We start from the raw sequence: 53,126 nt of genomic DNA on the forward strand, positions 1-53,126 counted from the left end.
GTCTCATGAATAACCACCGAAAGCCATTCTTTATCGTTTGATGGGCTCCGTGGATTTCTGTATTCGAAATGTGTAGAAACTGAGTAAAATATCTATATGATATGGTCTATTGGCTGCAATTGATTTGCTGAATTTGGAAGGTTTTTTGACTCAGAGGTTTGTGGCAACACATGTGACCAGATATGTAGCCAAAGGCTCCTTCTATACTGCCATATAAAATCTATATTATCTGCTTTGAACTGGATTATATGGCAGTGTAGACTCATATAATCCAGTTCAAAGCAGATAATGTGAGTTATCTGCTTTGGTAATCTGGAAAGGGCAACAATCTTTTATATGTTAGTAGTCCGCTACATTTTTTCTTCTTACTACACACAGAATCCCATGTAATGTACTCACATACAAAGAAATTGAAACATAAATGCAAAATGCTCACAAAACATGTGGCTTTATTCCTTTAAATAGTTGAGCCATTTCTATCACAAACAGAATTGGATAATACAAACAAACTGTATATACAAAGATTCTTAAATACAAACCTCATGTTTTTATCAATAATTCTATTTACAACATACACAGTATGCCACTTTAAAAATGAAACAAAATCACTTAACAAAGTATTGACTTATTTTTATAAAAGTTTACACATTCATCCCATGGGATGTACCAAACTATGTTCTTGAAACAGTTTTACTGCCATCTAAAACATCAAGTTTTAAACGTATTCAACGTCTTCAAGAGCAAAAGAAGTCTTTTTTTCCATAGGAACATTATTTTTAAAAATCTCTAATTCATGACATTCAAATACATGTTTGTCTTAAGAAACATGTAGCCCACAGCCACAAATTAATACAAACTTCATAACTAGCCTATCTCCGCCAAGATTCTAGTATTCTACTGCCAGCTTTATATTTCAAATGGCTCATGCTTACAATTGTTGCTCTTTTTGCTAGGAAGCCAGACTTTGTCCCATAACTTCCTTCTTGCATCTCCCACTGATAGCAATGTGCAAGAAAATATTCTGGAAAATTTCCCTCAATACAGCTAACATCATTAAAATGAAAAAATGCCAGCTCACAGCTTAACATGTATGAATACACTGGTAGTTGCAATGTTTTTGTTGCTGTTCTGGTACAGATTTCTAATTCTAAGAATTGGCGCAAACCCTATTAGACACAATGAGCTGATTAATGCTATTTAGGATAATATTTATATGATACAGAGACTGGATAGCTATTCCTTAGTAATGTTTGTAACCTAGATATCTGAGATCAAAACACCATCATACTATTTCAGCTTGGGTCAAAGGGAGAAAAAACCCCAAAGTTCTGTGAAATCCTAAGGATTTGCTCAAAGACATAAGCAGAAATCAGAATTTAGTGTTTTGAATTATGATTTCCAGAATCTCCCAACCAATAGGGAGAGTGACCATACAGGCCAGGGGATTCTGGGACTTATAGTTCCACCAACCAACTTTTGAATGTTATCCTCTTAGGTCCAAGATGACTAGCTTGTTGTCTAAAAGGGAGACAGAAGGAGTAGTATGAAAACAAGTCTGAGAAGTATGGAGAGGAATGCAAGGAAGCAGAGGACTGGGAGGTGCCTCATTTGAAGCCAAAACAAGTGGGCGGTTGGGTGTGGAGATAAAGATGCTCATAGTATGCTGATTAGTGGGTCACCAAATCTTGATCCAAACAAAAATGAGTGGGATGCAAAATCACAGAAAAAAGTTTGACCCAACTCACCAAGCATCAGGCTTTTCAAGGAAAATCAATGTGATGCTATAAGCCAAAGATCTGCAAAACGGAAGATGTTCTGCCACAGAGAAAGCCACATTTCTGACAGCAGTAAGCTTGGTTTAGAAACAGCCCTTATATTCAACAATGACTTTAATTATTAATAATTAGAAGAACTCAATGAGCTCAAACTAGGAGCTTCCACTACTGTTGAACTTAACAATCTGGGTTCCCTAATCATCAGACCTTCAAAATTTTATAACGCATATTTTTCATGGTTACACTCTCAATGCAGACCAAACATGAGTAACACATCATATGACAGAAGCAGCATTATATATATATATATTAAAAAAAACAAGAACCTTCTCTTGTTATTTTGTTAAAGAGTTCTTAAAAGTTCACTTTATAAAATTCTTCAAGTGATCAGAAATATTGCACTCTTCTTTTTCTTCAAAACATCTGAAAGAAATGATCTCCTTCCATTCAGCACAACTCTTCGTAATCTCATCGCATTAGACTATGTTAAAGTAGCCAGCTAATGCTCCAAGGTCAATGTACAGAGATCGTTGTCTCTTGAGCAGTTCTGATTCTTCAGTAATCCCGATGCTTGAGGAATCTAACAAGAAAGAAGATTGGACAAAAATTTTAAAAGGAGTGATCAGAATATTACATTAGAGCAATTTTAGAAAAGGTGACCATAACTGATTTTTATTTTAGTCCCACTTATACCAACTAAACTTTCTTCTTGTTTCATCATTATCATCATCATCATCATCTAGTAAGCAACCTTGCAGCAAAACAGGCCAAGTTTGATCAAAGGAAATGAATTTTGACAAGTGGGCACAACAATGAACTCACTTAATGCTGTGTAGGATTCTGGGGCCCTTTGTCTGAAAAGGGATGGAATAAAACCGACATGAGGAACTTTTGATCCTTTGGACTAGAACTCCTATAAACCCTTTCTATTGGACATACTGGATGGAACTAATGGCATATGGCAAGTGAAAACATGTGGAAGGTCAGAGGAGAAGAACTAGAAAAGGGGAAGAAAGCAGCAGTCTAAAAGGCCAGTCACATACAAGGGAGAATGTTAACATGAGGGTTTTAATTCAGGAAAACAAAATAGAAAATAGGGTTGCATGAATTGCATGACACAAAGACTAATGATGACTTTCACCCCCTCTTTAATTATACAAGAACTCAGAGCCAGCTAATAGTGAGAGATCCAGGAAAGACACAAAGCAGTGCTTCTTCACACAGCACATTGCAGCATAATGTCAAAATCTACCATAGAGCTACTAGTTGAAGTTTCTGGAAGTTGTGTTGTACTCCAAAATGGAATCTGCCATTCCCAGTCTAGCTGGCTTTAATGGGGCCAATGACTGTTGACTATTATTTAAGAAGGAAAAATATTTCCAATGGCTGTCCGTCAGGATAGTTATATATTACCTCCAGGATCACAGACATTGTGCAACTGACCATGACTTGTAGGAGTGTAATGGGAAGAGAAGGTTACTGCCCTCATGTTCAATTTATGGGCTTATTATAGACATCCATTTGGGTACAGTTAAAACCAGAATGGTTCTTACTAGAAAGGAGAAAATCCACAGGCATTAGCAAATTTGCAGTACTATATATGTAAAGCCTCAATGCAAAGAAGTGTGTGTGTGCGTGTGTGTGAAAGAGAGCTGAATTCAAATAATTCATTTTAAAATACATTCAAAAACAGTGGGGTTTTTTTTACTCTGGGTTATTGTTGTTTTCCTGCAAAGTGTATTTTAGACTGGCAGCAGCAATACGTTATGCTAGATACTGGAGAACAGTTATTTCACAACTCTGGAAATTCCAGTATTTTTTGAAAAAGCTTCCTGGATAATGATGATGTGGATTTACCATGGGGCTGATTTCACAGGAATTTCAGGATTTAAGCTGAAGCCCGGTTCTATGGAGAGGTCAGTGGGATTTCTGCCAAGCACTTTAAACATGCATTTTGTCTGATGTCAGTTCTGATAAAACTCTAATTGGCAGTGAAGCTCTGCAGTGTCATCTTTGTTGTAAGTTGCCCAGGAAAGATTTGCCCCCACCTCATATTCTGTTAGACTCCAGTTCCCATTGTCCCTTACTATACTGGCTGGAGCCTCTGGGAGTTGGATCCAAGGCACCCAACTAGCCACCAGTCCCTCACCCTTGGGCCAAATGCAGGAAGGAGGGTTAGTGTTGTACCGGCAATGTTTTCAGGAAGCTCAAACTCCTGCCTCGCCAGCAGCCGTTTCCTTTCAAAGAGAGCCGAATCCAGGCTCTGGCAGCGCGGCTGCTCTTCCCTGGGTGGGTGCAAGGCCTCGTGTTTGAGGAGTTCTGTGGCTGAGGGTCTCTGGTTCAGGTTCCTCTCAAGGGCGGCTTCCAGGAACCGTCTCATGCTGGGGCTGCAGTCCTCAGAAATGTCCTCCAGTGGTGGAGCTTGCTTATGGATCTAACAAAAGGATCACAAGAGAAGCAGCTTTGAACATAATGCTCAACAAAAGGGAGGGGGAACTGTTTTAAAAGCTATCTAGCGTGTGTTACAAAGTTACCGCCCTAGGAATTTCCTATGTCTGAGTCATTGTTTGGAAGGTTGCCACCCTGCTGCTGCACGAAAGACGCACAGGAAAACTGGAAACTTAGCCAGTTTCACCCTAAAACAGCAAACCTGAAAAACCAGCATCAAGTTCATCCAAAGGTCTGCAAAACTAGGTTCATCATTTTGGAGAAACAAACACAGAGAAATTCAGAGGGTGACCTACTTTTGGAGGCCGAAAGGGAATGACAGGGGACATGAGTGAGTGAGCAAGAGGTTTCTGCTTTTTTTCCTTCAAGGATTCTGTTTTGAGCATTGACAATGTGGTATAGCCTCTACACACACTTAAAAATGTGTTACAGCTGAGAGTCCCAGTTCAGATTTTCTGTTTTGTTTGAAGAAGAGAAGTCTGCATCAGGATGGGGGTGGAGGAGAATCTTCTATTTATATTCCTGCTGAAAGGTTTTTTTTAAGTGTGGGAAATCTATTCTTTGATTCCTTTTCTTACTTTTCTGAGAACTGTAACACTACATGTTCTAGTTCTAGCTCTGGTTTGCAAAGCCTCCAGTCCTGAGACTGCATAGACATTTGAGCTTATTACATCAGTTTCTCTTCCAGCATGGCTATGAACCTCATGGCTTGCATTTTCCACTCCCCTCCCATTCAGATCAGAGATAAACATGCATAGTTTTTCCCCTTACTCATACTTCCACAATTCTGTAATGGTTCACCAAAATGAAACAATGGGAATGCAGAAGGGTGTCGTGGGAGTCCAGCGACATTCCAGCTTCCTTCTTAGACCTGTAGGTGTGACACTTTGCTCTCAGCACATGGCAAAATCCACACTTGGGCTATACCACTTCAGCACATAGTTGGGGGTCATATTGAAAATTATCCTACTCCATTCCCCATCCAAACCCTTGACTATGCTAGTTTTCTATGTAGACAATACACATGAGGATGAATATCCAGTATGCAACTTGAAGTGGCCTCTGAATTATACTGCACTGGGGCCAATGGAGCTGAGATTTGGGAGATCAGTATCAATTCGCCCAAGTTTAAAAATGGCAACAAGAGAAATGACCATTTACTTCATAGCAACAATAGTGAGAGTCAAGATGACCCTCTCTTATGTGTCTTTTTGGCAAGAGAATGACCAGCCCAGTCTGCTGAAGAATAAACAAGCTGGCATCTAGAAACAGGGTTGAAGAGGGCTTGTAGGGCACATGCTTCAGCCTCTGCACATCCCCAGCAGATGGCATCCCCAGCCTGTCTCATTCTGCCTTTTCTCCCAGATGTTCATATGTGTGCATGCATGTACATGCTTTCACGTCACCTGTTTTGACTTGGAAGCAGGATTTCCTTAGGCAAGGAAAACTCAGAGATGGTTTGCCATTTCCTTCCACTGAAAAATAGCCTACAACTATTGGTACTCATTGGCAAGCCCTCTTCCAAACACGAATCAGGTCTGATCTTGGTTAGCTTCCAAAATCAGATGGAAGCTATTGCCTTCAGGGTACTTAGTCTTTCCTCAGCTCTGAGTTATACAATTCCAACAGGAAGAGGAAGGAGGTGAATTAGAACTCACCAACCCAAAGCCCATACTTACTATGTAGAGGTAGGAGGGGTATGCTGCACGAGGGTATCGGTTCACCCACGGCGGGATGCCAGTTTGCATATGGATGATGGTTGTTCCCAGGCTGTAGATGTCGGCTTTGGTATTGTGTCCACGGCAGAGGATTACTTCTGGGCTCATGTAAATCTGCCAGAGAAACACAGAAGAAATCTTATCAGCAACAATGGTCCCAGATATATAAGGAAGCTTTTACCAGGTCTTTCATGGAAGACGTTCAATGAGATTAGAGGCGGGTAAACACAGCAGACTCTCTTGCAGTAGCCAGTCTTGATGGTGTGATGCATGATTAGAAGTTGTATGGGCTATTAGTTATGATTATGCAGACTATATTTCTATATTGTGCTTTTCCTGCATGGTAAGGGGTTGGCCTGGATGGCCTGTGTGTTCTCTTCCAACTATATGATTCTGTGATCCTAGGCTCCCAGTTATTTCTGATAAAGTAGAAGAAAATATTTTATTATGATTCAATTTGGCTGGGATATGCTATCTGGTCCTCCCCAGATATTTTAGATCTAACTTCTATGAGCCACAATGTCTCAGTCTCTGCAATGCTAGATGTCTGGAAAATGAAGGAAATTTACCTATAGCCTTGTGCCTCCTGGACTGACCAGGTCTTGTCCAACACTAATCTAGAAGGACAATGGCGCAAATGAAAGAGCACCTGGGTTGTATTCTCATATCCAAGCTTTCTTACCTCTGTGCCTCGGAGTTCCTTGGGATAGTATATATCTTCTGTCATTTGAACACTTAGGCCAAAGTCCACCAGAACCGCTTTCGTTGACATAAAAACAATGTTGCTTGCTAGAAACATAGGAGGATAAATGAGAACTTAAGTCTTCGGAGGGGAAAACCTCAACATTTCACTCTAACACAGCAAACAAACCAAGTTGAAGGGTGGTATGGAAGGCAGCCAAGGACATTCTATCTGTGTAAATAAACCTCCTGTTTGGGAATTTCCCTTTCTGTGCTTAGTGTTATGTGAGATGGAGAGCAGAGCCCTGCCAGTTTATGGGGGCAGAACCACAAAAAGTTGCCTTTTGGACTACACATCCCTCGAACAAAAAGCAACAAGCAATATTTTGAAGGCCAGAGATTTCCAAACCTCAGTCACTCATTGTGCTTTCTGGTACATTTAAATTATTGAAATGGATAAAGAGTTTTGCAGCATCTGTAGAATTAATACACTTTGACACCACCTTAACTGCTATGGCTCAATGCTGTGGAATCATGGGAGTTGTAGATTTATAAGTCTGTAGCATTCTCTACCAAAGAGTGCTATTGCTTCAATAAACTACGAACCCCAGGCTTCCACAGTATTAAGCCATGCAAGTTAAAGTTGTGTCAAAACACATTATTATTATTATTATTATTATTATTATTATTATTATTATTATTATTAATGTTACATTGCAGATAGACCCTCAAAGGATTACAAGAGGGGTTTTTTGTTTTTGTTTTTGTTTTTTGCAAAAATTCAATTTACCAGTTCAGCCAAATCCATGCACCTGATAAGGTTATATAAGAAAGGTTTGTGCAGAAACAGATGTGCAAATCTTTATAAGCAACTAACATATACAGTATATAGCATATATCGACAAGCTGTGAAACAGGATGCCCTTCAGATATGCTGGATCACAGTCCCATGCTGCCTGGGGATGATGGCATTTGTAATCCAATATGTCTGGAGGATATTAGGAGGGTCTGGAGCAGGCATGGGCAAACTTCAGCCCTCCAGGTGTTTTGAACTTCAATTCCCAGCAGCCAGTAAGCTGGCTGGAATTTCTGAGAGTTGAAGTCCAAAACACCTGGAGGACCAAAGCTTGCCCATGCCTGGTCTGGAGGACATGTTCCAAATAGAAGGATTAAAATGTGCTACTGGGGCAAGGAAAGAAACAGCACTTCCAACGACCTACGTTTTATATCCTGATGTATAACTTTTTTTGAATGAAGAAACTCAAGCCCTTTGAGGATATGCTTTGTCACCCAAATGATCTCAAATTCTCTCATAGGCCCACAGCTTTCCACTTTCTCCAGGACAGAGCCGCCTTCTCCTGCCTCCATGAAGAGATGGATCGTCTCATCCCACAAGATGGCCCCATAAAGTTCAGCAATATTCTCGTGGCGAAAGCAGGCTTGGATTTCAACATCTGATGGCTTAAATTGCTCCACTGGGACCTAGGATACCAAAACACAGATGAAGGAACACCATTAGACCAATGCGCATGGCACCTTCACATACAGTACTCAGGCTGAGGTTGAGATGGCAATCCCAACCCCAAATAATGCTTTTGAGTGTAGTTCCCTTCCCATAGCTGAGGGAAGGGAACTACAAATAAGGCAAGGGTGGGAATCATGTGGACCTCCAGATATCACCAGACTGCAAAGCCCAGCAGTCTTAGCCAGTGATGAGTACTGTAAAAGAAGCCCACATGTGGGCATCCCAACCTATGGATCATGCATAGTCATGTTGTTTTACACTTGTAGCATTACACCAGGCTGTGAATGGGCACATTTATGTCTAACTTCTTCTTTGCACATGCACAGAGTTCTCCTTTTCTTTTGTTGCAATAACACATGTTTATTAGCTATTAGAATTTGGCTTGGAGCTCTACTACCATGTGATAAGGCATGCAATATTTTCCACCCACAGGTACAACAAACTCCAGACTATGGACAATCTGCAAATCTATGTCCTCATTGTAAAAGACCATGCAGACCCAGAATAAGTTCTCACTCACGGACCCAATCATACTTGGTCACAAGTGATAGCCTATGATGATGAGGATGATGACAAACTCCAGACTATTAACAGAGATCCATGAAAGCAGAGATTCCAATTATTTTTCTACAGACCTCAAGTTAATGTGCATGGGGTTCCCAAATGGTCTGCCTTCCATGCATTGACCAGCAACAGATCTGCTTCAAAACCACTTTATCATGTGCCTGAATTCTATGATCAAACTACAGTTTGTATTCTGTAATATCTCTGCTCCAGTGCACATATGGCACAAAGAAAAACAAAACAAAACAAAGATAAATGCTGTAGGCACTATGTAGTGCCACTTGTAAGCAACCTTGATTCCCCTCAGAGGTTGAGAAAGGTGGGATATAAATATAGTAAGTAGGTAAATAAATAAATCCAGCATTTTGTGTTATGGATCAAGGGAAAACTTGGGGAAAATATATTAGAAGCATACCAGTTTACAAGCCATCCGTTTCTTCGTTTCTGTGTCTTGTGCCAAGTAGACTTTCCCAAAAGCTCCCCGTGGAATAAAGTCAGTCCCAATATTCCTGTAGGTTAACTTCCAGGGAAACAGGAGTACATCTGAATCAATCTGATAACGCCCATTTTTGGGATTGATCTAATTTTTAAAAAATAACGAGATGGGGAAAATGTTTAAACAGGATAATTTTAATGGACAATTTACATTTCATGAAATAGCAGATCTATTGACTAAAGATGGAGAATAAACCTGTAGGAAATCAATTTGGTACCCTCCTGATGTTTTGGACTGAAATTCCAATGATCCTTGACCATTGGATATGTTGTCTTTTGTTTATGGGAGCTTTAGTCTAAACCTAGAGTTTTGAAAAGTGATATTTTGTGTCATAACTCCCAGAAACCAGAAGCCAGCATAACCAATACGAGCTGCTGGATTTGGGAAACTGTAGTTCAAATAAGTACCTCTTTTAAGCTCTATAGAAACATGCAGTTATGATCAGGTGGCCAACTCAAATCAATCTGTTTATGCAGTAGCTTTCCAACATTTTCACTCACAAGTTCTACACTGAATTACCTGGAATTGAATCAAAGCATGCATTCTTTCACTGTGCATTAAGTCTTTCCCCAACCTTGGGAAAGTTACTTTTTGGGGATTATTGCTCCCAGAATTGTAGCCCACAAGTAACTTTTTCAAACTGAGGTGCTTCTTCTTAAATTTAATAATGCCCTAGTTCTCCCCTTCTCTAGAATATAGAGGCTTCCCAATGCAAGGAACACTCTTGATGCAGAATGACCAAATGAGAACAGCACGTGTAGTGTTCAGTGCATCCTGGAAATATTTACAATTCCAGGCTGTGATTAGCCTTCCATAAAGAATTTAGTTGTACTTGATTGTCTAGCAACAGCGACTTGCCTAATGAACTAATAGGCAGGCTTTGCGTAATGCATCCACCTGGCATCTGTTTGTTCATTCCTGGAACCTGCCAGCTGATCAATTCACAAACTTGCGGGTTTGGCTTCAGAAGTTAAGCAAACACTTTCACAATATTTCCCACCATCAGAGATTGTATGGGGAGATGACAGTGTGTATAGAGCAGGAAATTTTCCAAAACAGACTAAATAGATAAAAATAGAGATATAATGTCTAATTACATCATGCGTCTCCAAAGAAAGCTATGGTCAACCATTGAAGCTTCCTCACTCATCTTAAATGCGGCATTGAAAAGTTGCACTTAAGGCAAAAACTGGCTTGAGCTCTCTGACATTAAAAGCAGTTCTACAAAAGTTAGTTGGATTGAGCGATTAATAATTTTGACATTGGCTAAAAACATGTTTCTAATGTTGTTGTTTGCCTCCAAGTCATTTCTGATTTATGGAAACCATAAAGTAAGTCTGTCACAGGGATTTCTTGGCAAGATTTGTTCAGAGAGGGTTTGTCATTGCCTTCCTCTGAGGCTGAGAGAATGTGATTTGCCCAAGATCACCCAGTAAGCTTCCATGGCCAAGTGAGGATTTGAACCCTTGTTTTTCAGTGTCCTAGTCCAACATTCAAGTGACCATACCATACTGCATCTCCCGTCTTACAAAAAAGGACGTACCCACGCCTCTGACATCCAGGAAGCAATATTTCTCTGAAAACTGGCAACAGCTGTTAACCATACATGTATTATCTTAAACTAAAAGTTTTTTCCCCCCTTCAAAGCTACTGTTTCATTCCTATGCAAGTACATGCAGATTGAATGGATAGACGAAAACTCATAACACTAGTCAACTAAGACCCCATCTACACTGCCACATAAAATGAGATTAAATTATTTGAAGTGGATTATATGGCAGTGTAGACTAATATAATCTAGTTCAAAGCAGATATCTGTGGATTATGATTTGATAATCTGGATTTTATGGCAGTGTAGAAGGGGGGCTAAGTTTCATCTGTTTTTATAATTCTAATATCCCTCTCAATCGAAGTTCAGATCAGTTATTGTATTGCATCACAACTGGACTCCAATGCCAGTTCTGATTCTTAACTGTAGCTTTCCTAAATTCTGGTTGCACCAACAGCCCATATCTTCTTACTGATAAATATAGGAAGGGAACAGTACTCAGAGCTGGGCAGTCTTGCACAAGGAGGTATTTCCCCTGTTGCCCAGTCTTTGACTGATTACCCTTTTCGTCTTGAGAAAATAGGCCTGAGAATTCAATACAACCTTTTTAAAAGCCAACCTTTATGGAGATTAGGTGCACAGGGCCCTTGAAAAAGTAGAAAAACATGTATTTTAACAATGCTATTTTTATCTGAGGAAGTATATCTCTAGGAATATCTATCTTATCCAGAGTAACACTGTAGTCTGCCCCTGGCAGAAATGGCCCATAGGGTTGAACTGGAGGATCTACAGAATCCTAGAGAGACCATATTAATCAAATCTGTAATCCCCAGTATCTCCTTCTAGGACTAGGAGAAAATCTTGCCTGGCACCCTGGAATTTAATATTGACACCAATGAGGTAAATGGACTCATTGGTTTATACAGGAACTACACTTTGGATAGTTTCCTAGGTTCCTTTAGAAAAAATGTAGGTTAGTGGGACCCATAGCCTCTTAATATAATGTGTACTTTCGGCCTCAAGACAATCCTGGCTCCCTGATGAGCACTTTCCAAATGTAGGTGTTCACTTACGGTAATGCCTTAGGCATGTACCTTAGTAAAATAATTATGTGTGAATGGTCCCTTAGCTAAGATAATGCCAGTGGTGTGGCAAACCCACTTGATGGACTCAGGGAATGAAGAGCAATCAGCAACTCAATGTGATACATTACATGTGACCTAGAGAAGTAAAGAAACACCTAACCAGTAAACAGAAAGGGTGGGTCACTTACTTTGGCTCAAGGAGCCGCGGTGGTGCAATGGGTTAAGCCTTTGTGCCAGCTAGACTGCTGACCTGAAGGTTGGGTTGCTGACCTGAAGATTGTCGGTTGAAATTTGTGAGATGGAGTGAGCTCCCGTCTGTCAGCTCTATCTTGTGGGGACATGAGAAAAGCCACCCAGCAGGACGGTAACACGTCAGGGCATCCCTGGGCAATGTCTCTGTAGGCGGCTAATTCTCTCACACCAGAACAACTTGCAGTATGTTCTCAAGTCGCTTCTGACACGATTAAAAAACCCCTCAAACCATCATATCAACTACCGCTTTAGGATATTTAATAATGATTTTGTTTAATGACTAAATTAACAATAAGTGGCCATCTAGATTCAAGAAAAGGTGCACTGTACTTGCAAACCATGGTCTGCACTAAGTCTGGTTTGATGTGATGTCTGAATTGATGAAAATTCAGCAATGAGAGCACTGAGTGACAAAGAATGTTGCAATGGTTTAGGCTAAGGAGGAATCAAACTGCTGTAAAGAATGTTGTCTGGAAGCTCAGACTGTTTTGTGTACTAAGCTATGGCTAACACAACCAAGGTTTGATGTGACATCTCAATTGAATGCACATGTCACATTAAACCTGTGGAATCAGTTTTATCAATAAAATCCAACAATGAACCAAATTTTTGAAGGAACTGTAGCTCAATGGCAGATCTCATGCTTTGCATGCAAAAAGTTCCAAATTCAATCCCTATAATCTTTAGGTATTATTCAGAAAGACGCCTGACCTCTGTGCATCGAGAAACTTGATGAACCAATTATCTGATTTGATATAGTGTATCTTCCTGAGTCATGATTTAAATCTGCATATATTGGATATTAAACTTGTGGGCCTTATTTGAACATTATTGATCCATGGAAAGATCCTGGTAGGAATGGACAGCAATCTATTACTCCACTCCATATGACAGGCTGGACTGAGGAAAACATACAATATAAACTTGTAGGTTAATGATATAGCACAACATGATTGGGATCTAGATCTTGCAGATCCTACATTTAAATCATGATTTAGTGAATTCAATAGCCTTTAATAAGGAGGATACTAAAATTTATTCAGGGCAGCAACCAGTATTCCAAAGAAAACAACTCACCATATTTAAAATGATTCCTGATTCTTGTCTTCTGTGATGGCAAATCTGCTTTGCAGTGTTGGACACCTGATTTGCAAAAGCAAGCAAGTCTTCCACAGTCCCATACTTGACAGATGATAACAAGGAAACCTCCCGTCTGCTGAACAGCAGGGATTCTGCTCGTTCCTCATTTTTGTTCTTCTCTGGACATAAAGTCAAGAGGCTGTCATCATAAACACTCAGGTCTCCATTTGGGTAGAGCTTCTCCATGATATTGATCACCTCTGACATATTTAGGTCTGTTAACAACAGGTCAATCTCCTCTTTGTTGTCACTGTCTGTGCTCATATACTCCATTACTGTTTCTCCACTTCTGCTTATTCTACCTATAAACAGCAAGCCAAAAACACAGTTGTTTAAAGAGGTGAAATTACAGATTTCAACGTGGAAAATATTTGTTATGGGCAAACTGAACCCATATGTCTGAAATAGTTATACAGCAAGGTGGAATGGGGTGGGGCACTGTGCCATTTACACATACATAGGCTCAATTGTTTTAGCACAAAGCTACAATTATATTGTCTTCAATTATATCAGCATAAAAACACTATATATATATATATATATATATATATATATATATATATATATATATATATATAAAATAAAATATTGGTTGTCAAATCCAATGGGGTTTCCAAATAAATATGGTAAGTCCACGTGTTAAACAAACCCACTGAATGTGATTTCTTTAGTTATACAGTAGAGTCTCACTTATCCAAGCTAAACGGGCCGGCAGAAGCTTGGATAAGCGAATCTCTTGGATAATAAGAAGGGATTAAGGAAAAGCCTATTAAACATCAAATTAGGTTATGATTTTACAAATTAAGCACCAAAACATCATGTTATACGACAAATTTGGCAGAAAAAGCAGTTCAGTGCGCAGTAATGTTATGTTGTAATTACTGTATTTATGAATTTAGCACCAAAATATCACGATATATTGAAAACATTGACTACAAAAATGGCTTGGATTATCCAGAGGCTTGGATAAGCGAGGCTTGGATAACTGAGACTCTACTGTACATTAAAAGTACTGAATACAGTAGAATCACACAGGAGGATCTAGGGATGTGCTCTCCCTAGGCTTCCAGCATGATTCTGTGGTCAATTTCTATCATATGTTCCACTGGATGTTTAAGTTCCGTTTAATTCAAGGGAAATCGTAAACAAACGAGATATTAAACTACCACTGGATGTTTAAGTTCCGTTTAATTCAAGGGAAATCGTAAACAAACGAGATATTAAACTACACGATCAAAAGCAGGTTTAGCAGCTAGCAGGACCAACCATGCTGAAGTAGGGCACGCCACTCACTGTGGTCTCATCATTAGACTCTAATGAGAGGGCGGCACTCACTGACATGACAAACAGAAGAGAAAAGATCCAAGTTTGTGGGAGCTGCGTGACCAGACCAAGTGGAGCAGAAATGGAAGTTAGCTGCTCAGCTGTACAATGACAGAGACAGGGTGGTCTCACTGGGCAAAGCAGCACCACCCACCCAACCCCAAAATTCCTCCATCAATACTTTAGACTTTATAGATCAGGGAGGGATAACAGGCAGCCTCTCCCTTTTCTCCATGTGTCAGGCGGGTGCTGGGTAACTAACCTAATGCACTTGGCTGCACATATGATGTTCTCTTGGCTTTCCTGCTGGTGATTTTGCTCTCTAGCCCAAGTAGGCATCAGATACTACTTGACATGGGAAAGTAAGTAAAGTAAAACAGTCCTATAAGGTCACTGTTATTCTTCCAGAGCTTGATGTTATTATTTATTTGACTGTGGGATAGCTAAGGGATGCTGGGAGTTGTATAAAATTGCTCCAAACAATGTATTCTTCACACCGAGGTTATGCTTCAGCCTTCTTGCTGTGTCTACAAAAGGAGCAAGGCCTACTTGGGGAGGCTTTCTGAAGACATTTCTCCCCACTTCCACTTTCCAGCAGGAAACATGACTGCAGACCACCAGACCTGCATGGAAACAGAAAATGTGGGCGGGCTCTGGAAGTTTGCCAGTGCTCAAGTTCTAAGAGGTTTTTTTTTTAAAAAAATGTGGAAACATTTGGTGTTAGTGTTCCATGCTGCCTTCTTCATTCATTGGTTCCAACTGGTCTGGTAAATCAGCCCAGAATTTGGAAACATTACTTTTTGTAACTTTATTACCCAGAATACCCCAAACAGAATGACCATAGCCACTGAATCCAAGTTTTAACCAGAAGTTTAAAAGAGCTATCCAAGGTGCAGGTTGTGTTTTGGGATGAGGTTCAGCATCTGTTTTACAAATGGTATTCAGAGGGGATTCACCATCATGCCAACAAGGAAGCCATTAGCCTTTATTGACTGATGCAGTCTAAAAGAAAGCAACTTTCCGAAGTTCTGCCCCAGATTTTTTCTTTCTGTTTGCTTCACATCCTCTTGTAGAAGCAATCGAATGTAGGAGGAGTCTCCAAGGAAAAGATGAGGCCAAATTGTAATACTGTATAGTTTGTGGTGCACATACAGCTCCTGTGTCCCTCACACTATAGGCACTAGCCAAAAAGTGTCCCTCACATTATAGCTGTAACAAATCCCACTGTGGTGATAGTTAGCCAATATCTGGCAGAAAAATAACTATCTCCCTACATCTAAGTATTGCATGCAAATGCTGAGAAAATGTGACATCCCAGCAACAAGAGTGATTGCTGAAAAGCATCAAAATCCCACTGGGACACTGCAAGAATACCAACGGGAAAGTAAAGCATGATCAAAACCACGATCTTCACCAACTATTTTCTTCATTAGGATAGCCAAAGAACCCATGCAGTGGATAAGATTCAGTAATCATTATGAAATTTGTCAGTAAAGGTAAGTGCATTTTCAGCAATATGTGGTGCAATCTGAAAAAGTGAAAGAAAGTTGCAAAACTCCTCTTTACAGGAGCCTACCATTAACATTCTACTACTATACAATCCTGATCCTCTGGTGTATTCCTTCCCTGCTTTGTTTCCAGTTTGAATTTTTCTTTTTTAAAATGCAAATTCTTGACATAGTTTGGCTAAAGGGATGAAGGAGGAAATGAGAACTTACAGGAATCCAAAACTGACATGTCAACTAAAAGCACTTGCCAGTCCATAACCAGAAGGGACCTTCCTATTCACAACACACTCCTCAAAAACCTGGAAAAACAAGGATTGCATTATTTTAGACAATGAGTTGACTGGAAATCCCCCAAGACATACCACTCCCCATTGGCAACTGCTTGCATCAGGAAAAAGGAACCTGAGCGTTGCAACTGCTGCTGACTGCAACAGAAGTGCCCCATTTTTTCTCTGATGACATATTTTAAAAGCACACATCAACTAAAGTGAGCAGTGCATTTAACACAAGGGCAAGAACTGTTTTCCAATTTGATCATGACAGAGCTCCTTAAAAAACAAAACAAAAACCCGCCTTGTCTAGGGAATGACCACTTTGTCAGAGGAAAAATCATCACTGAACTCATTGGAACAAAACAGAAAATTCCACTGGAAAGGGGATTACCATAGCCAATTTAGGGAGAATTAACACAGCTTGAAATTACTTGAACTTCCATGGTTCAATGCTATGGGAACCTGGGATTTTTACTTTAGTGAGGCATGAGCATTCTTTGTCAGAGAATACGAATGACCTTGTAATCCAACAACTCCCATGATTCCATAACATTGAGCCATGGCAGTTAAAAGTGGCCTCAAATTGCATTCATTCAACAGCATAGATGTAGCCTTGATTTTGAGCTACAACTGGTACAGGAACTACCTTTGCAATGCTTCCACGTTGTATTTTACCCCCTTCATTCCTTTCAAAAATAGCACAGAGATGGTGCCTACCTTTTTTCTATGCCAAGCCAAGTGCCTCTCAGCTCACATGGCTTGCTCAACTTGCTCACATGGATGGGTCACATGTATCGCTGTGTATGGCAAGAATGCCAAAGTGGACACAGTGACACAGATAGAAAGGAAGAGACCAGTTTGCTCCTCCCAAGACTGGACAGGTGACACCTGACTGTAACGTGCCTGACGGTAGTGGCGTGCTTAGCTATCATTTTGGGTCAAGATTGTTATCTCTGTGTGGCTCCTTGTGTCACTTTCAGCAAATTCTTTTGCAGGGAATATGTAGACAACGGGGATCCCATGATCAGTACAAAAATGTTGTGGACCAACTTTAACAAAAGATGGCAATGACATGAACATTTGCAAATAGTTAATAGAAAACCTCTGGAATAGCAGTAAAGTGAAACAGGAGGAGAGAAAGTTAAACACACTTGTCGTAGGATGATTTTATTTATATGACATTTCAAAACGGACTCAATTTTTTTTGAGATTTTTTCAGGTCAATATCTCCTTGGTATCATAGGGGAGGAATATATTGTTATGATCTATTAATTTTTCCAATCAATCAATTGTTCCAATTATTGCCCTGGAAGCAGTCACTGAGGGTTCTTTTACTGAAATTCCAGAGCTTGGAGAAACTTTTTTCTTTTTTTACTAATACTTCCAGAATCCCCAGCGGGCACTTGGAGCTGTACTCAATAAATATTTTCTAAAGGTTCTTAGCAATAGTCACACTTTTTTCCACTAGTTTCTACATTCCTAATCAAGGATGGGAAGCTCAGAAATTTCTACTTAGAATTTCCTTGTCATCTCTGTTTTGATGGTATTTCGATATTTTCAAAATAGATTTCCCTCTCAGATCTCAACTCCTGAAAGTTTCAAACTGAGAAACCTCAGATTAATTGACAAACGTCTCTGTAATGTATTGACTCAATTTGTGCCAAGTTATATGCACTCGTTGATTGTATTTATTAAAAGTATTTCTTTTAAGTATTTGATGCCTTTCAGCCCCGAAGGGCTGCCAAGATAATAAAAGCATTCTTTAAAAATGAAATTAAAACAAGTTCTAACAACAAGTTTTTAAAAAGTCACATGCTATATGAGAAAATATTAGAACAAAAATAAAATTTAGTCCTAGAATTAACTTTAAGGCCAAAGATGATGTGAAACAAAACCATTCGTCCCATTAAATCTAGCTTGCAAAGAATACTTTTGGACTATAATTCCTAGAACTCCCATGCCCGTGCTTGCTTGTGAGTCCTCAGAGTTATGGGAGAATTTCCAAATTCTGATTTAAACTAAATAAGCTTAACAGCACAAGTAGGGTTAGGGTAGCTCCCTGTTCCAAAGCTAAAATAATCTGATTCTGATTTTATTTTAGATCCAAATTGCCACTAACCCCAATTATCAGCCTTTTTCAACCTGTTATCTTCCAAAAGTGTTGTGTTACAACTCTCATGATGAGTTACAGCCATTGTTGCTGAGACACCAGTTTCACACATATGAAGAGTCCTAGGTTGGGGAAGGCTGAGAAATATGATCCAACCTCAAACTGGCCACATATCAATGAACAAACTAAGTAGTTTCAGAATTTCAGAATAACAGAATTTAAGATAAAGAAGAAGATGTTATGTTTTCTTTCATGAGGTCCAAGATCATAGGAGTTCAGCTTACATTAGGGGACTGGAAGCCTTTGGGGGAATTACCATACACTGTCTAAAATGGCAATGCAAAGAAGAATCTAACAGTAGACAACAAAGATAATAGGGATTCAAGTCAGTAAACTGCCCTTAGATCTGTGCACAATGCCTTCTTTGTCTGATCAGGAATATCCAATTGTGTTGATATCAACACTGCTTGGTAACGCTGTCAAGAAAACCTGCTGTTTTTGTCCTTGTATCAGTTTACATTCTAGTCACCCTCAACAGTGTTCTCAGCTATAAAGACCACAGAGGATAATGTTATTATTATATTTAATCATTATGTACCATTGTATTCCATGATGACATACAGATGAGTTCTAAATATCCCCTTTCTCCCTTGAATCATTCCGGCATGCTCCATTATGGCAATATATGTCAATAAATTCATAATCCTTGTAGACTTTATACATACTGGATATGTTATATGAACAAGTGTATTTACTTCAAATATATTGAATGGTTTGAGGGAACAACTGCATGTGTTTACAGATCACAAACTTGTTCACAGGATGAGGTGGACAGTGAGAAAATGGCCTTGAGGAACTGAAGTACTATAAGAAAGAAAACTAGGACTAAATGTAAATTGGAGAAAGAATTTAATTTTTGGATATTTGGGACATTTGATTTTATGTATAGCTATAAGCATGTCCAACAAGAGTAGAGGGCCAGTAAAGTCAAAGCGTGGGTGAACAACAAGATGAGCAGCAAATTGCTAACATGTTAGTTTTAACTTTTAGTATTTCAAACCAAGCATCATTCCTCACTCATTGGCTTCCTTATATTTGGAGGACACCAAGTTACTGATGGTTATTGTAGAAGCACCTCCCCAACTGAGCACCCCCCATGTCTTGTATTACAATTCCCTCTTGGATTATACCGTAATTCCATCACATCCACCTAGTGTGTCATGGGAATGATGGGAATTTAGTCCAGTCCATCTGAAAGATGTTCCAATGGCAATGGCTGTAGAATTTAGAATGGTCAAAGACACATTGCCCAACTATGCTACCAGGATGTCGAACCACAGAGAGGTTTCCTAATGCAGGAAAGTGAACAGGGTCTGTAGAAACCACCTTGCAATGAACTCCCAGCCAGTGGAGCCATTATGAGAGGTGGAACCGAGAATGCTTTTATCTGGGACATGGACACTCGTGCCTGCTATTGTGTCTCCATTGGGCAGAAAATGTGACCTCATTTAGAGGCAAGCTTTTTTTCCCATGCGACTACATTTCTCCTCAAACCTGATTCATTAAATGTTTTCCTATCATCTGATCAACACAACAGGTGATTCAGGACTGGGGCATCCAGACAGGCATGATACTCTGGAGACTGAGCATGCCAGCATATTTTTACTCACTCCACCCAAAATGGCATGGCAAAGTTTTTCAGAAGATGCTATTCCTGCTTATCAGCTGGGTGCATAAACATCAAGAGCGCCTTTTGTTTGACAAAGATAATTCCTCTTGCTAGTCTAGCATTATCACTGTACTCATGATCACTAGTGATTGCCATACCTAGTTCAGGCAGAAAATGGGAAAGCTACCTTTTTTATTACAACCCTGTGGCACAGTAGAACTGCCCAGATGTACAACCTTGCCAAGCCTCAGGAGTGATGAGAGACAAGTGCTGACCTCAGTTAAAGCCTGAGGGCCAGAGATGAAGCAAAGAAACCAATAAAAGACCTCTGATTGAGAGGTCCAGAAAGAGGAAGTTGCAACATAGAAGAAAGGATGAGAAGTTAGGATGAGCTTTCACTCAGAATTTGTGCAGCAGCTTGTCCCCTGTCTTGGATACCAGATTTGTGTGATATTAGTGTGTCAAGAAAAGCCTAGGAGTCTGGACACAAGCTGCTCTACCAAGAGTGAAAATGAGACAAGCTGACTAGATAAAGAGAGCTCTAGATGTGGTTGATGCAAACCATCATTTCTCATCTTTTCAGACACCTTCTAATTAGTTTGTGTTCTGCTTGCTCTTTGGAACTCTTACTCTGCCAACCAGGGGATTCTTAGGCTCCTCATTCTGCAAATACCTACCAGTGTCTTAGCAAAGTGCTTCTTCTCAGACCCACAGAAGTGCACCTTTACAACTATGTTTACCAACACACTGTCAAAATACCTCTCTGAGGACTTTTGAGGTATCCTATTCTCCTAATGTGAATGGCTCAGAGTTTGAGTAAAAGGCTATACAAACTGATGGGAGGGGTCTTATCTACACTTTTGTTATGCTGTACCAATTTACATAATTTCACAAACTCCTGGAATCTCACCAGTGAACACAGCCAGTGCTCTAGACCTGCCCAATTAATTTGTGTTTTAGGAGTAAGGCAATTTATGGTCCAACATAATTTGACTACAGTGCCCAAGATTCTTTACTTTTTACTATGGTGGCTAGAGCTGGTGAGAGTTACAATCCCAAGCACATCAGTTACCCACCCCAGACTGAACCTTGTACCTTTTTTGTTCAAGGCAGGAACTCGTTCATTGAATTCCAAAGAGAGCAAAGACACCAAAGATGTACCACTTCTCATGTGCATCATCATAATATTGCTTTATTTCCTTTGGAAATTTAGATAGTTATAAAGAGGCAGGTGGGGTACCACAGGTCGTGCTAACTGGTGTGCTTTCCAAAGAACTGGAAATTCCCCTGTGAAATTTTCCCAACGATGTTGAAAAGGTTACTTTTCACTTTCTGGTTCACTCAGGAGAGTTGCTCCCTGAGTTGCCCTGTTCACTTTTGGCAATGTGACATCCCTCACAGGAGAGCCCAAAACAAAAATGGTAAGTGAAAAAGGGAACAACGCCAACTGCAGTGTCATATTCTTACAGACTGAATTGCCATGACACAGTCATACCACAGTCATGTTTCAGCTCACATGAATCCAACAACATGCAAACAATCTACTGCAAAGCTTAGAAAAATGTTCTTTGTTGGACTGCCAGCCCCAGAATGTTGAGATTGGCAATCGTCCCAAAAGTAACTTTTCCATGCTCTCCAAACACACAAGTGGTGCTGCCTACCTTTTCATCTCTCAGATCTTTCTTCCAAACTCTTCTTTTACCATGAAGTTTAAGTAAAGGTTTAATGTCTCACTTTCTACTGAAGTCTATGTGTGAAACTGCACTCCCTTATGCTTCTGGCCTAGTATATTTGCCTGTTTGGTTCCTCTTTTCCTTCCTCTTTCGTGTCTTTATGCTATTGAAACACTGTGCCCTGTTCAGGGAAAGGACACGTCCTTTGTGCTGACATTATTCTGTAACTTTTTGTGTACTGTATATTGATGGTGGTGTCATCAAGCTCATGGGGCTGGCGTCAGTAACTCCCAAAAGAGAAGTTAAAGTTTATTCACAACTTATAACTTTCATTGATTTTGAAAGGGACTATATTCAGATAACGCAGAGTGGATTCTACACTGTAGCATTAGTGTAGTTTGATATCACTTTAACTACCATGGAATTATGGAAGTTGTAGTTTGGTGAGGCACCAGCACTCTTTAGCAGGATTCCATAACAATGAGCCACTGCAGCTAAAGTGATAGCAAACTGTGTTAATTCTACAGTGTAGATGCACCCTTAGTCTGCACTGTTTCTTTTTACCAACTTTTGCTAAAATAACCTTATTTAGAATCACAGAATAATAGAGTTGGAAGAGACCATGTGAGCCATCCATTCCAACCCCCCTACCATGCAGGAAAGCACAATAAAAAAGCACAATATTTTTCCTTGAAGATAATGTGTGGCCTTCCAGATAATATTAGACTGAGACTCTGTCATCATTCCATATCCAGCATAATCAGGTGTGGGAAGTGATTGGGTTTTCTGTCTAATACCATCTAGAGGCCTGCACGCTCATGATTCCTACTTTTAAGAATGATCATGATTGGCAGCAACGCATTTGCATCTCTCAAGTCAGTTCCATCCCCATTGCAAGTTTTTGGAGAATGGAAACTGCAGAGCAAGGAGGAACAGAGAATGTTGACAATATAACATGGACTGAAATAAAACCCTTGGTTCCTAAGCACACTCGGACGAGGCAGCTCCTGATCTTAAAAGCTAGAGCCAAAACAAGCATTCTCCACTTCCCGTTTCTCCTCTGGTTTCATAGAGGTTAAAAGGAAATTATATAAAGTCTTGAGACATCTAAGACTTCATGTGGTCTTATTTGTGGACTACAGACAATTTCATTAAATGCAACACATTATTGACAAGGGGAATCATCCCCTGTACCAATTAAAACCACCTAAGCATTCTTAAGAATAGCTTTAACAGTTTTTTAAATTGTTGTTTTGAGAATTGTAATATTTAATTTGATTTTCGTATATATATTTGTAGGTGTTTACATGTATAGTTTTTAAGGCTGTTGGGCCGTTTTGGGTCCCAGTCCTGGGAGAAAAGTGGGGTACCAATGAATTTAAATAAAAATATCATCATCATCATCATCATCATCATCTTGGAGCCCCTGATGGTGCAATGGGTTAAACCCTTCTGCTGGCAGTAATGCTGAATGAAAGGTCAGCAGTTCGAATCTGGGGAGCAGGGTAAGCTCCCGTCTGTCAGCTCCAGCTTCCCATATGGGGACATGAGAGAAGCCTCCCACAGGATGGGCGTCCCTGGACAACGTTCTTGCAGACGGCCAATTCTCTCACACCAGAAGTGACTTGAAATTTTTCAAGTCGCTCCTGACATGAAAAAAATCATTATGTTCATCTTCATCATTTTTGCTGCTGAAAGTTATCATTTGTACACAGAAATATGCAAATGTTGCTATTTTGTAAAAACAGTGAACATGTAGTCAGTTCACAGGCAGATTACTTAATAGTTTGCTGTGGACTATTTATACAAGGTTATGCAAACCATGCCAAACCACTGATAAAAAGAACAATAAGGCTCTGATCCCAAGAATATTTACTATTGTTTACTACTGATGATTTAGTTCTAAGTATCCCAAGCATTTAACACAAACAATTTTGAGAATCCTTTACAACTCCTTCCGGCAGGGAGGTCATTATTAATTTGCCCTTATTCCACATGAGATGGTCCACTATTGATACCGAGAAATTGTGACTTTCTAAACCTCCTAATGAATAACATGAAGATGAGATATTCTTGGTTCACACTCATTTTCCACATCCTTTGGAAGTTTGAATCAATTGTCTTTCAGCTTCTCCTGGCAACATGGAAGATGTTTATCACACTGGTCTGCTTTTTAGCCAATGCAGTTTTTTAAAAACACTGCATTATCCAACTAACTGAATTAATACAGAATGCAGATTAAGAGAACATCTACACTGTGTAATTAATGCACTCTGACACTACTTTAACTGCCATGGCACAATGCTAAGGAATCATGGGAGTTGTAGTTTTACAAGTGCCAAAAAGTGCTGGGGCCTCACCAAACTACAATTCCCATGATTCTATCACATTGAGCCATGTCAGTAAAAGTACTATTGAACTGCATTAATTCTATAGTGTAGCTACACCTTGGATAAGATGCACTAGAGTCAACAGGGCTAACTTTTGTTTAAGATTGCACTATAAGACTTTTAAGACGGATTATATGTTTTCCTTGTTATCTCCAAGGAAGGAACTCTCAGAATTGCCCGGCCAAAATGCTGAGATGTTTGAGTTCAATATAAGAACTTTTCAAACTTCTTTTTGTAGCACTATGTGTGGAAAAAAAGGACCTGAAACCATTGCACAAGCATGAAAGTATTGTCCACTAGACAGAAAGATCAGGAAGATCCAGAAATGGTGATACTAACTCCTTGCACCAATTCTCTTTGGCAGAAAAGGCTAAAGACCCTGTAAAACTACAAGTCCCATAATGCAATGGCATTGAACCATGGCTGTTAAAGTGGTGTCAAACTTCATAAATACTACAGTGTAGATCCACCCTAAAGCTGCTCCATAGGTGGCATGCCTATTGACATGAAAGGCCTTTAAGGCAGGCACGGGCAAAGTTGGGCTCTCCAGGTGTTTTGGACTTCAACTCCCACAATTCCTACCAGCCTCAGGCCCTTTCCTGAGGGGCCTGAGGCTGGTAGGAATTGTGGGAGTTGAAGTCCAAAACATTTGGCGGGCCCAACTTTGCCCATGCCGGCTTTAAGGTATCAAAACATGCAACTACTGTAACAACAGCCTGACACTTACTGTTATTGTTGTTGAACTAGTGATGTAGCACTCTTGAGTCCTAGACTATGACTCTGGAAGACAAGGGTTCAAATCCCCATTCAACCATGGAAACTGGTATCCCTTGGGCCAGTCACTCACTCTCAGCCTTTGAGAGAAAGGCAAAGAAATCCCCCATGAACAACGCTTACTGAAAAAGCCCCATGACTGATTCACTTTAGGGTTGCAATGAGTCAGAAAGACATAGGCCCCTTCCACACAGCTGAATAAAATGCCACATTTTCTGCTTTGAACTGGAATATCTGCTGGGTCCCATAGAATCACAGTGCTGGAAGAGACCACAAGAGCCTTCCAGTCCAGCCCCATCCTGCCATTCACAATCAAAGCACTCCCATCCAGCCTCTGCTTGAAAACCTCCAGAAGGGACTCCATCTTCCTCTGCACGCAACATTTTATGGATAGCTTAATTGCATTTTCAATTTTTATATATTTGGTATATTTGTTCAGAAAAAAGTTTTGCTTTCCTCTGATGCTGAGTAACATCCCACATTATTTGCTTTGAACTGGAACATGTGGCAGTGTAGACTCAGATAACCCAATTCAATATTGTGGGATTTTCTGCCTTGAAATTCTGGGTTATAGGGCTGTGTGAAAGGGCCCTGAGAGAGTATGACTGCCCACTGTCACTCAGGCCTGATCTGCACTGCCACTGTCATGCAGATTAAACTAAATTACATCAGAGTGTAGAGCAGTAGTTCTCAACCTGTGGGTTCCCAGATGTTTTTGGCCTTCAACTCTCAGAAATCCTAACAGCTGGTAAACTGACTGGGATTTCTGGGAGTTGTAGGCCAAAAACATCTGGGGATCCCAGGTTCAAAACACTAATGTAGAGACCCATATAATCCAGTTCAATGCAGTTCAGTCTGAATTATTTGAGTCTACCCAGGCATGGGCAAACTCTGGACCTCCAGGTGTTTTGGACTCCAACTCTCACAATTCCTAACAGCCCATGCCTGGTCTACACTGAGCAAGTATAGTGGTTTGAACACTTAACTACTACATTTGGGAGAGCTGAGTTCAAATCATTGCCCAGACAGGAAAACCCACTGGGAGTGACACTCTCTCAGCCTCAGAGGAAGGCAAATGAAAAACCCACTCCCATCTTATCTCATTAGTTTACCATGAGTTGAGCACGACTAGGTGTGAACCTACACTGTAGAATAAATACATGCAACTGGACACGACTTTATCTGCTATGGCTCAAAGCTATGGAGTCCGATGTTTCTCTGACTTACTCTTCCTTCTCTTCAGGGCCGGGGGCTTGCCTGCCCGGCTTCCCGGAATGGAGCCTCCCGAAGAAGTCAGGGCTTCCTACCGGGTGTCTCCTCCGGGAGGAAGAGGTCCAGGGGGGCGTCAAAGCCCGGCAGGTGAGGCGGTGGTCACTCTCCCGCGCTCGCTCGCTTTGCCACTGGGAGACTGCCCGGGTGCCTGGCTCCTCTGGAGTCTCAGGCTGAATCTGGGGAAGCCCAGGCGGGAGGAGGAGAGGAGGAGGAGCAGCAAGAGCCCGGCCTCCTGCGCCAGACTCAGCCACAGCCAGAGAGAGACTGTCCTGGGCTGCTTTCGATTTCGCTTTGCTTCCCTCTGATTACAACCTGCGTGTGAGGCGGGAGCTCCCCTTCTTCCCATCACTGGGCGTGGGATCACTGCCGAAAAATCCAGTTTCTAAATGCAGTCTATCTGATTTAAATCGGATTATATGAGTCTACGCTCGCTGCCATATGATCCAGTTTAAACCAGATAATCTAAACCAGGCATGGGCAAACTTGGTCCCTCCAGGTGTTTTGGACTTCAACTCCCACAATTCCTAACAGCCTCAGGCCCTTTCCTTTCCTCCCTCGAATCCAGGGAGTAGGGTGAGCTCCCGCTGTTAGCCCCAGCTTTTGCCAACCTAGCTGTTCGAAAACATGCAAATGTGAGTAGATCAATAGGTACCGCTTTGCCGGAAAGGTAACAGCACTCTATGCAGTCGTGGCAGACAATGACCTTGGAGGTGCCTACAGACAATGCCTGCTCCTTGGCTTAGAAATGGAGATGAGCACCAGCCCCCAGAGTCGGACACATCTAAACTTAGTGTCAGGGGAAAACATTTTTGTTGTTTATTTGTTCAGTCACTTCCAATTCTTTGTGACCTCATGGACCAGCTCACGCCAGATCTCCCTTTCGGCTGTTATCACTCCTTCAAGGTCAAGCCAGTCACTTCAAGGATACCATCCATCCATCTTGCCCTTGGTCGGCCCCTCTTCCTTTTTCCTTCCATTTTCCCCTGCAGTATTATCTTCACTAAGCTTTCCTATCTTCTGATTATGTGGCCAAAGTAATATCTAATATCTTTCCCACCAATGAGCAGTCGGGCATTATTTCCTGGAGTTTAGACTGGTTGGATCTTCTTGCGGTCCAAGGCACTCTCAGAATTTTCCTCCAGCACCAGAGTTCAAAAGCATCTATCTTCCTTCGCTCAGCCTTCCTTATGATCCAGCTCTTGCATCCATAGGTTACTATGGGGAATACAATTGCTTTAACTATGCCAGTGTGATGTCTCTACTCTTCACTATTTTATCGAGGTTGGTCATTGCTCTCCTCCCAGGAAGTAAACGTCTTCTGATTTCCTGGCTGCAGTCTGCGTCTGCAATAATCTTCGTGCATAGAAATACAAAGCCTGTCACTGCCTCCACGTTTCCTCCCTCTATTTGCCAGTTATCAATCAGTCTGGTTGCCATAATCTTGGTTTTCTTGATGTTTAACTGCAACCCAGTTTTTGCACTTTCTTCTTTCACCTTGGTGATAAGGCTCCTCAGCTCCTCCTCACTTTCAGCCATCAGAGTAGTATCATCTGCATATGTAAGGTTGTTAATGTTTCTTCCAGCAATTTTAACTCCAGCTTTGTATTCACTAAGCCCCGCATGTTGCATGATGTGGTCTGCACACAAGTTGAATAGGTAGGGTGAGAGAATACAGCCCTGCCGTACTCCTTTCCCAATCTTGAACCAGTCTGTTGTTCTGTGGTCTGTTCTGACTGTGGCTACTTGGTCGTTAGACAAATTTCTCAGGAGACAGACAAGGTGACTGGGGAAAACCTTTACCTAATATTACTAGTGCTTCCCATTTGAACTAGGTTATGACCCAATTGTGGGACACAAAACAAGCAGCTGAAAACAAGGCACGGCTTCTGTTAGTTTGACCATGCACTCTTTTCAGATGCAATTTTAATGAATATTTCTGGGATATTCCTATGTTTCATTGGGCTTTTGCCTGTCATCCAACTGAAAAAGCTTTCAGCATGGTTTAGAGATGCCTTTATAAAACAGCAGTAAGACAGCCACTGTCCTCAGTGTTGTTATTTATAAGGCATGATACAAGAGGATGGGGAAGGTAGAGAGACAAATAATATTTAGTACAATTTCTTGAAGCTATAGTTCTCATAAGGCTGGAAACAGCCTGATGGAATGGTATCTCAAAGATGACATACCGGTAGTTCCTTTTATTTTCTTTCTCTCTGAAACAATTTATTCACATTTTATCAAATCAAATGCTGGCCCCAACAGAAGAGATCATTTTGCCTATTTTGGAACTTCCAGTTGTAACTACTATACTTGATATTATATTTTTATTTTGCCAACATACATAATCTTCCTCACACCTTAGGAAGCTATGATTGGCCATGGCCAGCACACTCAGGCTTCATGCTGCCTTTAAATCATTTGTGACTTACGGTGACTCGAAGGTGAAACTATCACAGGGTTGTCCTGGGTTGAGAGAGTGTGACTCACCCATGATCACTAAGTGAATTTCTATGGCTAAGCAGGGAGTTGAATCCTGGTTTCAGAGTCATAGACGCATGCTCTAACCACTGTCTTGGCTCTCTTCATTGCTATACATACAACACTATACATACTCATTGTTCAACACACTGATACCTACTTCTGCATAAGCATTCATTTGTTCTTTCTGTAAACACCACTCCTTACAGTGCAATTCAGTGCATATTTACCCATAAATGAGCCACGCTTCATTCAGTGGGGTTTACCCCCTAGTAAGTGTGTAAACCAGCCCCCCAGATATGTTTGACTGTATCTCCAACCACCAGGCAGGGATTTGAACCCAAGTCCTAGAGTCATAGCATTGAAGGAGAGCCACCCAGTCCATCCTCATTTTACCATGCAGGAATGCACAATCAAAGCTCTCCTGACAGATGGCCATCCAGCCTCTTTTTCCAAACCCCAGAGAAGAAGGCTCCACCACACTCCCAGGCAGCATACTCCACAGCCAAACAGCTCTTAACAGCAAAATGTTCTTCCTAATATAGAAGTGGAATCTCTTCTTGTAATCTGAATCCATTCTAGCCTCACTCCCAAACAGACTGATGTTAACCATCCATCGGTATTTCACCCTGAGAAGTTCTATCAAAGCACAGACATTATTAAAGGAATTTGGGACTGGGAAAAATTGGGTGGTAGAAAAAGCTCAGCCAGGCACAAACATTAATTGGAAAGTTAATTTCTATCATTAACCTTTCCAAGTAATGGCACTTAACAAGATTTACAATATTTTGAGTTCAATTCTTTTTTTACCCAGGCATTTTAATTTATCTTAATTTGCCTTTATCACTAAAATGATATTTGAAATGTTAACTACCTGAAGTTATTAGTATCACCGTATGTACTCCACATTTATAGCATTAGTCTTTTCTGTTATTACGCTGCCCAAGGGAGGCAGTGAAAAGTTTTAAATAGATCAAGTAAAAGATAAGTACAGTCTTCCAGGCCTGACTACAGTTATTAAAACAAAACCGAGCTCTTTCCCAAATAACATTTACTTATTTTATTTCTCTTCCCAGAGCAGCTTCTTTGTCCCAGACTTACCTTCTCAAAGATGAGGTCCACGTGATTCATCTCTCTCAGAGCTTTTCCCACTCTCTTTCAACCTGTTACACCCTCAAGGGGTGTACAGAGACAAAGTATGAAAGCTAAAATGCCCAAAGGAAATATATCAGGTACAGAGCGGCGGCAGTTGGGAAGAATACAGCACGAGGAATATAAAGGAACAGCAACTGAGGTATCCTAAAGCTGGAGGTAGGCTCAACAGAAAGAACACTGCCTCCTTCACCGAGTGTGTGGCACCTAAACCTCCGGGTATCATTATTTTAAAAACGGCCAGAGTTATTAGCATTAGTCAGCTCCTAATTAATTTTAATGACACCTTTGCTCTTAGAGGCCAGTCTCACAGGAAAGAGAGGCGTCTCTTTCTCAAACCATCTTGGAGGATTTATGAGCGAGTGCCACGAGATTCCATAGGAAAATTACTCCAGAGGGGAGGGGACAGTGGAAAAGTTTATCCCTTGGCACATGCTGGAGGGAACCAACTCGGGAGATGCTCCTGGCCTGCAGCTTTCTATCCATCACTTATCTTGAAACCTGGGGTGGAAAAATGATAACATCTGAAAAATGCCAACTGATACCATTTGGACCCCTTTTCAAAGCACCATAGTGGAGGGGGTACCACTTCCTTCCTTGTAGGTGGAATGAAAACAAATTTTCCCAACCCTACATCCTCCAGGAATGTTGGACAACAGACTCCATAATCCCCAAGCCTGATATGTTATGGGAATTGCAGTCTGGACATCTGGAAGACATCTGGCTGGGGAAGGCTGGGTGGGTTTAAAACAGTGGTTCTCAACCTTTGGGCCGTGGCCCAGCAGTGGGCCATGATAATGAAAATTGGGTCTGTGAACCTCTTCCCTCTTTATTTATTTATTTTATTTATTTTATTTCCACTCCATTGGATAGATCACATCAGAACTAGATTAAATATGGTTTTCTGTGGGCGAGCAAATGGCGACTACTGGATGGCATATGCTCTGTATCAGAAACTAGAGCTGATGTGGTCTATCCAACACAATTTTCTGAATCAGCGGCCGAAATAACCATACCAAATCTAAAGTTGACCAAAAACTGATTCATAACCCTTTTGGTACTAATGTTGGAAAGTGGTCCCTGTTCAAGTGGGCCCTGGTCAAAGTGGTCCCCGGTCAAGTTGGCCCTGGTTAAAAAAAAAAGTGAGAATTCTTCATTTTTGATATAGTGTCTGAAAAACAGAATTATTAAATAAATAAATAAATAAAACAAATAACAATGTTTGTATTTTTAAAAAGATTTTGGAATAAACCAGCTCTTGGTTTATTTGCAAAAAGCATTCCTCAAACCGAGAAGGAAAAAGATGGGGAAAGAGAGAAGATGGAATAATCAACTTTTGTCTTTGGCCATACTGAAATGCTGCCACCGACAGAGAATCCTAGAGACAGTGCTTCTCTAGACATTTCTAGTTTCTCCAGTGTGATTCTATGGTTAACTTCTAGCAGAAGGACCGAGAGGAGTGTTCAGGTAACAAAACAGTGGTATTTTAGTTACAATTTTTTTTCTTTTGTGGTGGCTTTGTGTCCCCAACCCTCACAAATCTGATTTTCAAATGTCTAACACCAAGAACAACAACAAAGCTTTCCCCCTTTAAATTAGAGCACTGAAAGAATAACACTGGTGGGAGAGGACTTATATGTAAAAGCACTTGTAGCTCTGGTCCTTGTAACTCCTATTTGAACATTCAAATGTTTCTTAATCCCAGAAAGAAGGAATAGGGCTGCACCATGTTAGCCACTCTATAGTCATACACAAGTGATGCAGCAACTCCCCCACTCCCTGTGGTATTTGCACATGTGTCCTGAATCTTTGTAAATGCACTATTCCCTACTGATGCAATTAAATAACAAAAATGTTGAATACCCAGATAGGTTTGACTGGGCAATAGGTCTACACAGCGTATTGTACATGTAGTCTGGACACTCAGGAACAATTAAAGCTGTTCATTCTTAATATATGCCCAGTTACCTGATCTGAGCCACTATTTGCAATTGGGACTATTCACACTGCACAGTTACAGCACTTTGATTCCACTTTAATTGCCATGGCTGAATCTGATAGAATCCTGGGATTTGTAGCTTAGGGAGGCAGTAGAGCCCTCTAGCAAATAATTCTGAATACTCCATGCAACTACAATTTACAGGATTCCATAGAATAGAACAATTGAAGTGAAATTAGAATCAACATGCTCTAATGGTCTAGTGTAGAAGGGCCCCTGGATTCAGTTGATGGTTCTGAGCATCCTACTGAAAAATAAAGTTTATCCCAGAAGCATAAAGTCCTCCTCCTACTGAACCAAACCAATCCTTGGCTCACTGAAAGCTCTGCAGTAAAAGATGCAGCTACAACTACAGACACTGAGCCAACAAATTTTGATGTGAACTCAAAACCATTATGAATAACCCTGCAGTAGCAGCTGGTTTCTTCTACAGCATGTAGATCAGAGGTTCTCAACCTGTGGGTCCCCAGATGTTTTGGCCTTCAACTCCCAGAAATCCTAACAGCTGGTAAACTGGCTGGGATTTCTGGGAGTTGTAGGCCAAAACACCTGGGGACCGACAGGTTGAGAACCACTGATCTAGGCGAATTACCTCCGTGTCTTAATCCAAACATTGAAGGAGCTATCCCAGGTGCTGAATCCTATCCTCAAATAGGTTCAGTGCTTTGGGTAATTCCTTTCCAGCAAATATTTTAAAATCCAGATTGCATTGACACTAAACTTTAACCGCTCATATTCATGCACAGGTTTTAACCAAAACTATATAGAACATGCAGTCAAGTTGTAGAAGACACATTACTTTAATTCCTACTGCAACAACCTGGTGACACGTGCATCATTTGCTTACCTACCTAAATACCAACAGCTTGACTTTGCAGGCATCAAAGGAGTAGGTGGGGCTGACAGAGATGTTACAACAACCAAGCTCAGACTGCAAGTGGAAAGTTTTCAGAGGTAACTTAGATCCAAATGGAACTAAGAAGCTCACGCCTTTGTGTTTCACGGGAGGGCATGATGGCATTTTGTGCTGTGCTATTTTTTGTTTTTCTTTTGCTTAGTTGGGGACTTTCAGTTATCCCAGATTGCAGCTCTGAAACTCTCTGCAACCTCTAATTTGCCTACAAATTTAAGGGGTGAATCAAATAGAGGAGTAAGGTGAGAATTGGTAACCCCTCACATGATCCCGGATTCCTGACTCATCCAGTTTCAGTCATGGAATAAGTTGTTCTCTCTGATGGGCGGAGTTGACAGACTCATAGAAAGGCACCAAAACCAGTGACTGATCCAAAAGAAATCATGGATGTTGCTGAAACACCTGATCATGGGAGGGTGAAAGGTAGACTGGAATCCACTAGTACACATGTTTGATTTGAAATAAATAATCAGAGATTTCTATCTTCTGAATGCTTAATGACAATTGCAACAAAAAAGCAACTTTTTCTCCAACCATTCCCAAATTATACCAACACATGATGTTTCTTTGGGAAGATCACAAGCTCGTTGAGTTCCAGCACTAAAGAAATATAGATTCAAAGGTTAATTTTGAGAAGAATGGATGCAACGAAATGCTGAAGCAATAACATAATATTTGTAGAGGGATGCTCTTGGGCTCAGTTACGCATGGGTTTAGCATGTCATTATATTCATTCTTCCCAAACGTAGCACTGTAATCTTCTGCTACAACATTCCTAGCAGCAGCATTCTCACTGTAAATCTTTTGCACACAGCTTTTAGTTGGTGGGTCTTGTTTTGTAATAAAAATATTACATGTATCCCATTACTCCAAAATCTCTCCACTCAGCGAACAAACAAGGAATCCAATTTAACAATTGCATAAGCAGTCATTAAAAGAGATCCAAAGTAGTCTGGTACTTTCTGAGTGAATCAGAAGTTACTTAGGAAGAGGCAAGAAGTCTCCAAACCCACTCTTCTTCCCATCTAAAACAAAACATTTTCAATCTAATCACCTTCTTCTGATGAGAGCAATCCAAGAATGCAGAGAATGCAGATGACTACTTAGTTGCCCCCTTACTTTGCCACACAATTTCTTTTAAACCAAAGAGTGCCTCATGATGCAATTTGTATGATAACATGTAGGTATGACTCATGGGATACTCAGATGAGTGGGTTGATATTTTGCATTTCAGGGCTATTTGTAGTTTTGTGGGAGTGCTTATTGACTCTTTCAAACTGATGCATTTGGATGCAGACCTGCTGTCATATGTTTAAGGGCAGAACCTGGAGAAGTATCTTTACTTTCAGAATTCTCCAGCCAGCATAGCTACCACTCATAGGCCAAGAGGGAATTGCAGTGCTGTAGGCCAAGAGGGATGGGGAGTAACATGCCTTTCCTAGTTAATTGCCAGCAAGTTAATTTCAACTTATGGCAACCTATGAATGAGAGATAGTCATGTCAGTCTGTCCTCAACAGTTCTTTTCATGTCTTGCAGACTCAGGGTCGTAGCTCCTCTGATTGAGTCTATTCTCTGGTTTGCGATCTTCTTTTAGGGAGAGTTCAGGCATGATTTACTCAAGTGGTTCTCAACCTGCCTAACGCCACAACCCATTAATACAGTTCCTCATGTTGTGGTGATCCCCAACCATAAAATTGTTTTAGTTGCTACTTCATAACTGTAATTTTTCTACTGTTTTGAATCGTAATGTCAATATCTGATATGCAGGATGTATTTTCCTTCACTGGACCAAATTTGAAACAAATACCCGATACACTCAAATCTGAATACTAGGGGTGGAGTTGGGATTGATTTTGTCATTTGGGAGTTGTAGTTGCTGGGATTTATAGTTCACTCTTTTCACAATCAAAGAGCATTCTGAATTCTATCAACGATGGAATTGAACCAAACTTGGCACACAGAAAATACTGGAAGTGTTTGGTGGGCATTGACTTTAAGTTTTGAAGTTGTAGTTCACCTACAACAAGAGATCACTGTGGACTCAGCAATGATGGATCTGCACCAAACTTGGCACCAATACTCAATATGCCCAAATGTGAACACTGGTGGAGTTTGGGGAAAATAGACTTTGACATTTGGGAGTTGTGGTTGCTGGGATTTACAGTTCACCTACAATCAAAGAGCCCCTTGAACCCCACCAATGATAGAATTGGGCCAAAGGACAGGAGGAGAGATCTTCAGCCTTCTCTGCCAAAGGGGTTTCCGAAGACCATCAGAAATGTGTGTTTTCTGATGGTCTTCAGCGATTCCCCCCCCCCCCCCAGGGGTCCCAACCCCCCAGGTTGAGAAACACTGACCCAGAAGAATCCTCCATCTTGTGCGACTGTGGAGCAGAACAAACAACTCCGCATCCGTATGCTTGTTCACAATAATAATATTATAATAATAACTTTATTTCTGTACCCCTCCATTTTCCCGAAGGGACTTGGGACAGCTTATATGGGGACGAGCCCAATCAACATAGTTAAAATATAAAATATGAACACACTAAGTACATACATAGTACATAGTAAGTGCATAAACAACATAAAAAACAGACAAACAGGAACATTATAACAAAAATAAATCAACCATTAATCCAAACATTAGAGTTGAAATAGCTGTCAGTTCCTAGGCGTGGGTGGGCGGGCTGGTGCAAATCAATTTTGAAGGTAATGTTGACTGATAAAGTGCAATAGTCTGCCTCCTGCACAGAGGATCTGCTTAAAGCTATAAATAATGCGGTCGCTGTTGCCTGTTTTTGGTCTAAAATTATTTAGCCACTAGGCTGTTAGGAATTGTGCGAGTTGAAATCCAAAACACCAAGTTTTGGCCCAAGTTTGCCCAAGCCTGCATATAGCTATTTGGCACATTTAGGGCCCTTCCACACAGCCATATAACCCAGAATATCAAGGCAGACAATCCCACAATATTTTCTTTGAACTGGGTTATCTGAGTCCACACTGCCATATATTCCAGTTCAAAGCAGAGAATATGGGGTTTTATTCAGCTGTCTGGAAGGGGCCTTCAGTCTGTCTGGACCATCAGAATAGGCTGGGCCTCAAAGGAAGAAAGAGAAGGCTAAAGCCCTTGTAAAACTACAGTTCCCACGGTGCCATACAGCACTTAAAGTGTTTCCTGGTTCCCACGAAGAGAAGACTGCGTTCATTCCGCAGCTTCCTCAGCAAAGCATCCGTAATTGCGCCTTCTCTTCATGGGAACCAGGAAACGATCTCCCTGCGCCCCGTCGTCACTCATGCGCCCATTGAGTGAGCAAGCGCGCTCGCAGTTTGGTCCGGAGGAGATGAGGAATGCTGTCCCTTCCCTCGCGCCGTCGTTACTACGGCGCAGGCGCGCGGAGCTTCAGTAATGGCGGCCCCCGTCGTGCGGCTCCCTTTGCCTCGCTTCTGCCAAGGTTTCTGCTTTTCCCGTCGAGTCGCGAAGCTGCGCGGACACTCCACGGAGGCGGCGGCCGTTCTGAAGGAGAGGCCGGCTTTGAGCGGAGAGGCTTCCTCCGGTATGAGGGGAGCTTTTACCCTACAGATTACACACAGGCCTATCTAATTGAGAGGTCGCAAAGGCTCCAAAGAATTAGGCGGGTTTTTAGACGCTTCAGTCTCTACATCAGGCCTGGGCAAACTCCAGGTGTTTTGGACTTCAACTCCCACCATTCCTAACAGCTTCAGTCCCTTTTCTTTTCCCCCTCAGCAGCTTAAACTTGGGAAGGCCCAAGTTTGTCCAGGCCTAGTCTACATTCATGTTTGTTACCTCACGTGCCCTCCCCAAAAAAACTTTGAGGGTATGCGATTGAATTTCATGATTATTATTTGTATTTATATCACACCTTTTCTCTCGCAAAGAGAGCTAATTGTCTGCCTCAGGAAACCCTATCCACTTCCCAAGCTCCATGTATTGCAAGAAGGAGAGGGGAAAAGTAAAAAAAGGGGGACCAAACTCAAATCAAATGTAGCCAGCATTTCCCTTTGGGTTTGAGAGAAAAAAAGTATTTTTAAAGGTTAAACAGGGTGTGCTAGAGCTGTGAATTTCTAGTTCTCCAGGTTTCCAAGAAATGCATTTCTCCTTTTTTGGGAGGGCTTTAAAAATAATAATCTGATGAGTCTAGATGGATTGAGGGCCACAGAGTCTTGGGGGCTGCAGTCTCTAGGGCCACCATTCTCACATCTTTAATGTGTTTGCAAGAAGAATCTTCTATTGTTTTCATTTTACACTTAAAAACAACAGTTGACATGCTGTTGCCAGATTGGAAAACGCTACTCATATAGCTATTTTCCGGCCTTCTAGATGCTGAAATTGCTACCAGAAAGAAGACGTTCAGTGAAGTCCTCGCAGAAAGAAAAGAACAAGCCCATAGGACAGTATTAATTAACTGTCCTTCCAAAATCACTGAGAAAAAACTTCTTAAATACTTGTCATCTCATGGAAATATTAAGAATCACTTTTTCTATGAAACTCATGTAAGTATTTCAAGCATTAATTATTAAACTCTAACCCACTGTTATGTGTAAATAACACAAAATAAATTAAATACATAATGATCTTTGGCTTTATCCTGCTATTCTAGCAATATGGTTGGGACTAAAATTAAGTATTTTTTTCCTTTTTTTAATTTCATGTTTTGCTGAGAAATCCTTTATTAAAACTAGATAGATGCAGCTGTTTACCTATCATGGCTATTAAGTCTCCCATCCTTAAAAAAAAACCACCCATTTATTTATATAGATGAGTCAGTAAACTGTGAAGTTCTTTTGTTATTATGATATCTAAAGCTACTTTAATGCAACATTTTCCTTTCTGTTATTATGGCATCCAAACTGAAGAGTATAATGTTTGAAAGATAATACAGTAGAGTCTCACTTATCCAACACTCGCTTATCCAACATTCTGGATTATCCAATGCATTTTTGTAGTCAATGTTTTCAATATATCATGATATTTTGGTGCTAAATTTGTAAATACAGTAATTACTACATAGCATTATTGTGTATTGAACTACTTTTTCTGTAAAATTTGTTGTATAACATGATGTTTTGGTGCTTAATCTGTAAAATCATAACCTAATTTGATGTTTAATAGGCTTTTCCTTAATCTCTCCTTATTATCCAACATATTTGCTTATCCAATGTTCTGCCGGCTCGTTCATGTTGGATAAGCGAGATTCTACTGTAATACATTTCAGCCTGATACCTTAAACATGACATATAATCCCTCCACTTTTTCAGTATAAAACCAGTCCATTTTTGTTGTCTGTGTGTATTAACCAATCAGATACTCTTTAACTCATTGTTATTACTGAAAGATACAGTGTCTAGGCTACATATGCCTTTGTAGAATTTTAGTTTTACTTCGTGCCTGTGGAAACGGTAAAGGTGAGCAATATTGCAAACAATCTACTTTTTACATGCAGCATCCATTTTAAAATGAGTGGGATAAATTAAGCCTCCCGTTGCCATTGGACTACATATCCCAATAGCCATAATCAGCATAGCCAATAGTTTGGAAGGCATATAGTTGTAACCCAACAACATCCAGGGGACTGATGTTTCATGGAATTATTGGTGATGGTGAGTTCATGTTGTCGGAAAAAGATTCAGACTAAGGGTGTTTTTAGATTTTGGTGAAATTTTCTCCTCTAATTTTCAAAGGGAATTTTATTTGTTTTCTCCTACCTAGATAAATATGCCATTGTGTAAGGCTAGAAGTTATTTAGGATAATTTTGCATTGCCTTTCAATCTTTTAAAAATATTTCCAAGGCAGATTTCATAGGTAAAATTTATTGTATGCATAGAGTGGATTGGATTCTAGTTTTAAAATATTATTTTTTTCAGTGTGCTGTTCTATGTGCAACTAGGCCAGGATTTTGTCTTTTCAAGATAGCCTGAAAAGATTGGAGCTAGTTTAATGTAGGGTGTAATCTTGAATCAGGGATATTTGGGGGGGGGGGACCCCATTCAGCCATGAAATTCACTAGATGATACCTGTTTCTCAGCTTCTCCTGTATTAGCAGAATTATTGTGAGTCTATATAGGAGATAATTATGGATGTTTCTCTGTTTTTTGTCAAAGCAAATGTGATTGTGGCTGTTACTAGCATTTTCTATTTTCTTTTAGAAAATTTATTATCTCTCTTATTTTTAGATATAATATGTTTTCAGTGCTATCTGTTTTATTTCTTCTTTGTACTGTTTCAGGGTATATATGCAGTCATAGAATTTTCTGAGTTGGACAGTATAGCTTCATTGCAGGATGCAACGGGTATGCCGCAGTTTGAGGATGACTGCCCTATTCCATTTAAATCTAGAATTTTTACCTTAACATTGAAAAATCCACCAAGCCAAGCTTCTGAACCAATTCACCTCCATAAACAGACCACCATTCCAGTTGGAGAGCTGGTGAATAAACTTTGTAATGCCGACAGTGTAAGTACATGTTTAATTTCTTTCATAATTCCTATGCACAAAATGAACTTTTTCTGAACTAGGAGCTGAGTAAAGGTAGGATTCCCAAAATTTGCCAAAACGCTTCTCTTTGAAACTTTGCATCTGAAGAATTGGGAAGAAAGGTTTTACTTGCCAGAAACCTAGGCTGTGCTCACCATAGAGAGCATATTTATTGTAGCCACATCTTATGCAATGGCTTTAATTCAAGACATTTGGGAATCACAAGGTTCACATCAAACTGATTTTTAACAGAACAGAGAAATTTTGTTCTTGCTAATCTTTACTGATATTTTATTTTTATTTGGTACAATTTCCCTCACTTTTCTTCTTAAAAAGTTATCAAAGTGATTAACACTTTACCATTCAAAACAAGGTAAAAGCAGATTGAGCAACAAAATCATGATGATCACCCCTCTTACATTTCTAGCACTGTAAATCTAAAAACATAGGAGATATAAAACTTTTGCATCCTAGTGATAGCTATAGATACAGTCCCCAAGTTACAAACATCCTACTTACAAAGGACTCATAGTTAAGAACAGAGATGAAACAACAGGAAGTGAGGGAAATCTAACCCTAGGAAGGTAAATTCACTCCTGAAAGAGTTATGGGGAAAAGGTGTCTCAACCAATCCTGGTTTCCACAACAAGCCAAGTTTGATCAAAATCCAGTTATCACAGAAAGTGCGGTGAAATATTCTGAACAGGGGCACAGATGGCAAAACAAACACCATAGACTGTTATCCCTTCCCTAGCTAGCAAAAGCACGCGCGCGAACACACACACACACACGTCAGATCTTTCCTTATTTGGGGGAGATAAAGCGGGGTATAAATAAATACATTGTTACTTATATCCCAATTGCAATTTGATTGTAACAAGGTGGCCCTATGGAGCTATCCGTTATGATCGTTGGAAGTTTTAGCTCAGTGATTCCCAACCAGTTGTTCTGGACTTCATTTTCCAGAAATTCCAGGCAGCTGTTAGGAATTATGGGAGCTGAAGTTCAAAACACTTGGAGGACAAAGTTTAGTAACCACTTCTTTAGCTGGTGTAGAACTCATCAGTTTATATGCTGATAAGGATGAAACATTTGCGTTATCTGCACTGGTTGCCTATTCACTCCCATAGAATTATAGAATCCCAATAGATTTTTTTAAAAATAGACAATACGTGTAAGCAGTGTTGTCTAGAAGTGATCTGTATTTTTTTAAAATCAGTATCCAGGGTTTTTAGTATTATTGGTCCGTTATTATAAGTTTATATTGATGTTATTTATCTATTGTGTTGATTGAGCTGTTGTTTGTCTGTCTTACTATGGCATTGAATGTTTGCTACTTTTGATGGAAACCACCTTAAGTCCCCTTAGACAGATAGGGCAGGTTACAAATAAAGTATTATTGTTATTGGTATTCTTAGTGTTATTATTATTTATTTAGTGCAAACAGAGAGGATGTGTCTTTCAGCTAGCTTATAAGGTCTTTTGAGGGTGGGTTTTGTATGCTGAAAAAGATGCCGAAAAACAGCTTCATATATTAGATGCTCATTATTGAAAACTACTTCCCTCTTTTTTCTCTTTTGCTATTCAGGTGAGTGCTCAGCTGCAAATACTTATGGAGAAATACCAGTTGACAGAAGAAAACACTAAACTCCGATTTTTGGCCTGTTCTTTAATTCAAGATATTGCTGGGGCTTATTTTCCAGATTGCAATGTGAAGCCTTTTGGCTCATCTGTGAATACCTTCGGTAAACTGGGATGTGACTTAGACATGTTCCTGGACTTGGATGATACTGGGAAGAATAGCGCTAGAAGGGTAAAGTCTTTCTCTTAACGGCATCTTCTACTGGGCTGTTTTCATCCATGCTGTAAAATGCATATATTGAAGTTGGAATGGGGATCCTAGCTTCTGAATTCTAACCAGGTTTGTTGCATGGTTAGATTATGGGAAGACCCAGGTTTAAAACCTCATTGAGTCTTGTAGCTGTAAGTTTCAGCCTGGCCTACCTTATGTCACTGTGGTTGAAACAAAGTGGAAAAGAAAAGGTATATATAGCTAAACATTGTATTAGTAAATAGATTTATTTTTTTAAGAACTATTTCTGAGATATAGTAAACACGTACTCTGTCAGCAAATTTGGTCAAGAGAGCTGCATTAAGGCTCAGTGATAACCTGCTGGTGAAAGTCTGGGTTTTCCAAACTGTCAAGAGGAAATGGCTTCTGTTTACTTGACTAACAAGACTGTATTGGTCAATACAGACCTGAAATTGCATTAAGGAAGGAAATTTTCTTATGTTGGGCTCTTTTGTGCTTCATGCTGCAGCATTTGTTTAATTACCGTGAGAAGATAGAAATGTCAATCACAATACCACAATTTGCGTACATTGCCTTTTAAGATAAGATTGTCTGATTGTTTAGAGAAAACATATATCATTTTGTAGCCACCTGGATAACAGTTGCTTAATTCACTTATCACTTTGTGGACATTAAGTTTAACCCTTACTGTGCTTGCATACCCATTATATATGCACACATTCACAGCAGCAGTAACATCATGGCAGTGCAGGCTGATGTCTTGGTTCCATGAATAAAAGGAAATCCAACACCTTTTCTCTTTCCTCTAGGACACTTAACATTTTCATGTATGATTGGGAAAGGGGCCCATGTATTTGTAATACGGTCAGCTCTTGACTTTCTTTGGGATTAGGGGCACAGCCTGCTTGATTACCGTATATATTCGAGTATAAGCCATCCTGAATATAAGCCAAGCCACCTAATTTTACCACAAAAAACTGGGATAACTTATTAACCCGAGTATAAACTGAGCGTGGGAAATGAAGCAGCTATTGGTAAATTTCAAAATCAAAATATATACCAATAAAATTACATTAATCGAAGCATCAGTAGGTTAAATAATGTACATATATATGGATATAGATATACAGGTACATGGATCTATAACTATATGTATATAGGATTTGCAAAGACCTGCAAACATATGAGGGGAAAATTCATATATAAAATTAATATATATAGATAGATACAGATATATAAGTACATAGGGATTGCAAATGCATGCAGGGGGTTAATGCCTATATATCTGTAGGAGACTTTAACAAATATTTCAGGGGGAAATGCTTTTATAAGATTAATGGATTTTTTTTCTTCCTCCTGACTTGCAAGGGCGTCTTTCCCTTTTCAAAACATTCCCTTGGTTAAGAGCGAGGGAGGCTTTGGAAAACACACTGATAAGGAAGGGTAAGAGAGGAATATGTCATATATTGCAAGCAATGGCCTCCAGGTTCTGTTGCCCGGCCTTGAGGGAGGCTTTCTCGTCTAAAAAAAAAAGGGCTGAAAAACTCAACTTATCTTTGAGTATATATGGTACTTGCTTCCAGGTGCCCAAAGTTCTCTGTTCTTCTTCTCCTCCCCCCCCCCCCCCCCCCCGTCTCTGCTGCTGTCTTATGTAATTTTAGAAGCTCTATATGCATTCATAGATTGCCTTCAACCTCACAAAAGCTTGCAGTTCTTGTTAAAAATGGTGTAGGCAGCAGCAAATAGATTCACAAATGTGAAGTTTGCAGAGGTGGACAGCCAATGTATTGTATCAGCAGGAGCTTGCCATCTTTAGGTGTAAGCTCTAACTGATTGCTTTTGTAAGAATGTTCATTCCCTTACAGATGTGAGAACTGTCTGTCCAGGGGGATTGTATAGTGTACAACTAGAGGGAATGTAGAGATCTGTGAAAGATCAAGTTTTTAAAAAAGTATTGGTTGTAGGAACCTGAAACAAAGAGATGCACTTCCTGAATTTTCCAAGCTTAGCCTTGTCCCCTCAAATGACTCACAACTAGCATTTTCTTCCTAGGAAGAAAGATATTCTTCACAATGCTTGGCAACTATGCTCAATATATAATCCTTCCTTGAGAAAGTACTAGGATACTACACAGATACTTCATGTCTAAAATTACAACAGCAGTTTTGCAATGAACACAGGCAAGGGAATTTTTTTAGTCCAATCTAGAAATTTGCTACTAGAATGTATAAGCTACTATTCCATCATCTTCAGTTTTCAAGCTGAAGGATTGAAGTTGTAGTCCAACAGATCTGGAAAATGTCAAGTTTGGGAAGGTTGAACTATTATACAAATGGAAGGTTTATGACTAATAAATACATTGCATTTAGAAGTTCAATAAAGAGTTGTGGAAATTAGCAAGAAACTTATACGTATATTGATGCTGCTAAACAGACAGTAAATTATAGTGTAAGATAAAAATGACCATGAACTGCTTTAATTACTGGCAAGTAACTCAGCCTGATCTACTGCACAGGGTATAGGGTACAGAAAGGAACAGTGATTTGAACTCAAGGTAATTGGAGGAAAAGTAGGCTACAAAAGTACGGTAACAAATAATATACATTTGGAGCCCAGATTTGCCTAGATTGAATAGGTTTATAACTTAATAAATAAATCCATGCCCTCATCCAACATTGTATTAGGGCAAGGAGCTTGTCTCACTCTTAAATTAGTGACTTATGTCTGTCTGTTTTGTGTTAGAAAACAGGTCCTTTCAATATTGAGTATCAAATGAAGAGAGTCCCTTCTCAGCGAATAGCAACTCAGAGGATCCTCTCTGTGATTGGAGAATTTATTGATAACTTTGGCCCTGGGTGTGTTAGCGTGCAAAAAATACTTAATGCTCGCTGCCCATTGGTGAAATTTTCCCATCAACCATCAGGATTTCAGTGTGACTTAACAGCTAACAATCGGTAAGCTTTTAGGGTTTTTTAAAATCATGTTTATGATCTTTTTCCTTCTCCAAGAAGCTCAGCCCTCTGGTAAGGCTGAAAGGTGATAATCAGGGCTATCCAGTTTAAACTTCACAGCTGATTTGGAGATTGGACCAAGATCTTCCTAACCTATTACTGTTTCTCTGCCTCACTCCCTTCTACTTCATCACATCTTCCTGGTTGCAATAGGATTGGATAAGCATATCCGGAGCAACAGTACACATGGAGTATACATTTGTTTTTTTGCACTCACCCCGTCATCACCATAGATGTTAGAATCCTTAATCTGTAGTTACTCAAATATGGATTTGGTTTTGTAAGTGTATTTTCTGCCATGCTTTGAACAGAAGTGGCCATGTTGCCTGACAGCTGATGACTGGCCATTGCTGATGAGAGGATTTTGGAAATTGTAGTTCTAACTAAAAATACATTCCTAAGCTTTCCGCATGAAATACAGTGGCAACTAGCTCTATACTCTAGAACCATTATTTTGTATGATGCCTTGTTCCATCCTCTGCTCTTCCATAAAGTGATAAACTTGTTTTTAATTCCTTTGGCTTCTAATTTTAAAGAAAAAAAGAACAAGAATTCTGCAAACCTAGTCCCTTTCCTACTAAGTCTCCAAAACACTGAGACTGTCCCTTTTCTGAGCTTCCTTTCACAAATCCATGGATCCAATTTACATGAATCAAGGCAGACTTCATTTTGAAACATATAATCCAAGTAGATAATTGAACAATGGAAGCAATCATTTACGGATAATGAACAATAATTTTCTGATCAGCAGTATTTGAATGTGCTCATCCTCCCCAATTACACCACTTTGATCTATTGTGTTAAAATCAGCATGGCAAACCCTTAATGAATTATTTGCTATTCATTCCATTTATATAGTTCAGCCAGAGTTGAAATATTAAGGGCTTATGTTGGAGTAGGCACTAGGGGGCGCACAGTTCTTAAGAATTGCAGCTGAATAAGAATGACCTGTGCAATGAATGCTTAAATGGCTAAGAAGCATAAAAGGCTGGGACATGACAGTTGATGGAAACACTGAATGGAAGTTTTCTACACTGCAACATTTTTTGTGTTTCCAATATGGCAAAATATTTTGAGAAATGCATAGTTCTGTATTGATTGTGCATATGTGGAATTTTGTTTCCAAAAGGTATCAAATCCATGTAGAAAATTTTTACAGGTATCAGCAAAACCATGCATTGTTTGCTAAGTTTTGCATTGTTTTGCTATAAAATTCAGTTTCCCAAGCCATGTACCACAATGATTTGATAGTTTTGATCTGTACATAATATTTTACTCCTAGCCAACAATATGCTGCCAACTTTAACTCATTTTTCAGTTCTTTGGGATTTGATACCTTTTCGAAATGAACTTTAAAATAGTGAGCAATATGTTGCAAGTGGCACCAACTGCCCCAGAACCAAGTCCCGAGATTGATTCATGTAACCAGCCGCGCCCACAAGAAATGATCTTTGTTGCATTGTTCCTCATTATTTTGACCTGAAAGGGGCAGCTGTAGGCGTGAGAGCATGATTCACTTTTTGTGCTTTTCCTCTGTTTGGCTTCCAGCAAGATTCCCAACAAATGGGCCTTGTTTTTGCGGTAGGCCTGCCTGACCCTAAAATCTTTTCACATAAGTTTATTGTGAACAATTCATAGAAGATATAATTTCTCTGCCAGATTAAAAATGCTGTCTGTATATATGGACGTGAGTTTATATGAGAGACAATTTGAGAGTGAGTGAGTGTGTTTGTGTGGTTCTCTGAACCATGAGAAGTCATTGGTGCCTAGATGCCACAGTTGTTTTTAAAAAGATACTGCTAATTTCCATGCTTACGTAAAATGAATCTGTTAACTCTTTTTGAGAATTGTCTGTCTCTTATTTAGAAGCAACATTTTCGTATGTTCAGATAGTGGCTTTACAGATTATTGTAAAGTCTTTTGGTGTCCATTTTATTGTAGGGGATTATAGTCTATTTCCTGTACTGATGTTCCACCTTAGACTTTTTCCTGCTCTAACAGATTTTCTTCTACTCTTAACAGAATTGCCATGAGAAGCACTGAACTTCTCTATATCTATGGCAGCCTTGACCCACGTGTCAGAGCCCTTGTGTTTGGAGTGCGGTGCTGGGCACGGACCCATGGAATCACAAGTAGTATTCCTGGCCCATGGATTACCAATTTTGCTCTAACAACAATGGTTTTGTTTTTTCTACAAAAAAGACAGCCTCCTATTGTTCCAACCTTAGATCACCTAAAGGGGCTAGCTGGTAAGAGAAATCTGGATTAATTTGTGCAAGTGGAGTAGTGGGCATTAAAAGCTGATCTTAATTTATGTTAAATATTTGGGTACTTCTCTATGGTTTGAGTTTATCAGGGGACCTTATGGAAGCTTTCCCTGCTTCAGTTATCAATTTGAAATATTGGGATAATAATGCTGTCTACTATTATCAAGGGCATGTGAAACTTGCTGTTGAAAATCATCTTAACTTTGGCGAGAGTCTGGTCTAGATGATCCCTCTCCAAATCCTGTGAGATGTCTTGCTTCAAGTTGCAATAAAAACGGAGACACCAGGACCTTTATTTTCTTGCTTGTGTATACCACTACCTTGATTTTTTTAAGCACATGCTCAGCTAGTAGAAAAGCCATAGCAATCATTATAAAACCCCATAACCAATGTTGTTGCTGTGTGACAGTCAGTTGTTTTTGACTAATGACGACCCTCTCGATTTTTTTGAAAGAAATATTCAATAGGAGTTTGCCATTGGATATAAGAACCCAAGCAGATATCATTGCCATTGCATTGTGTCGCTATTTTCTAATATTAAATTGTTTCTGCAGTATTGTTATTTTTATAATTTATTTCTTGAATTATAACTTGCTTCTGTGTCATCTAAATTATCTTTACAAGAAACAGTGATGTAGATAATTTCATTACTTGGCACTTTTACAATTCTATTGTGTTTTATACATGTTGATTCAGTGGTTCAAATCAACCTTTTGTTTTGTTTTTTACATGCAGAAGACAAGCACATAGTTGAAGGTTATGATTGTACTTTTGTTAGTAACTTGAACAAAATCAAGCCCACAGAAAACACTGAAACATTGGGTAAGAAGGCCTATTGTAAACATTTTTTCCTGAAGACATGTAAATTTCTGTCTCCCTAACACTATTACCTTCTTGTCTTTCAGATGTGTTACTGGGTGAATTCTTTGAATATTTTGGGAATTTTGCTTTCAATAAGCATTCATTAAATATCCGAAAGGTAAAAATACTAAATTATCTTTTCCTTAATTATTTCTTATCATTTATTTATATAGCACCATCACATGGCGGTTTCCACGTAAAACATTGTGTACAAACAACAAAAGCTCTCAGGCTTACAATCTAATTAAGACATGACATGAAAGGAAAAGGGGAATGGCTGTGTAGGAGGGGATTAAGTCCAGTAGATGCTGCCTCTTCTTTCTCTCCATTAAGTCTTTCTTACTGGCCATTTTCTAAGCACTTGCTTAAATATACCTGGTATGTGCAATTGCCTGCTCTGGGCAAGGACCCCCCTATTGCTATTACTACTGTTTGGTGAAATGTTTTAGTGGGGGTGGCATCTTTTTCTGAATTCATTTGGATGCATTGTGTCACTTGTGAGAACATGTGAAATGATAGTCTTTTTATTCTGCTTGCTCTGTCAATTGTTGATTGGCTACTGCTGACAATCTCCTTAACTTAGCAGTTCTTCAACTGTAGTCAAGAGATCCATGGCTTCAGAGGATCTGTGAACCACTACAAATCTTTTGGTGTTGTTCCTTACAACTGTGTTTAAGGTTACTTTTCTGGGAAAGGGGCCTGTAGCCTTTATCAGATTTTCAAATGGATCTGTGCACACCATGTTAAAAATTGCTGCTCTTGAGCCAAAGCTTCCAAAGCAAATCCTTTCTTTTTCTTTGTAGAGCCCTAGGTCAGGAGGACTAAGATAAATTGGCTATTAAAACAAGGGTGGGGCAGTTGTTATTACATCCTAGTTCCCATAATCCCTTATCGCTAGCTGTGCTTACTCGAGTTGATGAGAGTTGCCACCCAGCAACATCTGAGGTGCTTCAATTGATCATCTGAGACAGAAAGTGAATACCTTTGTCAGTTGTTATGGGTAAAAATTGAGCAAACATCTGCCTTGCCATGTACTGTGTTTCTTTAATTCTAAGACACACTTTTTTCCTATATAAAGACTTCTAAAAATGGGGTGTATCTTAGAATCACAGGTGTATTTTTGTTGGTGGTGATACTGAAATTAGGGTGTGTCTTAAAATTGAAGAAATTTGATACGTTTGATTTTGGAAATTGTTTGCCTTACCACTATTTGTAAGTCCTGCCCTTTGCAGTCAGGTCATTGCCTACACCTGTTCCCTCCACCACCTTCAACAATCAGTCTGGCTTGCAGCTTGCCATACGTGCATCACAATTTCAAGGATTTCTGCTGAATGTTGGTATAAGTAAAATGTTGTAGGAATTACAATCCCCAAGATCATCAGCTAAAAGTGGTATGCACCCCCCCCTTTCCCCCAAGTCAGTTTCCCAAGCTCTGTGGTAGACCTTCCACATGTGTGTCTTTCTGTGCTGGTTAATAATGTGTAGACCATGTGTTCAATGATTCTAGCATTTCTCCCTTTGAAATTTGCAGGGCAAGGAGCAAAACAAGCCAGAAGCGTCTGCCCTCCATATACAGAATCCCTTTGAACAGAGCCTTAATATCAGCAAGAACGTAAATGCCACACAGCTTGAAAGGTTTGTTACCTTGGCCAGAGAGAGTGCCTGGCTTCTCCAACAGGAAGGGAAAGGTCCTTCCTCCAGCCATTCTCAGCCCTGGGGACTGGCAGCCCTTCTTCGAACCTCAGGACTCAGTCATGCTGGCAAAAGTACAAAAAGAAAGAGAGGACCAGCCAGCGAAAGAATCAAAAGCTTGCTGGATTCTTTAAAGTTTAATGCCAACAATGGGAAAAGAACCTTTGGCACTCGGGTGTGTTAGCAGATGCTGGGTCTGTTTGAGACTCATTGAGCTGGATGGTTGGCTCAGCACCTTTGAAGTAGCCTCATTTGTACATAGGCTGAACTGGCAAATTAGTGTGGCCTGGGAGATTTTGACCAGGAGGCAGAGATGGTATGGATCTCACTTTGCCTTTTTTTAAAAATTGCTCTCATCCTTTGGATGGGAGACATCCAGACTCCCTCCTAAATCAATTTCTGTTTGATACCAGTCAGAAAGAATGAATGCTGGACCTAAGAAAGGAACATTCACACATATTCTAATAAATGAAGAGGAAAACAAATTGCACTGTGCCATTCTCTGGGGCAGTCTTATACCGACTGGTACAGCAAATTATTAATCAAAGTTACTTGTCTCCGTTTTTGAACCTGTTTCCCACAAACATCAAGGGCACTGCAGAATAGAGCAAAACAAGATTTATGTGGTGATATGATCATTGGACACTGTATAAGAAGCTATTTCTCTGGTCTGGAACAAGAGCAAATTTTGCAAATAACATTTTCACCTGTTCCTTCATATTTAAGATTTTTGTAAACAAAAAAAGAGAGAGAAAAAATTTACCTACTGATTACATTGGAATTATAAAAGATTTAGGAAAATTCAGTGAAATGTTGACACTGTCTAAACTTTATATTTTTGTTGTTATTATATGCCTTTTTGGCTTATGACAATCCTATCACAGAGTTTTCTTGGCAAGATTTGTTACAAAGGGGATTTGCATTGCCTTCCTCCTAAGCGGAGTGTGACTTGCCCTAGGATTGGGTCACTTGCACTGGATTTATATGATTGAGCTCGGTTTGAACCCTGATTTCGCATAACCAATCATGTCACCTTTCCCTGCATAGGAAGTATTTTCTTATTGAGGTAATCCAGGTGGTTGTTATTTGCAAGTTCCTGATGTACAACATACAGAGCTCTTGCCAATGTTGTTGCGGGCTGAGGCAAAACCATATACACATGTGCCCAACTTTGTCTATTTAAAAATGTCATCATTGTTTTGTCTCAGGCTTTACCATATATTTTTATGTGACTGCTGCACTTACAAACAGTTTGTCAAAGCCATACTTCTGCTGGGCTTTTTGAAGTACATCACTTGTTCTACTTTCCTTCACTTCAGAGACCTGTCACTTTTTCTTTTATCATCGGAGCAGGTAGCTGTGACAAAGCGACTGAGCAAGCAGTCATATTTGCTTGTCTGAAATAAATGGATGGTGACTTGGCCTTCCAAACTCCGGTGGGCAGGTTGTCTAATAAATGATGAAAATCCTTAATATGAAATAACGTACAAAATAGATTTTAGCCCCTCTTCTAAGCCTTGTGTCTACTTTCCCTTAGAATATTTGAATATGTATCTATTTAATGCTGCAACACAAAACCAAAGAGTACATGATATGTATATTATGTCAAGCTAACCGTATTAGCTTGCATCCTAATGGTCACATATGTGGGCATAACAGGGCTTAGTTCCCACATATATTCTTCCCAAGGCTTCTACTCCAGTGTGGCAATAATAATTGAGAAATGCTGGTTTGACACTTCATCCACTGATCAGCTATGGATATGTAGCCAGGCTCATTTCAGCTTCTGTTGAGTATCAAGAAGGAGCAGACTCTGCCTTATGATTAGGGCAGTTAATGGCCTGGGAGATTGACCTGTGTCTCCAGCCTTTCTATTACTGTGTACCTGAGGACATAGTTGAGCAAAAGAAGGGTCCACCATTGTTTCCTACAACTATGGCAGCTCTCCCACCACGATGTAGAATCTCAGCCAGCGTGTTCATATTTTCTATTTCAGAGTCATCTTTCATCATTACCTGGATCTTTACATTATTACCTAGATGCGGTTGAGTAATTGTCTATATCCTTGCTGTAGAGGGCAGCATATTGACACTTTTAATGCAAAGTAGTATTTCCTTGCCCGTTTCCCTTTAGAAGTTTTGGATTCCATTTCATAGTTCTGACTAAGTTCAAGTGTATACAAGGGGCTATAGTTTACCATTCTTAGAACAGGTTTTTCCAGCTGGGGAGTCAAGGTATGCTCTGTCAAAAGCTGCTGGAGAGCAGACCTCCTATTATTTCCTTAATGTGTTTAATGCATACCGATACTTTCTTTGAAAAAAGTGCAATCACTCTAAAATAGTCTTCCCTTTCACTGAAGGGAACATGCTGTAGCTCTAAATCATTTTCAGTGGGATAACATTTCTATGGAGTATCTCTCGTGAGTTTCCTGGTAACTCACGACTCATTTCAGATCCTGGAAGTCTACAAATTAAGATTCTCCCTATGCTCATACATTACTCTACAAATCACAGTAAGCTTCATTGGAGCCTCCTGTTGCCTTTCATTTTTGGAGACTTCCTTTTGGAGCTCTTTGCCATCTTTTTGTTTTTACCATTCTGAAAGACTTGTCATCTTCAAATTAGGCCATCTAATTTAACAATGAAAGATACGTCCCTGTCATTGCCTTTTCACCTTTTTTCCAGACAATTATTAAATAGTGTCATTCCCAGGAAAAGGGTATTTTGGAACCTAACATCTGTTTTCCTCATGCCATAATTGGGATTTTTTAAATGCCATCTTGAGCAGAAAGTTGGGATATGCATTTAATGACTCTTAGTTTTCACTCTCTACCTTAGTCTGTAGCAGCCCTCTAATCGCTCTAGTATCCTTTCCATGCAAGATTTCTCATTCTTTGGCAGAAGTGGCTTGTAAAATTGGGTCACCATTCTCACAGGGAGAAATAGATGAGTTGGCATTGTTGTGATATGGATCAAACATAGCCTTTGCAAGCCTGTGTGGGGATAGAAAGCTTTAGAATGAATGCTTCCACTGCATTCAACAACTGCAGTTTGCATCAGGTTTTTGCTGGTGGTGCTTTGGCATCCTATTGTAGTTAAGAAAGACTCTAGTTTTAAGTGCAGATTGAATCACATTAAACATCTGTAAGTAAACTCAGTAAAGTAGGGGATTGCAGCATTAGACTGTAGTCTTAACTTCAAAGAGTTCCCCATAGTCTTATATTTTATGTTTATTATGATCAAATAGTTTCCCTTTTATTGATGCCTCAATCTTATTTTTGGTTTATCGTAGGGGATTACAGTTAGAACCATATATGGACTAATATCCACAATGTATATGTCAAACAGTATCTTCATGTTCTTGATAAAACAAAAGCTCTATAAATTACAGAGATAAACATGCCTGGTTATATTTAATAGAATAACTATCACATCTTCATTGGACTCTTTTTTTTTTCAGCTGAGAAAAAGTTCCAGCTTTGGTGTAGATTTTTTTCAGAACACTTTCATTTTAACAGTTTGGCCTGTATGATCCTTGAAGCGCAAGACTACTAACAATTTCAAATGTAGCAAGATAACCTTTTAAAGACATCACATTATGTACATAATGTGAAAACTTTCATCTGATCACCTGAACAAATACCATGAGCCTTGAACAGGGTTATTGTGGTCCTGCCTGCATAGTAAAAATGAATTTTTCAGTCATAAGTCTCTAATTGGTCTCAACAGATTTTCTTGGGTTTTTTTCTATTTTTATTCCCCAGACTTTAAATGTTTGCACTAGCTTCTTCAAATTTCCAGGAATCAATCAAAGTGCTAATTTTTATTTATTGGAAACAGTGCCCTACACACGTAATGTTTGGTTCTTGTACAGATTCTAGACAGATTTCAGTCTACGCTTTTATATTAATAACAATAATAGTTTTATATCTTGCCCGCCTCTCCTCACGTCTTGAGGCAGGTTACAGCATTACTAAAACAAATACATAATCATTTTAAAATGCTCCATAAAATACATATATTAAAACATATTTCCACAAAATAAAAATTAGGCATATAGTATTAAAATTCATCATTAAAAGTAACTGGGTAGGCTTGCCAGTAGACCTAGGTCTTCAATTGTATCTTAAATTCTGTCAGCCAATCCAGATGTCGGAGCTCTACCAGAAAATCATTCCACAGTCGTGAAGCGGCCAATGAAAAGATCCTCTGGGTGGAG

The 53,126-nt window shown here is 39.8% G+C and overlaps 2 protein-coding genes across 6 annotated transcripts; one reads left to right on the forward strand and one right to left on the reverse strand.

Moving 5' to 3' along the window:
- Positions 1–429: 429 nt before the first annotated feature.
- Positions 430–30,025, reverse strand: map3k8 (mitogen-activated protein kinase kinase kinase 8). Of its 5 annotated transcripts, XM_008112377.3 has the most exons (9): positions 26,180–26,485; positions 16,275–16,363; positions 13,171–13,535; positions 9,127–9,291; positions 7,843–8,104; positions 6,624–6,730; positions 5,903–6,055; positions 3,963–4,209; positions 430–2,355 (listed from the first exon to the last, which is right to left on the reverse strand). In XM_008112377.3, the coding sequence occupies exons 2-9, from the start codon at positions 16,318–16,320 to the stop codon at positions 2,252–2,254; spliced, it is 1,449 nt and encodes a 482-aa protein (XP_008110584.1). In that variant the 5' UTR covers positions 16,321–16,363; positions 26,180–26,485; the 3' UTR covers positions 430–2,251. The 5 variants fall into 5 exon arrangements, with proteins under 5 accessions (XP_008110584.1, XP_016849757.1, XP_008110587.1 ...); XM_016994268.2 differs by lacking the exons at positions 16,275–16,363; positions 26,180–26,485 and adding an exon at positions 29,804–30,025; XM_008112380.3 differs by lacking the exon at positions 16,275–16,363 and having other exon boundaries at positions 26,260–26,485.
- Positions 30,026–36,042: 6,017 nt separating this feature from the next.
- Positions 36,043–52,344, forward strand: mtpap (mitochondrial poly(A) polymerase). The gene is made up of 9 exons (XM_008112376.3): positions 36,043–36,323; positions 37,109–37,281; positions 39,016–39,243; positions 40,853–41,077; positions 43,820–44,031; positions 46,111–46,337; positions 47,091–47,177; positions 47,261–47,334; positions 48,748–52,344. The coding sequence occupies exons 1-9, from the start codon at positions 36,176–36,178 to the stop codon at positions 49,090–49,092; spliced, it is 1,719 nt and encodes a 572-aa protein (XP_008110583.2). The 5' UTR covers positions 36,043–36,175; the 3' UTR covers positions 49,093–52,344.
- The last annotated feature ends 782 nt before the right edge of the window (positions 52,345–53,126 follow it).

The sequence above is a fragment of the Anolis carolinensis genome, chromosome 6 (genome assembly GCF_035594765.1).
Source record: "Anolis carolinensis isolate JA03-04 chromosome 6, rAnoCar3.1.pri, whole genome shotgun sequence".
Taxonomy (NCBI): domain Eukaryota; kingdom Metazoa; phylum Chordata; class Lepidosauria; order Squamata; family Dactyloidae; genus Anolis; species Anolis carolinensis.

Coding starts and splice junctions, on each gene's coding strand:
- mtpap (XM_008112376.3), top strand. CDS start 36,176: ATGGCGGCCCCCGTCGTGCGGCTCCCTTTGCCTCGCTTCTGCCAAGGT. Junction 36,324..37,108: donor GAGCGGAGAGGCTTCCTCCG/GTATGAGGGGAG, acceptor CCGGCCTTCTAG/ATGCTGAAATTGCTACCAGA. Junction 47,178..47,260: donor AGAAAACACTGAAACATTGG/GTAAGAAGGCCT, acceptor CTTGTCTTTCAG/ATGTGTTACTGGGTGAATTC.
- map3k8 (XM_008112377.3), bottom strand. CDS start 16,320: ATGGACTGGCAAGTGCTTTTAGTTGACATGTCAGTTTTGGATTCCT. Junction 13,536..16,274: donor CATGTCAGTTTTGGATTCCT/GTAAGTTCTCAT, acceptor TGCTGTTTATAG/GTAGAATAAGCAGAAGTGGA. Junction 4,210..5,902: donor ACCCCTCCTACCTCTACATA/GTAAGTATGGGC, acceptor TCCTTTTGTTAG/ATCCATAAGCAAGCTCCACC.